Source organism: Coregonus clupeaformis, chromosome 9 (genome assembly GCF_020615455.1).
Source record: "Coregonus clupeaformis isolate EN_2021a chromosome 9, ASM2061545v1, whole genome shotgun sequence".
Classification (NCBI taxonomy): Eukaryota; Metazoa; Chordata; class Actinopteri; order Salmoniformes; family Salmonidae; genus Coregonus; species Coregonus clupeaformis.
In genome coordinates this window covers 1371344-1432038 of record NC_059200.1, presented here as the reverse complement: position 1 = coordinate 1432038, position 60695 = coordinate 1371344, and the positions used below count along the sequence as shown (strand labels likewise).

Here is a 60695-nt window from a genome sequence, read left to right as displayed (position 1 = left end):
CAATAATAATAATAATAATAATAATAATAATAACTACCATAATCCACTATTTAAATCTATTTACTCCTACTTCAGGTCAACAGCCTGAAACGATGGGACACCACCACTTAACACACCCTGAAAATCTTCTGATGTCAAGTCTTTCACACCCAAATACCTCTCTGCAGCTGCCACCACAACCTCTATTTTCTGCAACTTACATTGCATCCCTGCAGTACAGTTGATAACCACTGCTATAAATGCCAAAAATCCAATCTTACTGAAACATACACTACTGTTCAAAAGTTTGGGGTCACTTAGAAATGTCCTTGTTTTCGAAAGAAAAGCAATTGTTTTGTCCATTAAAATAACATCAAATTGAGCAGAAATACAGTGTAGACATTGTTAATGTTGTAAATGCCTATTGTAGATGGAAACGGCTGATTTTTAATGGCATATCTACATAGGCGTACATTATCAGCAACCATCAGTCCTGTGTTCCAATGGCACGTTGTGTTTGCTAATCCAAGTTCATCATTTTAAAAGGCATTAAAAACCCTTTGAAATTATGTTAGCACAGCTGAAAACTGTTGTGCTGATTAAAGAAGCAATAAAACTGGCCTTCTTAAGACTAGTTGATTATCAGGAGCAGCAGCAATTGTGGGTTCGATTACATTCTCAAAATGGCCAGAAACAAAGGACTTTCTTCTGAAACTCGTCAGTCTATTGTTGTTCTGAGAAATGAATGCTATTCCATGTGAGAAATTGCCAAGAAACTGAAGATCTCGTACAACACTGTGTACTACTCCCTTCACAGAACAACACAAACTTGCTCTAACCAGAATAGAAAGAAGAGTGGGAGGCCGCGGTGCACAACTGAGCAAGAGGATAAATACATTAGAGTGTCTAGTTTGAGAAACAGACGCCTCACAAGTACTCAACTGGCAGCTACATTAAATAGTACCCGCAAAACACCAGTCTCAACGTCAACAGTGAAGACGCGACTCTGGGGTGCTGACCTTCTAGGCAGAGTTGCAAAGAAAAAGCCATATCTCAGATTGGCCAATAAAAAGAAAAGATTAAGATGGGCAAAAGAACACAGACACTGGACAGAGGAAGATTGGAAAAAAAGTGTTATGGACAGACAAATCCAAGTTTGAGGTGTTCGGATCACAAAGTAGAACATTTGTGAGACGCAGACCAAATGAAAAGATGCTGAAGGAGTGCTTGATGCCATCTGTCAAGCATGTTGGAGGCAATGTGATGCTTTGGTGGTGGTAAAGTGGGATATTTGTACAGGTTAAAAGGGATCTTGAAGAAGGAAGGCTATCATTCCATTTTGCAATGCCATGCCATACCCTGTGGACGGCGCTTGATTGGCGCCAATTTCCTCCTACAACAGGACAATGATCCAAAGCACAGCTCCAATCTATGCAAGAACTATTTTGGGAAGAAGCAGTCAGCTGGTATTCTGTCTATAATGGAGTTGCCAGCACAGTCACCGGATCTCAACCCTATTGAGCTGTTGTGGGAGCAGCTTGACCGTATGATACGTAAGAAGTGCCCATCAAGCCAATCCAACTTGTGGGAGGTCCTTCAGGAAGCATGGGGTGAAATCTCTTCAGATTACCTCGACAAATTGACAACTAGAATGCCAAAGGTCTGCAAGGCTGTAATTGCTGCAAAAGGAGGATTCTTTGATGAAAGCAAAGTTTGAAGGACACAAATATCATAAATGATCATAAAATCATTATTTCTAACCTTATCAATGACTACTTTTCCTATTCATTTTGCTATATTTCATATTCAAACTCATTTCATGTATGTTTTAATGGAAAACAAGGACATTTCTAAGTGACCCCAAACTTTTGAATGGTAGTGTATATCACTTGATGGTTTATCCCTCTGTACTGGTACAGATCTTCTACTCACACCATTCCTCTCAGGATCCCTCCCCCTTCACCCATCTTCCTCTACTTTCTTCACTGCCTCAGCATATGACAACTTCTGCACTACTCTAACCCTGGAAACCCCAACCTGCCTCTCTCGCACCGGACATTTCGGATCCCCAGCCCCATGGGCACCCCTACAATTAATACATACCACTACTTTCCCCAATACTACACATTCCTTTGTCTCATGCCCTTCTGCACACTTCTCACACCTAGGAACCTCCCTCCTACACACTGCTGCCACATGCCCATAAGCTTGACACCTGTAACAATGTAATGTATTCGGCACAAAAGCTCGTACCGGATAACTTATATATCCTAACATCACTTTGTCGGGCAAAGACTCAACATCAAAACTCAAAAGAACAGACAATGACTCTTCTGTTTCCCCACTCACGCCACCCTGTCTGCGTCGCACCAAACGACGAGCATCACAAACACCAGGAATCTTCCCCTTCAGATGGTCAGCGTTCACATTTACCGCTACCCCAGTAATCACTCCTTTCAATGGTGCCCTTTTATTGAGAGCAAAACAATTCACATCTCTTGCCCCCATTCGTTTAACATGGAGCGCCTGCTCCCTCTGACCAGCAGAAACACAAATAATTATCACAAGACCACTTCTGGTTACCCTCACCGATTCCACAGCACCCAACTCTGTTTTCACCCACCCTGAAACCACAAATGGATCAGCCAAAAGGCAAGGGTCCACTTTTTCCAAAAACGTCACTCCTACTGTCACAGACTCATCTTTATCCTAACCCTCGGTGCAAACCTTGGGCTCTGAAAACTTCACCACACCTACCACCTCTGATACTTCGCCTCCATTCACTTCCATTTCTCCTCCTGTCTTCAACTCACTCTGCTTACACTTTCTACCATTTTTCTTTAACAAACCATCTCCCTTTTTCCCGCCATTTTTAACTGACTCAAGCTCACCCTCTTCCTCCCTCTCTCTCTTAGACCTCTTCTGCCTCTCTTTTCCCCTCCATTCCTCCTCCGTATTCCAAGTATAACTCTCCTTATGATAATACTGGACTTCTCCTGACATACATCTAGTTCTTGCCTTGTCTAGGGACGCCATTTAACCGGCTGTCATGATCTCTGTACAATCAACATGAACCCCTCGGCCACACGTAATCCATGTTTGAATCTGGTGATGCACTGCGCCTGTAAGATTGTGGCTGATATTGGTCTAGACATAACATGTGCACACTGATTGCTTCAATTCTTAATAACTGCTCCCCTTCCTTGTGTGTTTTTGTCAGATAACACAAAACACATTTAAATCGTCCATGGTTCCTTCTTACTCCTAGTAATAGACCAACGACAAGTTTGTAATGTAGTAGGCTATGTAATGTATTTAATAAATATACTGTATATATACTGCCTTTGGAAAGTATTCAGACCCATTGACTTTTCCACATTTTGTTACATTACAGCCTTATTCTAAAATGGATTAAATAAATAAAAATCCTGAGCAATCTACACACAATACCCCATAATGACAAAGCGAAAACATGTTTTTAGAAACGTTAGCAAATTTATTAAAAATAAAAAACAGAAATACCTTATTTACATAAGCATTCAGACCCTTTGCTATGAGACTCGAAATTTCCTGTTTCCATTGATTATCCTTGAGATGTTTCTACAACTTGGTTGGAGTCCACCTGTGGTAAATTCAATTGATTGGACATGATTTGGAAAGGCACACACCTGTCTATATAAGGTCCCACAGTTGACAGAGCATGTCAGAGCAAAAACCAAGCCATGAGGTCGAAGGAATTGTCCGTAGAGCTCCGAGACAGGATTGTGTCGAGGCACAGATCTGGGGAAGGGTACAAAAAAATGTCTGCAGCATTGAAGATCCCCAAGAACACAGTGGCCTCCATCATTCTTAAATGGAAGAAGTTTGGAACCACCAAGAGCTGGCCACCCAGCCAAACTGAGCAATCGGGGGAGAAGGGCCTTGGTCATGGAGGTGACCAAGAACCCGATGGTCACTCTGACAGAGCTCTAGAGTTCCTCTGTGGAGATGGGAGAACCTTCCAGAAAGACAACCATCTCTGGAATACTCCACCAATCAGGCTTTTATGGTAGAGTGGCCAGACGGAAGCGACTCCTCAGTAAAAGGCACATGACAGCCCGCTTGGAGTTTGCCAACAGGCACCTAAAGACTCTCAGACCATGAGAAACAATATTCTCTGGTCTGATGAAACCAAGATTGAACTCTTTGGTCTGAATGCCAAGCGTCACGTCTGGAGGAAACCTGGCACCATCCCTATGGTGAAGCAGAGTGGTGGCAGCATCATGCTGTGGGGATGTTTTTCAGTGGCAGGAGACTAGTCAGGATCGAGGCAAAGATGAATGGAGCAAAGTACAGAGAGATCCTTGATGAAAACCTGCTCCAGAGCGCTCAGGACCTCAGACTGGGGGCGAAGGTTCACCTTCCAACAGGACAACGACCCTAAGCACAACGACCAGCCAAGACAACACAGGAGTGGCTTTGGGACAAGTCTCTGAATGTCCTTGAGTGGCCCAGCTAGAGCTCGGACTTGAACCCGATTGAACATCTCTGGAGAGACCTGAAAATAGCTGTGCAGCAACACACCCCATCCAACCTGACAGAGCTTGAGAGGATCTGCAGAGAAGAATGGGAGAAACTCCCCAAATACAGGTGTGCCAAGCTTGTCGAGTCATACCCAAGAAGACTCGATGCTGTAATCGCTGCCAAAGGTGCTTCAACAAAGTACTGAGTAAAGGGTCTGAATACTTATGTAATTTTTTATTTTTAAAATAAATTATCAAACATTTCTAAACCTGTTTTTGCTTTGTCATTATGGGGTATTGTGTGTAGATTGATGAGGAAAAAAACAATTTAATCAATTTTAGAATAAGGCTGTAACGTAATAAAATGTGAAAAAAGTAAAGAGGTCTGAATACTTTCCGAAGGCCTATGCAAATGAATGCAACTTCATGTATCCCAGTATCTGTCTCAAACAAAATGAATGAAGATAAACAGACGTTATTGGTTGATTTTGGATAAAAGAAATCCATGCAAATGTAACAGTCAAGGGTAGGGGTTCATATGGTTGATTTAAAAACACAATAATCAGAGCAGCAGGGACTAGCTAGAATGAGGAGGCCTGTGTAGCCAATACTACCCCCACGTTAAACATGGTTTTATTGGCAAGGCTCTTCTGATGATACAGTTCCATTAAGCAAAGCTTCCCATCAGATCATCCCTACAAATATGTGCCTTCCAGATACTGATGTGACACCTTGTTGTCCTCCCTCTATGTGCACATCACAGCAGCCGACCCACAATCCAGAAATGCCTTGTCTAGATATTTGTACGATTTGGAAGACTGGTTTCAAAATACAATCATCCGAACAACCCTATAGTTCAGTTGACCCCCTCATAAATATCTTACTGTCAAGTCATATACTTGCTATCATTTTAAGTGAGCGTAAAAACAGCCATCCCGTCTCAATCACCTCACGACTAACTCAATCCACTGTAACTCAATCCACATCTGCATTACTTGCTGTTTGGGGTTTTAGGCTGGGTTTCTGTATAGCACTTTGTGACATCTGCTGATATAAAAAGGGCTTTATAAATACATTTGATTGATTGATTGATAATATAGACTGAGTGTAATGGTTACGTTTAATGAGGCGCCACAATGTTATATTTAAATTAATTACATTACATTATTTCCTACCTTACATAACAGTATTGAAATTGGTTTCTAGGGTGTGGGCTATGGAGCCAATCATTTTCCTTCCCCATCTATCTCCCCTCATCTCCCTTCCCTAAAGTCCTCTCTGTTCGGCAGACCAGAGCCAGAGGAATCTCAATTCAAGTAGGGACAGGCCTACTGCTCAAGAAGGAGAGAAGGAATGTAATGGGTGGGTTGTTTACAATGTTTCGTAGGTGTTAACTCCTTTCATCCACCACACACTTGAAGCTGGTTCTCTCGCAGACATGGTCATATAGACTTGAAACTACACCTGTCCTTCAAATATGGTGTAAACATTCTGAGTGAACCTGGCCTGCAGTGTGGTTTTCCTTGAAGGGTTTAGAAAACCCATACAGTCTTTTCTGAACATTTCTCAGAACTCTTTTGGACTCTCTATCTACAGCAGAGACTACCAACCCCCACCTCAGCTGACCCTATTGTGCCACTACAGCGGGCCATTCACACCTCTGTTGCTAGGCCAGGTCGCTAGGATGGCACTATCACTTACACGAGTTAGCTGGGCTTTGGAGCACACTGGCAGCAGATGGAGTAGGGTGATCAAAAATGATGGTTTTATTCACAGTGTTGTAGGCCCATGTCATGGATCACATACAGTCAGAGAGAACATGCAGTTTTCCTGGATCTATCAACCAGTTCCCTTGATTCTCCTGGATCTATCTACCAGTTCCCTTGATTCTCCTGGATCTATCTACCAGTTCCCTTGATTCTCCTGGATCTATCTACCAGTTAATTTGATTCTCCTGGATCTATCTACCAGTTCCCTTGATTCTCCTGGATCTATCTACCAGTTCCCTTGATTCTCCTGGATAGGGATTAGATCATATATACATAGTCCTTAGATTAGGGCCTATGTGTTTTAGCATGGCATGGGGGAAGAGACCCATTACCCCATATGGAACCATTACCCTGTATGGACCCATTACCCTGTATGAACTCATTACCCTGTATAGACTCATTACCCTGTATGGACTCATTACCCTGTATGGACTCATTACCCTGTATAGACCAATTAACCTGTATGGACACATTACCCTATACAGACCCATTACCCTGTATGGACCCATTACCCTGTAAAGACTTATTACCCTGTATGGTCCCATTTCCCCATATGGACCCATTACCCTGTATGGACTTTTGCATGAGAGTATCCAAGTCAGAGACTGTGGAGAATTCCTCTCAGGCAGTAGCTGTCTGTCAGACACAAATATTTGAACTGTAATTTATGTTTGTGAACAGCCTCTTCTTTGGGATAGCCACCTATCAAACAGGTCAGTTCGTTTTTAATCACAAAACTATTTTTTACTGCTATATTGTCCTTTGATAATGTATTCCCTTGATCCACTGAGACAGACATGCAGACGGACAGAGACAGGGCATTAGTTTATTGATTGATGTGATGTCATTGAAACAACAGGTGTTTTATTATTGCTTATTGGTGGTTTACTCGTCTGTGGTCCCACGAAATGACATGCTAAGCCTTTGATTATGAGGCCAATTGAGCAATCGGCCCTAGACTCAATAGTACAGAGTTCAGTTCTTCTCTTACTTTCGACATTGACATGTCACAAGACTTGGACATGTTTTCTCTCTCTCTCTCACACATGTACACTCTCTTCCTCACGCAAACACGCCAGATATGTAGGCTACACATTCTGTAGTTAGCAAATGTTCCTCAAATCAAACAACACAGGAGCATGCTTTTGTTGACGATTTCATTGGATAAGAATCATTACATAATTCCATAAAAAGTTGATGAGTAGACTACAGAAGCACACTACAGACTACTACTAGTAGACTACAGACGCACACTACAGACTACTACTAGTAGACTACAGACGCACACTACAGACTACTACTAGTAGACTACAGAAGCACACTACAGACTACTACTAGTAGACTACAGAAGCACACTACAGACTACTACTAGTAGACTACAGACGCACACTACAGACTACTACTAGTAGACTACAGACACACACTACAGACTACTACTAGTAGACTACAGACACACACTACAGACTACTACTAGTAGACTACAGAAGCACACTACAGACTACTACTAGTAGACTACAGAAGCACACTACAGACTACTACTAGTAGACTACAGAAGCACACTACAGACTACTACTAGTAGACTACAGAAGCACACTACAGACTACTACTAGTAGACTACAGAAGCACACTACAGACTACTACTAGTAGACTACAGAAGCACACTACAGACTACTACTAGTAGACTACAGACGCACACTACAGACTACTACTAGTATACAGAAGCACACTACAGACTACTACTAGTAGACTACAGAAGCACACTACAGACTACTACTAGTAGACTACAGAAGCACACTACAGACTACTACTAGTACATTTACATTTACATTTACGTCATTTAGCAGACGCTCTTATCCAGAGCGACTTACAAATTGGTGCATTCACCCTATAGCCAGTGGGATAACCACTTTACAATTTTTTTGGGGGGTAGAAGGATTACTTTATCCTATCCCAGGTATTCCTTAAAGAGGTGGGGTTTCAAATGTCTCCGGAAGGTGGTGAGTGACTCCGCTGTCCTGGCGTCGTGAGGGAGCTTGTTCCACCATTGGGGTGCCAGAGCAGCGAACAGTTTTGACTGGGCTGAGCGGGAACTATGCTTCCGCAGAGGAAGGGAGCCAGCAGGCCAGAGGTGGATGAACGCAATGCCCTCGTTTGGGTGTAGGGACTGATCAGAGCCTGAAGGTACGGAGGTGCCGTTCCCCTCACAGCTCCATAGGCAAGCACCATGGTCTTGTAACAGATGCAAGCTTCAACTGGAAGCCAGTGGAGTGTGCGGAGGAGCGGGGTGACGTGAGAGAACTTGGGAAGGTTGAACACCAGACGGGCTGCGGCATTCTGGATGAGTTGTAGGGGTTTAATGGCACAGGCAGGGAGCCCAGCCAACAGCGAGTTGCAGTAATCCAGGCGGGAGATGACAAGTGCCTGGATTAGGACCTGTGCCGCTTCCTGTGTAAGGCAGGGTTGTACTCTCCGAATGTTGTAGAGCATGAACCTGCAGGATCGGGTCACCGCCTTGATGTTAGCGGAGAACGACAGGGTGTTGTCCAGGGTCACGCCAAGGCTCTTCGCACTCTGGGAGGAGGACACAACGGAGTTGTCAACCGTGATGGCGAGATCATGGAACGGGCAGTCCTTCCCCGGGAGGAAGAGCAGCTCCGTCTTGCCAAGGTTCAGCTTGAGGTGGTGATCCGTCATCCATACTGATATGTCTGCCAGACATGCAGAGATACGATTCGCCACCTGGTTATCAGAAGGGGGAAAGGAGAAGATGAGTTGTGTATCGTCAGTGTAGCAATGATAGGAGAGGCCATGTGAGGATATGACAGAGCCAAGTGACTTGGTGTATAGCGAGAATAGGAGAGGGCCTAGAACTGAGCCCTGGGGGACACCAGTGGTGAGAAAACGTGGTGCGGAGACAGCTTCTCGCCACGCCACTTGGTAGGAGCGACCGGTCAGGTAGGACGCAATCCAAGAGTGAGCCGCGCCGGAGATGCCCAGCTCGGAGAGGGTGGAGAGGAGGATCTGATGGTTCACAGTATCAAAGGCAGCAGACAGGTCTAGAAGGACAAGAGCAGAGGGGAGAGAGTTAGCTTTAGCAGTGCGGAGAGCCTCCGTGACACAGAGAAGAGCAGTCTCAGTTGAATGACCAGTCCTGAAACCTGACTGGTTTGGATCAAGAAGGTCATTCTGAGAGAGATAGCAAGAGAGTTGGCTAAAGACGGCACGCTCAATAGTTTTGGAAAGAAAAGAAAGAAGGGATACTGGTCTGTAGTTGTTGACATCAGAGGGATCGAGTGTTGGTTTTTTGAGAAGGGGTGCAACTCTCGCTCTCTTGAAGACGGAAGGGACATAGCCAGCGGTCAAGGATGAGTTGATCAGCGAGGTGAGGTAGGGGAGAAGGTCACCGGAGATGGTCTGGAGAAGAGAGGAGGGGATGGGGTCAAGCGGGCAGGTTGTTGGGCGGCCTGCAGTCACAAGTCGCGAGATTTTATCTGGAGAGAGAGGGGAGAAAGAAGTCAAAGCATAGGGTAGGGCAGTGTGAGCAGGACCAGCAGTGTCATTAGACTTAACAAACGAGGATCGGATGTCGTCAACCTTCTTTTCAAAGTGGTTGACGAAGTCATCCACAGAGAGGGAGGAGGGGGGGGGGGAGGAGGATTCAGCAGGGAGGAGAATGTGGCAAAGAGCTTCCTAGTGTTAGAGGCAGATGCTTGGAATTTAGAGTGGTAGAAAGTGGCCTTAGCAGCAGAAACAGATGAAGAAAATGTAGAGAGGAGGGAGTGAAAAGATGCCAGGTCCGCAGGGAGTCTAGTTTTCTTCCATTTCCGCTCAGCTGCCCGGAGCTCTGTTCTGTGAGCTCGCAATGAGTCATCAAGCCACGGAGCTGGAGGGGAGGACCGAGCCGGCCCGGAGGATAGGGGACACAGAGAGTCAAAGGATGCAGAAAGGGAGGAGAGGAGGGTTGAGGAGGCAGAATCAGGAGATTGGAGGGAGAAGGATTGAGCAGAGGGAAGAGATGATAGGATGGAAGAGGAGAGAGTAGTGGGAGAGAGAGAGCGAAGGTTGCGGCGGCGCATTACCATCTGTGTAGGGGCAGAGTGAGTAGTGTTGGAGGAGAGCGAGAGAGAAAAGGATACAAAGTAGTGGTCGGAGACATGGAGGGGAGTTGCAGTGAGATTAGTAGAAGAGCAGCATCTAGTAAAGATGAGGTCAAGCGTATTGCCTGCCTTGTGAGTAGGGGGGACGGTGAGAGGGTGAGGTCAAAAGAGGAGAGGAGTGGAAAGAAGGAGGCAGAGAGAAATGAGTCAAATGTAGACGTAGGGAGGTTGAAATCCCCCAAAACTGTGAGGGGTGAGCCATCCTCAGGAAAGGAACTTATCAAGGCGTCAAGCTCATTGATGAACTCTCCAAGGGAACCTGGAGGGCGATAGATGACAAGGATATTAAGCTTAAATGGGCTAGTGACTGTGACAGCATGGAATTCAAATGAGGAGATAGACAGATGGGTTAGGGGGAAAATTGAGAATGTCCACTTGGGAGAGATGAGGATTCCTGTGCCACCACCCCTCTGACCAGATGCTCTCGGGGTATGCGAGAACACATGGTCAGACGAGGAGAGAGCAGTAGGAGTAGCAGTGTTTTCAGTGGTAATCCATGTTTCCGTCAGCGCCATGAAGTCGAGGGACTGGAGGGTAGCATAGGCTGGGATGAAGTCAGCCTTGTTGGCAGCAGAACGGCAGTTCCAGAGGCTGCCTGAGACCTGGAACTCCAGGTGTGTGGTGCGTGCAGGGACCACCAGGTTAGAGAGGCAGCAGCCACGCGGTGTGAGGCGTTTGTGTAGCCTGTGCGGAGAGGAGAGAACAGGGATAGGCAGAGGCATAGTTGACAGGCTGTAGCAAATGGCTACAATAATGCAGAGGAGATCGGAATGAAATGAACTAAACATCTGGGAAAGGAGAGAGCGGGGCCTCCCTCACCACAACTCCCAAATATAACTCTCCCAACTTCCACCTCAGAAACTATAATTGTTTCACTGAAACACCTGAATAAAACTCTCCCAACTTCCACTTTAGAAATTAGAATTGTTGTAAACTACAGCGGTTCAATGTTTCAAGGAATAGACTCAACTTACTTTATTCAGCTAGCTAACTATGACGCCATAGGTAACTAGCATGCTAGCATCCAATAACACACGGTTTAGCACCAATACTTGGTTACAACAAACTACCAATAGTGTGTTAACACACTAAACAGATAATTCGTGTCCGTGTCTAGTTCCTTTCATAACGCAGCAATAATTAAACGTTGGCTAGCTAGCACAAAGATATTGTATTTAGCTGCTACAGTGCTGGTAGTGTTGGCTAGCTAGCAATGGCTGCTGTGTTGACTTTGTTTGAAAAACGGCGTCGCTGCGAACGAATGTAGCTGGCTAAAATTATATTGTATTTAGTTGCTATAGTACTGCTAGCTGGTAGCGTTGGCTAGCTAGCAATGGCTGCGGTGATGACTTTGTTTGAAAAACGGCGTCGCTGCGAACGAATGTAGCTGGCTAAAAGGATATTGTATTTAGTTGCTACAGTACTGCTAGCTGGTAGCTGGTAGTGTTGGCTAGCTAGCAATGGCTGCGGTGTTGACTTTGTTTGAAAAACGGCGTCGCTGCGAACGAATGTAGCTGGCTAGCCAACCTCGATAGTTACTCTATACTACACCTTTCTCTTTCATACAAATACAACTATGTAGCTAGCCAACATTACACTAATCAAATCGTTCCATTGTAATGTAATGTGTCATATTACCTGCGGAGCGAAGTACAGCATGACTACTCACCTCGCAGTGGTCTACTACTACAGAAGCACACTACAGACTACTACTAGTAGACTACAGAAGCACACTACAGACTACTACTAGTAGACTACAGAAGCACACTACAGACTACTACTAGTAGACTAAAGAAGCCCACTACAGACTACTAGGGTGATATCAGGTAAAATGGGCCATCAGGTAAAATGGGCCATTTAAGGTTTGGGGGTCCCAGCCCCTCTGGAATTTAGAGCCAATGACTGCAAAGGATTTCAAACTGTTGTCATAACTGTACTTGACAAGTAACAGGTGATTTGATTGGTTCATGGTTGCTATGGTGGGCAGTGCAATAATTCAAATCAAGACTGCACCAGAAAGCTGCATGGTGAGTAGCCTGGCATACCAAATCTAACTAAACTATTATAAGGATGATAAATCTGTAAAAAACAACAACATGCCCATAAAAAACTATGCATAATATCTGTCTTGATGGCATCAATCAGAAATAATGTTGTTAGTTTGGTATATGAACATATTTTTGAAAAAGTGATGCTTTTTTGGGGGGCCCAATTTACCTTAACCCCTTGAGGTAAAATGGGCCACATGGTTTCAGCTAAAATGGGCCATCATTTGTGTCACTCACAAACACACATACACATGTGTTTGAGTGTGTGTGAGTGAGTTTGTGTGTAAGGGTGTGTGTTTGTGTTTGTATGTGTATGTACGTGCATACACACACACACACACACACACACACACACACACACACACACCATGACCCCCCCCAACAGTAATAATGGTAGTATTTTATTTACAGTGAGTATGGCAAACGAGAAGGAAGCGAGAGGAGAGGAGAGAGAGGGAGAAGGAAAGAGAGAGGAAGTGAGAGGAGAAGGAAGGATGAGAGAGGAGACAAGCAGAGGAGACAGGAAGTGAGAGAACAGGTGAGGAGAAAGGAATGCAGAGGAAATGAGAGGAGACAGAACGAGAGAAAAGAGAGGAGGAGCAAGGACCAGAGAGGAAAGGATACAAAGATAAAACAGGGAGGGAAAGGAAGGCCAAACAACTACAATCTGTGGAAAGAGGAGAGGATGAAGGGTGCCTTAGATGAATACAGGGAGGGAGTGAAGAAAGGAATTACAGTGAGTGTGCACTTCTTATCACGAGCATGGGGTGTGCCGCGATCCACACTGCAAAAGACGCATCAGCGGAAAGGTGACTGGCAGTGAACATGTGTCAGGGCGGAAGCCCTACCTTCCAGAGGAGGCGGAAAGGGAGCTTGCTGCCACCCTCAAGACATTGGCGCAGAGGGGGTTTCCCTTCACAAAGCGTGATGTCCAGCAAGTGGCCTTTGATTTTGCAGCCAACAACGACATATCTGGTTTCTCCTGACAGCAGGAAGGGCCGGATATTACTGGTTTCAGAACTTTCTAAAGCGAAACCCAGAGCTTGGGATGCGCAAGCCAGAGGTCCTGTCTGCAGCACGGGCTGCTGGACTTAACAAAGAGGTGGTTAGCCAGTGGTTTAACCAGTATGAGAACCTTTTGGTCGAGCTGGGTATTGAGGGCACACCGTCACATATATGGAACTGTGACGAGTCTGGGCTTCAGGACCAGTTCAGTTCGACAAAGGTTGTTGGACAGGTTGGCCAGCCATGTGTGGAGGTGTGTGCCGGAGAGAAGGGGGAGACAACAACTTGTCTGGCAGCGTTCAATGCAGAAGGTACATACAGTCGAACAATAATTATTTTTAAGGGGAAGCGTGTTCGTTCTGAGTGGCTACAGGGATGCCCGGAGAACACCAGCGTAAGGTGTTCAGACAATGGCTGGATTACCTCTGACCTCTTTCTGGAATGGGGTCAAATGTTCATTCAGTCCCTCCCCAGGGATGACCCCAGGCCCCATCTTCTCCTCCTTGACGGCCACAGTAGCCACGTCTATAATCTGGAATTTATTAAGCTACTGAAAAGCAAGAATGTGCACATCATGTGCTACCCTTCATTTGCAAAGACTGTGTTTGAAAAGTTTTCACACAAACATATCAGTTAATAATTTGGAATGTGAATTTTTGTATTTTGTGAATGCACATTTTGTTCTAAATGTGTTGTTCACACACACACACACACACACACACACACACACACACACACACACACACACACACACACACCCACTGACAGTTCACTGATCTATGCTGTTCCAAAATGGATTTTTTTAATTGCACATTTGAATATGTGGGTTTGCACCCAAAATGTTTTTTGAATGGCACATATGAATTTTTGTTTAATGCAGTTTAAATGTTATGTGGCTGTATAAGCAACTGTGTTTTAAAATTAAAATTGATGATAAATGACTATTTCCCTTTGGAGTTTGACTGGCCCATTTTACCTGAAGCTGTGGCCCATTTTACCTGAAACTGCTCATGCAACAAATGTTGGCAGAGCTGATGTTTCAAGAACTGTAGGGCCTAAATAATTATATTTTATTAAATAATTTCAACACAAAATTATCAAAAACAGTCATTATTAATCATAAAAACACATGGAAAAGGCATATATGGTATTGTATTATTGTCCCAAACGATTTACCAAAAAGTGGCCCAATTTAGCTGATGTCACCCTACTAGTAGACTACATTTCAAGATGCTGTCTTGTAGCATCCTATAAAAATGACAGGCTGAGAGACAAAAATGTTGGAGATCTGTATCTTATTATTCACAATGGTGTATCTTATTGTTCACAAAGGTGTAATATTAATTGTTCACAAAGGTGGACATGGTACTTTGGTCAACGTTTTGGGCTAGTGGCCTTTCTCAAGATAAGTTGTATACATAATGAATGATTCCTTTAGGACCTTGGGGGAGCACCTCATTGACTGTGAGAATGGTGTGTGTGTGTGTGTGTGTGTGTGTGTGTGTGTGTGTGTGTGTGTGTGTGTATGTGGGTGTTTGACAAATAGGAAGATGATAGGGTGACAACTTGGGCTGGTCAAAAACATACAACACAATGTACTCAGGGCAGTGCCCTCTCAGATAGTGAAATTCATAGAATGCTTTGTAGAGTAAAGGGGAAAAGAGGCAGTGCAGAACTCTCTAGGCAAAGTTCTCTTGGTAACTGACTATGTTTCTCAACAACTAGGGAGTTGTACATTAAACAAGATACACAGTATCACCAGGATCATGGCATGCATTTTATCAATAAATTGAAGATATATTGTTGTCGCAAATGTGTTTGTAAACCATTGATATCTGAAATATTATTGTCTTATTTTTTGTGTGCGTTTTTTGGATTGGGTGGTACAGATACCCAGGGCCGGCTGTAGCCTTTTAGGGGCCCTAAGCAAGATTTTAGTGGCCCCCCTCTTGACAGTATTAAGAAAATGTTGCAGTTTCAAAGCATTTTTTCTGCAGTTGAACACATTTTGCCATGAGGCGGAGAGAACATTTTTCACTTTTCTAACACATTTCCTACAATTCTACTAATTTTGCCATGGGGCAGATATATTTTTTTGCAGTTCTACAGCTAATTTCCTGCAATTCTATCCATTTTGGCATGGGGTGGACAGAAATTTGTGCCGTTTTAAAGCTTATTTCCTGAAATTCTACACATTTTACCATGACTTATGCCATGTTAATGATATCTGAAAAATCGATGGGGGCCCCCTGGAAGTCAGGGCCCATGGGCACGATTACTACAAGTTTAGGTAGCTGGCTAGACTAATTTACCAATCTAAAAATTGTTAGCTGACATGGCGAATTTAGTGACTGTAACACAACAAAAATTGCTGATGCACAACCACATTTCACACACCTTGTGTATTCTACTATTCTAACTCTCAACAGTAAGTTGAGACTGATTGAGTTCCCCAAAAAATTACAACAAGTTTTTTAGTGGCCTGGGACCGTAACCGACCACATGTCGCTTATGCCTTACATAAACAAATAGCAATTGTACTATCTTGGTGGACATCAAATACTATTTTGCTCTGTGAGGAGCATAGTTCATCTGCAAATTTCCTCCTGCTAGTTTGTTGTTGTTCAATTTTGATTTAGGTCACACCCCGACACCTGTTTCATGAAGCTGGAAGAAATGTGTGATTTCCACCAAAATAGTTAATTTGTTGCAGATTGTTTAATTGCTATCTGTTTATATAGATTAGAGCAGTGGTTCCCAACCAGTATTACTAGGGCCCCTGGGGTTCTTGGCCTATCCACAGGGGGTACTTGAAAAGACTAATGACACCATAGGCCTATTGGTAAAATACACATGAGGGGGTACTTCAGGGGTACTCCGGGCAGAGTAAAATTCAATTGGTGGTACAGTAACCGAAAAAGGTTGAGAACCACTGGATTAAAGGGTATCTGTACCACCTACTCCAATGAACACACATAAAAAAGCAGAGAATAATATGAGTGATATATTTAAGCTTTACACTTGATATGCCTGACGAGCATTGTGTTGTAATGTACTCTACCATCTTACCTCACTTCCTTCCATGTACAAAGAGTTTGCAAGACCCTGGTGTCTTCTGCAATATGACAATGATTGACATGCATGAACTTTGAGCATATCACGTAAGCGACACTTAGTGGACAAGACCTAAACATGGTGTACTGTATGTGACAGACAGGGATGTTAGTGACAGACATGTAGACCCTCTCATCCCAGGCAGCTCTACCCAAATTTACCATTGTTCTCTGCCATCTTAAGAATAGATATTGCTTACTGACAAACTCAATGTTTTGTTTATTTGTGATCGTCTGTGTGTTTGTGCGTGTGTGTGTGTGAATGCAGACATTTTTTGCTACTTTGCGGCTGGGGGGAGTTTTCTCTGTACAGGTGGTAGTTCGCAGGAAGTTTAGGAAGTAGTTGAAATGTTCTCTGGTGAAATATTTTGTTTAGTTAGGCCAAGCCGACTAGCTATGCTCATCTTAAAGTGGTACTCCAGTCTCCTTTTCACCTCATTTAACACCTGATTCACTTAACAAAAAGCATATTTCAATAAGTGGCCTAGGTATCCTCATGACATGTCACAAGCAGGCGGGGGGGATTTCCTCTTTTGTTCTCTATTGCTCCTCTATTGTTCCTCAAGCAAGGCGGGAGGCAGATGGCATCACATATTCCCAACACACCAACTCCTTTAATGCCCTACTCCTTGATGTTTGCAGTTGTGCCTATAAATCACTATTTTGCTCAAAACATATTTTTGTACCCTTTAGTGTGTGTATTTTACTGTATTTATACTTGGGATATCGCTTTAAAAATAATAAAAGTAGAAAAATCACTGGAGGACGTCTTTAAGTGAAGATGTCTCAACAAAGACAACAGCATCAGAAGTTAAAGTCTATCTTTGTCTGTCTCTATCTTACCGTAATTCGTTTAGTAATGTGCTCTCAGATCCACCAACAGCTGACAGAAAAAGAAACTGGCAAAAAAGTTCCAAACTGCTGTCAAACTTCTCTTTTTGAAAATTCAATGAAAAAGTAGAGTGTATGACTTTCATTTTTTAAACTATTTTTTATTGATAGATTTTATTTTTTTATCTGTAAAGGTAAAGTTTCTAAATGCAGAACATATCTTCCAGTGAAAGTAGTATGATCTATCTATTTCCATTTCTGTTCACACTCTTTTGTATGAATTCATCCTCTCATGGGGTGACTTCTGCTAAAAACCCAGCAGTGCAATTTTCATTAGGACATCATCATTGGCTCCGGGGTGAGGTTTCCCCTAGGTGCAGATCTAGGATCAGCTTCATAGAGCTGGATGCAAAGATGACAGGTGAGAACCTATATAGTTTGTTGAATACTCATGACATTCGGATAGATGGGGTTGGGTGGGTGAATGGATGGGTTTGGGTGGATGGATGGATGGATGGGTTTGGGTGGATGGATGGATGGATGGATGGATGGATGGATGGATGGATGGATGGATGGATGGATGGATGGGTGGATGGTTTGGGTGGATGGATGGATGAGTTTGGGTGGGTGGGTGGATGGGTTTGGGTGGATGGATGGATGGATGGATGAGTTTGGGTGGATGGATGGGTGAATGGTTTGGATGGATGGATGGATTTGGGTGGTTGGGTGGATGGATGGATTGATGGGTGGATGGGTTTGGTAGATGGATGGATGGGTTTGAATGGGTGGATGGATGGGTTTAAGTGGATGGATGGATGGGTTTGGGTGGATGAATGGATTTGGGTGGTTGGATGGATGGGTTTGGGTGGGTGGGTGGATGAATGAATGGATGAAGGGATGAGTTTGGGTGGATGGATGGATGAGTTTGGGTGGATGGATGTATGGGTTTGGATGGACTGGTTTGGGTGAATGGATGGATGGATGGGTTTGGGTGGATGGATGGATGGGTTTGGGTGGGTGGATGGATGGATGGGTTTGGGTGGATGGATGAGTTTGGGTGGATGGATGGATGGGTTTCGGTGTATGGATGGGTTTAGGTGGGTGGATGAATGGATGGATGAAGGGATGAGTTTGGGTGGATGGATGGATGGATGGGTTTGGGTGGATGGATGGATGGATGGATGGATGGATGGATGGATGGATGTGTTTGGGTGGATGGATAGGTTTGGATGGATTAGTTTGGGTGGATGGATGGATGGAGGGATGCGTTTGGGTGTATGGATGGGTTTGGATGGATGAATGGATGGTTTGGGTGGTTGGATGGATAGATGGATGGATGGGTTTGGGTGTATGGATAGATAGATGAGTTTGGGTGGGTGGATGGATGGGTTTGGGTGGGTGGATAGGTGGATGGGTTTAGGTGGGTGGATGGATGGAGTATGGGTTGGATGGATGGGTTGAAAGAAATGTACAGAATATCTGTTGACTGTATAAGAAGTTTTAGATAGAATAACAGTATAAGGCTAAGTGATCATATCATAAAAAGATCCCCACTGAACACTGTTTCCCCCATCTTCAATAGAGCTAAAAGAATCATACGTCCTGTCTATTTCCATTTCTGTTCACACTCTTTTGTATGAATTCATCCTCTCATGGGGTGACTTCTGCTAAAAACCCAGCAGTGCAATTTTCATTAGGACATCATCATTGGGTGAGGCTTCCCCTAGGTGCAGATCTAGGAACAGCTTCCCTTCCCCTAATTCTAACCGTAACCATGAGTGGAGAAAATGCAAAACTGACCAAAGATCAGTGTCTAGGGTAAACTTCACCCTACAACTCATCATTGAGGAGCCAGAATTTGAGGCTGACACGTGCAGTGACACAATATTGGTGACGAAACAGGATTCTCGACACTTCCATCCCAGCTGTGACGTCTTTAAAACAAGACTATTCTGAGTGACAATTCCCTCTTCATTATCATAGAGCTGGATGCAAAGATGACAGGTAAGAAGCTATATAGTTTGTTGAATACTCATGAAATTCGGATGGATGGGTTTGGGTGGGTAGATGGATGGATGGATGAGTGGATGGGTTTGGGTGGATGGATGGATGGATGGATGGATGGATGGGTGGATGGATGGGTTTGGGTGAGTGGATGGATGGATTGGTTTGGATGGATTGGTTTGGTTGAATGGATGGATGGGTTTGAGTGGATGGATGGGTTTGGAACGATGGATGGGTTTAGGTGGGTGAATGGATGGATGGATGGATGGGTTTGGATGCGTTTGGGTGGATGGGTGGGTGGATGGATGGGTTTGGGTGGGTGGATGGATGGATGGATGGGTTTGGGTGGGTTTGGGTGGGTGGATGGGTGTGGATGGGTTTGGGTGGGTGGATGGATGGTTGGATGATTTTGGGTGGGTGGATGGATGGATAGAAAGAAATGTACAGAATATCTGTTGACTGTATAAGAAGCTTTAGATAGAATAACATTATGAGGCTAAGTGATCAAATCATAAAAGATCCCCACTGACCACTGTTTGTCCCATCAACAGAGCTAAAAGATTCATACGTCCAGGACTATTATTACGATTCACCCAACGACTCCTATTACATCAACATCACCTCCTTTGTCCTGAACTCTAACACCTTGTCCTGTGCAGCTCAGCCCCTGTATACCAGTGCCGTCATATCCCTGTGTGTCCTTCACATCGCCATCTTCCTATTGGCTGTTCCTGGTAACCTACTTGTGGGGCTAGTGATTGGCTCCAGTCAACAGTCCCTGACCCCATCCGACGTCTACCTGTTTCACCTGACGGTAGCCGACGGGCTGCTGGCTCTGACTCTGCCCTTCTGGGCTGCTGCCATGCTCCACGGCTGGATCTTTGGTGACTTCCTGTGTAAGTTCCTCAGCCTCGTTACGGAGGCTAGCTTCTACACCAGCATCCTGTTCCTGGTGTGTATCAGTGTCGACCGCTACCTGGTGATCGTTCGCTCTGCCAAGTCCCGTAAGGACCGCCGCAGGGCCTGCAGCTGGGTCGCCTGCACCTTCATCTGGGCTCTGGGGGGCGTCCTCTCTCTCCCCGCCCTCTTCAACGACGCCTTCACGCCCCCCGGTGGTGGTCCGACGAAGTGCGCTGAGCGCTTCGACCTTGGCAGCGCCACCCACTGGCGGCTCGCTACGCGCGGCTTACGCCACATCATAGGGTTCCTGCTCCCACTAGTCATCATGGTGGCGTGCTACAGTGTTACCGTGGCCCGGTTGCTGCGGACGCGCGGCTTCCAGAAGCACAGGGCCATGCGGGTCATCGTTGCCGTGGTGATCGCCTTCCTCCTGTGCTGGACGCCGTTCCACTTGACGGTAATGGCCGACACCCTGATGAGGGCCAAGCTGGTGCCCTTCGACTGTGCTGACAGGAACAGGGTGGACCTAGCCCTCCAGGTCACCCACAGCCTGGCCCTGCTCCACAGCTGTGTTAACCCAGTGCTGTATGCCTTCGTGGGGGAGAAGTTCAGGAGAAACCTGGGTGCCCTGGTCAGGAAGTCACGGGGACCAGAGAGGGGGTCGGTGTCTCGATACAGCAGGTCCACATCCCAGACCTCAGAAGGGAATGGACTGTTATGATTGATCTGGCAGGTTGTCCCCACATTACTTTGAATCAGGGTTGGGTTAAATTCCATTTCAATTCCAGTCAATTCAGGAAGTACTCTAAAATTCCAATTCCAATTATCTTCAATGCTTTTCAATGAGGACATTTTTAAAATCTTAATTCGAGTTTGGTTCACTTTCTGAACTGACTGGAATTGAAATGGAACGAACCCCTGCTTTGAATAACTTATAAGATTGTCCCTGTGTAACATATTGTAACCTAACATTCCTAGCCTGACACTGAATATGTGCTGGCACTATCAGCCTGCAGACTCAGGCCCTATATCTATGTGTTTTTTTAATGTCCCTCCATATACTTTTGCCCTGTTGTCTGTACATGTATATAATGCCCTCTGTTGTCTGTTGTGTTAGCTAATAAATACCCTGTGCTGTTGTTGTTTGTCCAAAGCTGCTTGATTAGATCGACGCAAGACACATTTCCTCAAAGGGAATAATGACTCAATAAACTAAACTGTGATGTGACCAACTCTGTAGCTCAGCTGGTAGAGCACGGCGTTTGAAACGCCAAGGTAGTGGGTTCGATCCCCGGGACCACCCATACACAAAAAAAATTATGCACGCATGACTGTAAGTCGCTTTGCATTAAAGCGTCTGCTAAATGTCATATTATTATTATAACTAGTTCCAAATATTTCAACACTCCAGAGTCAACTGTAGGGTGGCAGGTAGCTTAGTGGGTAAGAGCGTTGTGCCAGTAACCGAAAGGTCGCTGGTTCTAATCCCCGGGCCGACTAGGTGAAAAATCTGTCGATGTGCCCTTAAGCAAGGCACTTAACCCTAAATGCTCCTGTAAGTCGCTCTGGATAAGAGCGTCTGCTAAATGACGTAAATGTAAACTGTACCAAGAACAGAAGGTACCTTCCAGTCAGGGGCTGGCAGATGTATTTTAGGTCTCAGGCAAGCTATCTCACCAAACATGGTTCAAAAGGCTACACTTGGCTCCCCTCTAGTGGTTGGTATTATAAAGAGCCTACAGCCGGATTATTACCCATAGATACTGTACTTTCGATCTGTTATTACCAAACGACTATTACGCCCATTCACCAGCAGAGGGCCGTCATTACATGGGTCTGAATGGGGAGACCAGCTCTTTTTACTGCTATATTGTCCTTTGATAATGGATTCCCTTGAGCCACTGAGACAGACATGCAGACGGACAGAGACAGGGCATTAGTTTAATGATTGAGGGGATGTCATTGAAACAACAGGTGTTTTATTATTGCTTATTGGTGGTTTACTCGTCTGTGGTCCCACAGAATGACATGCTAAGCCTTTGATTATGAGGCCAATTGAGCAATCAGCCCTAGACTCAATAGTACAGAGTTCAGTTCTTCTCTTACTTTCGACATTGACATGTCACAAGACTTGGACATGTTTTCTCTCTCTCTCTCACACATGTACACTCTCTTCCTCACGCAAACACGGCAGATATGTAGGCTACACATTCTGTAGTTAGCAAATGTTCTTCAAATCAAACAACACAGGAGCATGCTTTTGTTGACGATTTCATTGGATAAGAATCATTACATAATTCCATAAAAAGTTGATGAGTAGACTACAGAAGCCCACTACATACTACTACTAGTAGACTACAGACGCACACTACAGACTACTACTAGTAGACTACAGAAGCACACTACAGACTACTACTAGTAGACTACAGAAGCACACTACAGACTACTACTAGTAGACTACAGAAGCACACTACAGACTACAACTAGTAGACTACAGAAGCACACTACAGACTACTACTTGTAGACTACAGAAGCACACTACAGACTACAACTAGTAGACTACAGAAGCACACTACAGACTACTACTAGTAGACTACAGAAGCACACTACAGACTACAACTAGTAGAATACAGAAGCACACTACAGACTACAACTAGTAGACTACAGAAGCACACTACAGACTACTACTAGTAGCCTAAAGAAGCACACTACAGACTACTACTAGTAGACTACAGAAGCACACTATAGACTACTACTAGAAGACTACATTTCAAGATGCTGTCTTGTAGCATCCTATAAAAATGACAGGCTGAGAGACAAAAATGCTGGAGATCTGTATCTTATTATTCACAATGGTGTATCTTATTGTTCACAATGGTGTATCTTATTATTCACAATGGTGTATCTTATTGTTTACAATGGTGTATCTTATTATTCACAATGGTGTATCTTATTGTTCACAATGGTGTATCTTATTGTTCACAAAGGTGTAATATTCATTGTTCACAAAGGTGGACATGGTACTTTGGTCAACGTTTTGGGCTAGTGGCCTTTCTCAAGATAAGTTGTATACATAATGAATGATTCCTTTAGGAACTCTTGGGAGAGCACCTCATTGACTGTGAGAATGGTGTGTGTGTGTGTGATGGGGGGTGTTTGACAAATAGGAAGATGATAGTGTGACAACTTGGGCTGGTCAAAAACATACAACACAATGTACTCAGGGCAGTGCCCTCTCAGATAGTGAAATTCATAGAATGCTTTGTAGAGTAAAGGGGAAAAGAGGCAGTGCAGAACTCTCTAGGCAAAGTTCTCTTGGTAACTGACTATGTTTCTCAACAACTAGGGAGTTGTACATTAAACAAGATACACAGTATCACCAGGATCATGGCATGCATTTTATCAATGCATTGAAGATATATTGTTGTCGCAAATGTGTTTGTAGACCATTGATATCTGAAATATTATTGTCTTATTTTTTGTGTGCGTTTTTTGGGATTGGGTGGTACAGATACCCAGGTCCGGCTGTAGCCTTTTGGGGGTACTAAGCGAGATTTTAGTGGCCCCCCTCTTGACAGTATTGAGAAAATGTAGCAGTTTCAAAGCATTTTTTCTGCAGTTCAACACATTTTGCCATGAGGCGGAGAGAACATTTTTCACTTTTTTAACACATTTCCTGCAATTCTACTAATTTTGCCATGAGGTGGGCATAAATTTGTGCAGTTTTAAAGCTAATTTCCTGAAATTCTACACATTTTACCATGACTTATGCCATGTTAATGATATCTGAAAAAAATCGATGGGGGCCCCCTGGAAGTCAGGGCCCATGGCCACTGGAGGTCAGGGCACCCGGCCATGATTACTACAAATTTAGTTAGCTGGCTAGACTAATTTACCAATCTAAAAATTGTTAGCTGACATGGCGAATTTAGTGACTGTAACACAAGAAAAATTGCTGATGCACAACCAACTTTCAAACACCTTGTGTATTCTACTATTCTAACTCTCAACAGTAAGTTGAGACTGACTGAGTTCCCCCAAAAATTAAAACAAGTTTTTTACTGGCCTGGGACCGTAACCGACCACATGTCGCTTATGTCTTACATAAACAAATAGTAATTAAACAATATGCAACAAATGTACTATCTTGGTGGACATCAAATACTATTTTGCTCTGTGAGGAGCATAGTTCATCCGCAAATTTCCTCCTGCTAGTTTGTTGTTGTTCAATATTGATTTAGGTCACACCCCGACACCTGTTTCATGAAGCTGGAAGAAATGTGTGATTTCCACCAAAATAGTTAATTTGTTGCAGATTGTTTAATTGCTATCTGTTTATATAGATTAGAGCAGTGGTTCCCAACCAGTGTTACTAGGGCCCCTGGGGTTCTTGGCCTATCCACAGGGGGTACTTGAAAAGACTAATGACACCATAGGCCTACTGGTAAAATACACATGAGGGGGTACTTCAGGGGTACTCCGGGCAGAGTAAAATTCAATTGGTGGTACAGTAACTGAAAAAGGTTGAGAACCACTGGATTAAAGGGTATCTGTACCACCCACTCCAATGAACACACATAAAAAAGCAGAGAATAATATGAGTGATATATTTATGTGAATGGAACAAATGTGATGCAGTAGTCCGTAAACAAAACAAGGAACCTGTTATCAGTTTTCAAACAGAAAATACATTCCATTCCATCTATCATGGTTGGCTGGGAGTCTGAAGAAACAATGGACATTCTGAGAAAATGACAACTATAATTGGCTGTCTATACATGGTGTGCAAATCTGACAGAGTAGTCTTCAAAGTGGAATGTAATTTCTATCTAGGCTTTGAAGTCTTCTGAGCCACTATCAATGAATTAATTCTCACAAAATGAATGATTGTTTACCACAGGGGGGGTGTGGCATTGCCAGGAGTGAAACCACCAGTCTCTCAGAAGTGACACTTACCAATAACTAGTTCTGGTCATGTGATTGTTACAGAATGGGAGGTGGGCTAGTGTAATAAATCACCCCACAGTGCTTATTTGAGCCTACTGTAGTCCATACTTCAACCTATACTTCTAACCTATACTAATTTTCTTTATTTTATCACAAAATATTTTTTGGGAAAAATGATATACTAAGAAAATGTATGCGTGCATCATAAGAAAAAAGTGAAATTTGTTGGTAAATTGAATACCTGAATTCCCACCATGGGTGGGTGGATGGATGGATGGATGGGTTTGGGTGGGTGTGTGGATGGATGGATGGGTTTGGGTGGGTGTGTGGGTGGGTGGATGGATGGGTGGATGGGTTTGGGTGGGTGGATAGATGGGTTTGGGTGGATGGATGGATGGATGGGTGGATGGTTTGGGTGGATGGATGGATGGGTGGATGGGTTTGGTAGATGGATGGATGGATGGGTTTGAATGGGTGGATGGATGGGTTTGAGTGGATGGATGGATGGGTTTGGGTGGATGGATGGATGGATAGATAGGTTTGGATGGATTAGTTTGGGTGGATGGATGGATGGATGAGTTTGGGTGGGTGGATGGATGGATGGATGGGTTTGGGTGGGTGGATGGATGGGTTTGGGTGGGTGGATGGGTGGATGGGTGGATGGGTTTGGGTGGGTGGATGGGTGGATGGGTTTGGGTGGGTGGATGAATGAATGGATGAAGGGATGGGTTTGGGTGGATGGATGAGTTTGGGTGGATGGATGGGTTTGGGTGGATGGATGGGTTTAGGTGGGTGGATGGATGGATTAAGGGATGAGTTTGGGTGGATGGATGAGTTTGGGTGGATAGATGGATGGATGGGTTTGGGAGGATGTTTTGGTGGATAGATGGATAGGTTTGGATGGATGAGTTTGGGTGGATGGATGGATGAGTTTGGGTGGATGGATGGGTTTGGGTGGATGAATGGATGGATGGATGGATGGGTGGGTTTGGGTGGGTGGATGGATGGGTTAGTTTGGGTGGATGAATGGATGGATGGGTTTGGGTGGATGAATGGATGGATGGTTGGATGGGTTTGGGTGAGTGGATGGGTGGGTTTGGGTGGGTGGATGGATAGATGCGTTTGGGTGGGTGGATGGATGGGTTTGGGTGAATAGGTGGATGGGTTTTGGTGGGTGGATGGATGGAGGATGGGTTGGATGGATGGATAGAAAGAAATGTACAGAATATCTGTTGACTGTATAAGAAGCTTTAGATAGAATAACAGTATAAGGCTAAGTGATCATTTCATAAAAAGATCCCCACTGAACACTGTTTCCCCCATCTTCAATAGAGCTAAAAGAATCACATGTCCTGTCTATTTCCATTTCTGTTCACACTCTTTTGAATGAATTCATCCTCTCATGGGGTGACTTCTGCTAAAAACCCAGCAGTGCAATTTTCATTAGGACATCATCATTGGGTGAGGCTTCCCCTAGGTGCAGATCTAGGAACAGCTTCTCTTCCCCTAATTCTAACCGTAAACATGAGTGGAGAAAATGCAAAACTGACCAATGATTAGTGTCTAAGGTAAACTTCACCCTACAACTCATCATTGAGGAGCCAGAATTTGAGGCTGACACATACAGTCACACAATATTGGTGACGAAACAGGATTCTCGACACTTCCATCCCAGCTGTGACGTCTTTAAAACAAGACTATTCTGAGTGACAATTCCCTCTTCATTATCATAGAGCTGAATGCAAAGATGACAGGTAAGAAGCTATATAGTTTGTTGAATACTCATGAAATTCGGATGGATGGGTTTGGGTGGGTAGATGGATGGATGGATGAGTGGATGGGTTTGGGTGGGTGGATGGATGGATGGATGGGTTTGGGTGGATGGATGGGTGGATGGGTTTGGGTGGGTGGATGGATGGATGGATGGATGGGTTTGGGTGGATGGATGGGTTTGGGTAGATGGATGGATGGGTATGGGTGGATGGATGGGCTTGGGTAGATGGATGGGTTTGGGTGGATGGATGGGTTTGGGTAGATGGATAGATGGATGGGTTTGGGTGGATGGATGGATGGATGGGTGGATAGGTTTGAATGGATGGATGGGTTTGTATGGATGGATGGATGGATGGTTTTGGGTGATGGATGGGTTTGGGTAGATGGATGGATGGATGGATGGTTTGGGTGGATGGATGGGTGGGTTTGGGTAGATGGTTGGATGGATGGGTTTGGGTGGATGGATGGGTGGATGGATGGGTTTGGGTGGATGGATGGGTTTGGGTAGATGGATGGATGGATGGATGGGTTTGTATGGGTTTGGGTGGATGGATGGGTGGATGGGTTTGGATGGGTTTGGGTGGATGGATGGATGGGTTTGAGTAGATGGATGGGTTTGGATGGATGGATGGATGGATGTATGGGTTTGGGTAGATGGATGGGTTTGGGTGGGTGGATGGGTTTGGGTGGATGAATGGTTTTGGGTGGATGGATGGATGGATGGGTTTGGGTGAATGGATGGGTGGAGGGGTTTGGGTGGGTGGATGGATGGGTTTGAGTGGATGGATGGGTTTGGATGGATGGATGGATGGGTTTGGGTAGGTGGATGGGTTTGGGTGGGTGGATGGATGGGTTTGGGTAGATGGATGGATGGATGGGTATGGGTGGATGGATGGGCTTGGGTAGATGGATGGATGGATGGGTTTGGGTGGATGGATGGATGGGTTTGGGTAGATGGATGGATGGATGGGTTTGGGTGGATGTATGGGTTTGGGTGGATGGATGGGTGGATGGGTTTGGGTGGATGGATGGGTGGGTGGGTTTGGGTAGATGGTTGGATAGATGGGTGGATGGGTTTGGGTGGATGGATGGGTGGGTTTGGGTAGATGGTTGGATGGATGGGTTTGGTTGGATGGATGGGTGGATGGGTTTGAGTGGATGGATGGGTTTGGATGGATGGATGGATGGATGGTTTTGGGTGATGGGTGGGTTTGGGTAGATGGATGGATGGGTTTGGGTGGATGGATGGGTGGATGGGTGGATGGGTTTGGGTGGATGGATGGGTTTGGATAGATGGATGGATGGATGGATGGGTTTGGGTGGGTGGATGGATGGGTTTGGATGGGTTTGGGTGGATGGATGGGTGGATGGGTTTGGGTGGGTTTGGGTGGATGGATGGGTGGATGGGTTTGAGTGGATGGATGGGTTTGGATGGATGGATGGATGTATGGGTTTGGGTAGATGGATGGATGGGTTTGGGTGGGTGGATGGGTTTGGTTGGATGGATGGGTGGAGGGGTTTGGGTGGATAGGTGGGTGGATGGGTTTGGGTGGGTGGGTGGATGGGTTTGGGTAGATGGATGGTTGGATGGGTTTGGGCAGATGGATGGGTTTGGGTGGATGGATGGGTTTGGGTGGATGGATGGGTTTGGGTGGATGGATGGATGGATGGATGGGTGGGTAGATGGATGGATGGATGGGTTTGAGTGGATGGATGGGTTTTGATGGCTGGATGGATGGATGGATGGGTTTGGGTGGATGGATGGGTTTGGGTGGATGGATGGGTTTGGGTGGGTGGATGGATAGGTTTGAGTGGATGATGGGTTTGGATGGATGGATGGATGTGTTTGGGTGGATAGGTGGGTGGATGGGTTTGGGTGGATGGATGGGTTTGGGTGGATGGATCGATGGATGGGTTTGGGTGGGTGGATGGATGGGTTTGGGTGGGTGGGTGGATGGATGGATGGATGAATGAGGTTGGGTGGATGGATAGAAAGAAATGTACAGAATATCTGTTGACTGTATGAGAAGCTTTAGATCATAAAAGATCCCCACTGACCTCTGTTTTCCCCATCTCCAATAGAGCTAAAAGAATCATACATCCTGGACTATTAGTACGATTCACCCAACGACTCCTATTACATCAACATCACCTCCTTTGTCCTGAACTCTAACACCTTCTCCTGTGCAGCTCAGCCCCTGTATACCAGTGCCGTCATATCCCTGTGTGTCCTTCACATCGCCATCTTCCTATTGGCTGTTCCTGGTAACCTACTTGTGGGGCTAGTGATTGGCTCCAGTCACCAGTCCCTGACCCCATCCGACATCTACCTGTTTCACCTGGACGGTAGCCGACGGGCTGCTGGCTCTGATCCTGCCCTTCTGGGCTGCTGCCATGCTCCACGGCTGGATCTTTGGTGACTTCCTATGTAAGTTCCTCAGCCTGGTTATGGAGACTAGCTTCTAAACCAGCATCCTGTTCCTGGTGTGTATCAGTGTCGACCGCTACCTGGTGATCGTTCGCTCTGCCAAGTCCCGTAAGGACCGCCGCAGGGCCTGCAGCTGGGTCGCCTGCACCTTCATCTGGGCTCTGGGGGGCGCCCTCTCTCTCCCCGCCCTCTTCAACGACGCCTTCACGCCCTCCGGTGGTGGTCCGACGAAGTGCGCTGAGCGCTTCGACCTTGGCAGCGCCACCCACTGGCGGCTCGCTACGCGCGGCTTACGCCACATCATAGGGTTCCTGCTCCCACTAGTCATCATGGTGGCGTGCTACAGTGTTACCGTGGCCCGGTTGCTGCGGACGCGCGGCTTCCAGAAGCACAGGGCCATGCGGGACATCGTTGCCGTGGTGATCGCCTTCCTCCTGTGCTGGACGCCGTTCCACTTGACGGTAATGGCCGACACCCTGATGAGGGCCAAGCTGGTGCCCTTCGACTGTGCTGACAGGAACAGGGTGGACCTGGCCCTCCAGGTCACCCACAGCCTGGCCCTGCTCCACAGCTGTGTTAACCCAGTGCTGTATGCCTTTGTGGGGGAGAAGTTCAGGAGAAACCTGGGTGCCCTGGTCAGGAAGTCACGGGGACCAGAGAGGGGGTCGGTGTCTCGAAACAGCAGGTCCACATCCCAGACCTCAGAAGGGAATGGACTGTTATGATTGATCTGGCAGGTTGTCCCACATTACTTTGAATCAGGGTTGGGTTAAATTCCATTTCAATTCCAGTCAATTCAGGAAGTACTCTAAAATTCCAATTCCAATTATCTTCAATGCTTTTCAATGAGGACATTTTTAAAATCTTAATTGGAGTTTGGTTCACTTTCTGAACTGACTGGAATTTAAATGGAACGAAGCCCTGCTTTGAATAACTTATAAGATTGTCCCTGTGTAACATATTGTAACCTAACATTCCTAGCCTGACATTGAATATGTGCTGGCACTATCAGACTGCAGACTCAGACCCTATATTTATGTGTTTTTTAATGTCCCTCCATATACCATTGCCCCTGTTGTCTGTACATGTATATAATGCCCTCTGTTGTCTGTTGTGTTAGCTAATAAATACCCTGTGCTGTTGTTGTTTGTCCAAAGCTGCTTGATTAGATCGACGCAAGACACATTTCCTCAAAGGGAATAATGACTCAATAAACTAAACTGTGATGTGACCAACTCTGTAGCTCAGCTGGTAGAGCACGGCGTTTGTAACGCCAAGGTAGTGGGTACGATCCCCGGGACCACCCATACACAAAAAAAAATATGCACGCATGACTGTAAGTCGCTTTGCATTAAAGTGTCTGCTAAATGTCATATTATTATAACTAGTTCCAATTCTTTCAACACTCCAGAGTCAACTGTAGGGTGGCAGGTAGCTTAGTGGGTAAGAGCGTTGTGCCAGTAACCGAAAGGTCGCTGGTTCTAATCCCCGGGCCGACTAGGTGAAACATCTGTCGATGTGCCCTTAAGCAAGGCACTTAACCCTAAATGCTCCTGTAAGTCGCTCTGGATAAGAGCGTCTGCTAAATGACGTAAATGTAAACTGTACCAAGAACAGAAGGTACCTTCCAGTCAGGGGCTGGCAGATGTATTTTAGGTCTCAGGCAAGCTATCTCACCAAACATGGTTCAAAAGGCTACACTTGGCTCCCCTCTAGTGATTGGTATTATGAAGAGCCTACAGTCGGTTTATTACCCATAGATACTGTACTTTCGATCTGTTATTACCAAACGACTAATACGCCCATTCACCAGCAGAGGGCCGTCATTACATGGGTCTGAATGGGGAGACCAGCTCTTTTTACTGCTATATTGTCCTTTGATAATGGATTCCCTTGAGCCACTGAGACAGACATGCAGACGGACAGAGACAGGGCATTCGTTTAATGATTGAGGTGATGTCATTGAAACAACAGGTGTTTTATTATTGCTTATTGGTGGTTTACTCGTCTGTGGTCCCACGGAATGACATGCTAAGCCTTTGATTATGAGGCCAATTGAGCAATCGGCCCTAGACTCAATAGTACAGAGTTCAGTTCTTCTCTTACTTTCGACATTGACATGTCACAAGACTTGGACATGTTTTCTCTCTCTCTCTCACACATGTACACTCTCTTCCTCACGCAAACACGCCAAATATGTAGGCTACACATTCTGTAGTTAGCAAATGTTCCTCAAATCAAACAACACAGGAGCATGCTTTTGTTGACGATTTCATTGGATAAGAATCATTCCATAATTCCATAAAAAGTTGATGAGTAGACTACAGAAGCACACTACAGACTACTACAGAAGCACACTACAGACTACTATTAGTAGACTACAGAAGCACACTACAGACTACTACTAGTAGACTACAGAAGCACACTACAGACTACTACTAGTAGACTACAGACGCACACTACAGACTACTACTAGTAGACTACAGACGCACACTACAGACTACTACTAGTAGACTACAGAAGCACACTACAGACTACTACTAGTAGACTACAGAAGCACACTACAGACTACTACTAGTAGACTACAGAAGCACACTACAGACCACTACTAGTAGACTACAGAAGCACACTACAGACTACTACTAGTAGACTACAGAAGCACACTACATACTACTACTAGTAGACTACAGAAGCACACTACAGACTACTACTAGTAGACTACAGAAGCACACTACAGACTAATATTAGTAGACTACAGAAGCACACTACAGACTACTATTAGTAGACTACAGAAGCACACTAAAGACTACTACTAGTAGACTACAGACGCACACTACAGACTACTACTAGTAGACTACAGACGCACACTACAGACTACTACTAGTAGACTACAGAAGCCCACTACAGACTACTACTAGTAGACTACAGAAGCACACTACAGACTACTACTAGTAGACTACAGAAGCACACTACAGACTACTACTAGTAGACTACAGAAGCACACTACAGACTACTATTAGTAGACTACAGAAGCACACTACAGACTACTATTAGTAGACTACAGAAGCACACTACAGACTACTACTAGTAGACTACAGACGCACACTACAGACTACTACTAGTAGACTACAGAATCACACTACAGACTACTACTAGTAGACTACAGAAGCACACTACAGACTACTACTAGTAGACTACAGAAGCACACTACAGACTACTACTAGTAGACTAAAGAAGCACACTACAGACTACTACTAGTAGACTACAGAAGCACACTACAGACTACTACAGAAACACACTACAGACTACTACTAGTAGACTACAGAAGCACACTACAGACTACTACTAGTAGACTACAGAAGCACACTACAGACTACTACTAGTAGACTACAGACGCACACTACAGACTACTACTAGTAGACTACAGAAGCACACTACAGACTACTACAGAAGCACACTACAGACTACTACTAGTAGACTACAGAAGCACACTACAGACTACTACTAGTAGACTGCAGAAGCACACTACAGACTACTACTAGTAGACTACAGAAGCACACTACAGACTACTACTAGTAGACTACAGAAGCACACTACAGACTACTACTAGTAGACTACAGAAGCACACTACAGACTACTACTAGTAGACTACAGAAGCACACTACAGACTACTACTAGTAGACTACAGAAGCCCACTACAGACTACTACTAGTAGACTACAGAAGCCCACTACAGACTACTACTAGTAGACTACAGAAGCACACTACAGACTACTACTAGTAGACTACAGAAGCACACTACAGACTACTACTAGTAGACTACAGAAGCAAACTACAGACTACTACTAGTAGACTACAGAAGCCCACTACAGACTACTACTAGTAGACTACAGAAGCACACTACAGACTACTACTAGTAGACTACAGAAGCACACTACAGACTACTACTAGTAGACTAAAGAAGCACACTACAGACTACTACTAGTAGACTACAGAAGCACACTACAGACTACTACAGAAACACACTACAGACTACTACTAGTAGACTACAGAAGCACACTACAGACTACTACTAGTAGACTACAGAAGCACACTACAGACTACTACTAGTAGACTACAGACGCACACTACAGACTACTACTAGTAGACTACAGAAGCACACTACAGACTACTACAGAAGCACACTACAGACTACTACTAGTAGACTACAGAAGCACACTACAGACTACTACTAGTAGACTGCAGAAGCACACTACAGACTACTACTAGTAGACTACAGAAGCACACTACAGACTACTACTAGTAGACTACAGAAGCACACTACAGACTACTACTAGTAGACTACAGAAGCACACTACAGACTACTACTAGTAGACTACAGAAGCACACTACAGACTACTACTAGTAGACTACAGAAGCCCACTACAGACTACTACTAGTAGACTACAGAAGCCCACTACAGACTACTACTAGTAGACTACAGAAGCACACTACAGACTACTACTAGTAGACTACAGAAGCACACTACAGACTACTACTAGTAGACTACAGAAGCAAACTACAGACTACTACTAGTAGACTACATTTCAAGATGCTGTCTTGTAGCATCCTATAAAAATGACAGGCTGAGAGACAAAAATGCTGGAGATCTGTATCTTATTATTCACAATGGTGTATCTTATTATTCACAATGGTGTATCTTATTATTCACAATGGTGTATCTTATTATTCACAATGGTGTATCTTATTGTTCACAATGGTGTATCTTATTGTTCACAAAGGTGTAATATGCATTGTTCACAAAGGTGGACATGGTACTTTGGTCAACGTTTTGGGCTAGTGGCCTTTCTCAAGATAAGTTGTATACATAATGAATGATTCCTTTAGGAACTCTTGGGAGAGCACCTCATTGACTGTGAGAATGGTGTGTGTGTGTGTGATGGGGGTGTTTGACAAATAGGAAGATGATAGTGTGACAACTTGGGCTGGTCAAAACCTACAACACAATGTACTCAGGGCAGTGCCCTCTCAGATAGTGAAATTCATAGAATGCTTTGTAGAGTAAAGGGAAAAAGAGGCAGTGCAGAACTCTCTAGGCAAAGTTATCTTGGTAACTGACTATGTTTCTCAACAACTAGGGAGTTGTACATTAAACAAGATACACAGTATCACCAGGATCATGGCATGCATTTTATCAATAAATTGAAGATATATTGTTGTCGCAAATGTGTTTGTAAACCATTGATATCTGAAATATTATTGTCTTATTTTTTGTGTAAGTTTTTTGGGATTGGGTGGTACAGATACCCAGGGCCGGCTGTAGCCTTTTGGGGGTACTAAGCGAGATTTTAGTGGCCCCCCTCTTGACAGTATTGAGAAAATGTAGCAGTTTCAAAGCATTTTTTCTGCAGTTCAACACATTTTGCCATGAGGCGGAGAGGACATTTTTCACTTTTTTAACACATTTTCTGCAATTCTACTAATTTTGCCATGAGGTGGGCAGAAATTTGTGCAGTTTTAAAGCTAATTTCCTGAAATTCTACACATTTTACCATGACTTATGCCATGTTAATGATATCTGAAAAAAATCGATGGGGGCCCCCTGGAAGTCAGGGCCCATGGCCACTGGAGGTCAGGGCACCCGGCCATGATTACTACAAATTTAGTTAGCTGGCTAGACTAATTTACCAATCTAAAAATTGTTAGCTGGCGAATTTAGTGACTGTAACACAAGAAAAATTACTGATGCACAACCAACTTTCAAACACCTTGTGTATTCTACTATTCTAACTCTCAACAGTAAGTTGAGACTGACTGAGTTCCCCCAAAAATTAAAACAAGTTTTTTACTGGCCTGGGACCGTAACCAACCACATGTCGCTTATGTCTTACATAAACAAATAGTAATTAAACAATATGCAACAAATGTACTATCTTGGTGGACATCAAATACTATTTTGCTCTGTGAGGAGCATAGTTCATCCGCAAATTTCCTCCTGCTAGTTTGTTGTTGTTCAATTTTGATTTAGGTCACACCCCGACACCTGTTTCATGAAGCTGGAAGAAATGTGTGATTTCCACCAAAATAGTTAATTTGTTGCAGATTGTTTAATTGCTATCTGTTTATATAGATTAGAGCAGTGGTTCCCAACCAGTGTTACTAGGGCCCCTGGGGTTATTGGCCTATCCACAGGGGGTACTTGAAAAGACTAATGACACCATAGGCCTACTGGTAAAATACACATGAGGGGGTACTTCAGGGGTACTCCGGGCAGAGTAAAATTCAATTGGTGGTACAGTAACCGAAAAAGGTTGAGAACCACTGGATTAAAGGGTATCTGTACCACCTACTCCAATGAACACACATAAAAAAGCAGAGAATAATATGAGTGATATATTTATGTGAAAGGAACAAATGTCATGCAGTAGTCCCTAAACAAAACAAGGAACCTGTTATCAGTTTTCAAACAGAAAATACATTCCATTCCATCTATCATGGTTGGCTGGGAGTCTGAAGAAACAATGGACATTCTGAGAAAATGACAACTATAATTGGCTGTCTATACATGGTGTGCAAATCTGACAGAGTAGTCTTCAAAGTGGAATGTAATTTCTATCTAGGCTTTGAAGTCTTCTGAGCCACTATCAATGAATTAATTCTCACAAAATGAATGATTGTTTACCACAGGGGGGTGTGGCATTGCCAGGAGTGAAACCACCAGTCTCTCAGAAGTGACACTTACCAATAACTAGTTCTGGTCATGCGATTGTTACAGAATGGGAGGTGGGCTAGTGTAATAAATCACCCCACAGTGCTTATTTGAGCCTACTGTAGTCCATACTTCAACCTATACTTCTAACCTATACTAATTTTCTTTATTTTATCACAAAATATTTTGGGGGAAAAATGATATACTAAGAAAATGTATGCGTGCATCATAAGAAAAAAGTGAAATTTGTTGGTAAATTGAATACCTGAATTCCCACCATGGGTGGGTGGATGGATGGATGGATGGGTTTGGGTGGGTGTGTGGATGGATGGATGGATGGGTGGATGGGTTTGGGTGGGTGGATAGATGGGTTTGGGTGGATGGATGGATGGATGGATGGGTGGATGGTTTGGGTGGATGGATGGATGGGTGGATGGGTTTGGTAGATGGATGGATGGATGGGTTTGAATGGGTGTGTGGATGGATGGATGGATGGATGGGTGGATGGGTTTGGGTGGGTGGATAGATGGGTTTGGGTGGATGGATCATTGGATGGATGGGTGGATGGTTTGGGTGGATGGATGGATGGGTGGATGGGTTTGGTAGATGGATGGATGGATGGGTTTGAATGGGTGGATGGATGGGTTTGAGTGGATGGATGGATGGGTTTGGGTGGATGGATGGATGGATGAGTTTGGGTGGGTGGATGGATGGATGGATGGGTTTGGGTGGGTGGATGGATGGGTTTGGGTGGGTGGATGGGTGGATGGGTTTGGGTGGGTGGATGGGTGGATGGGTTTGGGTGGGTGGATGAATGAATGGATTAAGGGATGAGTTTGGGTGGATGGATGAGTTTGGGTGGATAGATGGATGGATGGGTTTGGGAGGATGTTTGGGTGGATAGATGGATAGGTTTGGATGGATTAGTTTGGGTGGATGGATGGATGAGTTTGGGTGGATGGATGGGTTTGGGTGGATGAATGGATGGATGGGTGGGTTTGGGTGGGTGGATGGATGGGTTAGTTTGGGTGGATGAATGGATGGATGGGTTTGGGTGGATGAATGGATGGATGGTTGGATGGGTTTGGGTGAGTGGATGGGTGGGTTTGGGTGGGTGGATGGATAGATGCGTTTGGGTGGGTGGATGGATGGGTTTGGGTGGGTGGATAGGTGGATGGGTTTTGGTGGGTGGATGGATGGATGGAGGATGGGTTGGATGGATGGATAGAAAGAAATGTACAGACTATCTGTTGACTGTATAGAAGCTTTAGATAGAATAACAGTATAAGGCTAAGTGATCATTTCATAAAAAGATCCCCACTGAACACTGTTTCCCCCATCTTCAATAGAGCTAAAAGAATCACATGTCCTGTCTATTTCCATTTCTGTTCACACTCTTTTGTATGAATTCATCCTCTCATGGGGTGACTTCTGCTAAAAACCCAGCAGTGCAATTTTCATTAGGACATCATCATTGGGTGAGGCTTCCCCTAGGTGCAGATCTAGGAACAGCTTCCCTTCCCCTAATTCTAACCGTAACCATGAGTGGAGAAAATGCAAAACTGACCAATGATTAGTGTCTAAGGTAAACTTCACCCTACAACTCATCATTGAGGAGCCAGAATTTTAGGCTGACACATGCAGTCACACAATATTGGTGACGAAACAGGATATCTCGACACTTCCATCCCAGCTGTGACGTCTTTAAAACAAGACTATTCTGAGTGACAATTCCCTCTTCATTATCATAGAGCTGGATGCAAAGATGACAAGTAAGAAGCTATATAGTTTGTTGAATACTCATGAAATTCGGATGGATGGGTTTGGGTGGGTAGATGGATGGATGGATGAGTGGATGGGTTTGGGTGGGTGGATGGATGGATGGATGGGTTTGGGTTGATGGATGGGTGGATGGGTTTGGGTGGGTGGATGGATGGATGGGTTTGGGTGGATGGATGGGTTTGGGTAGGTGGATGGATGGGTTTGGGTAGATGGATGGATGGATGGGTATGGGTGGATGGATGGGCTTGGGTAGATGGATGGGTTTGGGTGGATGGGTGGGTTTGGGTAGATGGATAGATGGATGGGTTTGGGTGGATGGATGGATGGATGGGTGGATAGGTTTGAATGGATGGATGGGTTTGGATGGATGGATGGATGGATGGTTTTGGGTGATGGATGGGTTTGGGTAGATGGTTGGATGGATGGGTTTGGGTGGATGGATGGGTGGATGGGTGGATGGATGGGTTTGGGTGGATGGATGGTTTTGGGTAGATGGATGGATGGATAGATGGGTTTGGATGGGTTTGGGTGGATGGATGGGTGGATGGGGTTGGATGGGCTTGGGTGGATGGATGGATGGGTTTGAGTGGATGGATGGGTTTGGATGGATGGATGGATGGATGTATGGGTTTGGGTAGATGGATGGGTTTGGGTGGGTGGATGGGTTTGGGTGGATGAATGGTTTTGGGTGGATGGATGGATGGATGGGTTTGGGTGAATGGATGGGTGGAGGGGTTTGGGTGGGTGGATGGATGGGTTTGAGTGAATGGATGGGTTTGGATGGATGGATGGATGGGTTTGGGTAGGTGGATGGGTGTGGGTGGGTGGATGGATGGGTTTGGGTAGATGGATGGATGGATGGGTATGGGTGGATGGATGGGCTTGGGTAGATGGATGGATGGATGGGTTTGGGTGGATGGATGGATGGGTTTGGGTAGATGGATGGATGGATGGGTTTTGGTGGATGTATGGGTTTGGGTGGATGGATGGGTGGATGGGTTTGGGTGGATGGATGGGTGGGTTTGGGTAGATAGTTGGATAGATGGGTGGATGGGTTTGGGTGGATGGATGGGTGGGTTTGGGTAGATGGTTGGATGGATGGGTTTGGGTGGATGGATGGGTGGATGGGTTTGAGTGGATGGATTGGTTTGGATGGATGGATGGATGGATGGTTTTGGGTGACGGATGGGTTTGGGTAGATGGATGGATGGGTTTGGGTGGATGGGTGGATGGGTTTGGGTGGATGGATGGGTTTGGATAGATGGATGGATGGATGGATGGATGGATGGGTTTGGGTGGGTGGATGGATGGGTTTGGATGGGTTTGGGTGGATGGATGGGTGGATGGGTTTGGGTGGGTGGATGGGTTTGGTTGGATGGATGGGTGGAGGGGTTTGGGTGGATGGATGGGTTTGAGTGGATGGATGGGTTTGGACTGATGGATGGATGGGATTGGGTGGGTTTGGGTGGATAGGTGGGTGGATGGGTTTGGGTGGGTTTGGGTGGGTTTGGGTGGATGGATGGGTTTGGGTGGGTGGATGGGTGGATGGGTTTGGGTAGATGGATGGTTGGATGGGTTTGGGCAGATGGATGGGTTTGGGTGGATGGGTTTGGGTGGATGGATGGATGGATGGATGGGTTTGAGTGGATGGATGGGTTTTGATGGCTGGATGGATGGATGGATGGGTTTGGGTGGATGGATGGGTTTGGGTGGATGGGTTTGGGTGGGTGGATGGATAGGTTTGAGTGGGTGATGGGTTTGGATGGATGGATGGATGGGTTTGGGTGGATAGGTGGGTGGATGGGTTTGGGTAGATGGATGGGTTTGGGTGGATGGATGGGTTTGGGTGGATGGATCGATGGATGGGTTTGGGTGGGTGGATGGATGGGTTTGGGTGGGTGGGTGGATGGATGGATGGATGAATGAGGTTGGGTGGGTGGATGGGTTTGGGTGGATGGATGGATGGGTTTGGGTGGGTGGGTGGGTGGGTGGATGGATGGATGAGGTTGGGTGGGTGGATGGCTGATGGGTTGATGGATGGGTAGAAAGAAATGTACAGAATATCTGTTGACTGTATGAGAAGCTTTAGATAGAATAACATTATAAGGCGAAGTGATCAAATCATAAAAGATCCCCACTGACCTCTGTTTTCCCCATCTCCAATAGAGCTAAAAGAATCATACATCCTGGACTATTAGTACGATTCACCCAACGACTCCTATTACATCAACATCACCTCCTTTGTCCTGAACTCTAACACCTTATCCTGTGCAGCTCAGCCCCTGTATACCAGTGCCGTCATATCCCTGTGTGTCCTTCACATCGCCATCTTCCTATTGGCTGTTCCTGGTAACCTACTTGTGGGGCTAGTGATTGGCTCCAGTCACCAGTCCCTGACCCCATCCGACATCTACCTGTTTCACCTGACGGTAGCCGACGGGCTGCTGGCTCTGATCCTGCCCTTCTGGGCTGCTGCCATGCTCCACGGCTGGATCTTTGGTGACTTCCTATGTAAGTTCCTCAGCCTGGTTATGGAGACTAGCTTCTACACCAGCATCCTGTTCCTGGTGTGTATCAGTGTCGACCGCTACCTGGTGATCGTTCGCTCTGCCAAGTCCCGTAAGGACCGCCGCAGGGCCTGCAGCTGGGTCGCCTGCACCTTCATCTGGGCTCTGGGGGGCATCCTCTCTCTCCCCGCCCTCTTCAACGACGCCTTTACGCCCTCCGGTGGTGGTCCGACGAAGTGCGCTGAGCGCTTCGACCTTGGCAGCGCCACCCACTGGCGGCTCGCTACTCGCAGCTTACGCCACATCATAGGGTTCCTGCTCCCACTAGTCATCATGGTGGCGTGCTACAGTGTTACCGTGGCCGGTTGCTGCGGACGCGCGGCTTCCAGAAGCACAGGGCCATGCGGGTCATCGTTGCCGTGGTGATCGCCTTCCTCCTGTGCTGGACGCCGTTCCACTTGACGGTAATGACCGACACCCTGATGAGGGCCAAGCTGGTGCCCTTCGACTGTGCTGACAGGAACAGGGTGGACCTGGCCCTCCAGGTCACCCACAGCCTGGCCCTGCTCCACAGCTGTGTTAACCCAGTGCTGTATGCCTTTGTGGGGGAGAAGTTCAAGAGAAACCTGGGTGCCCTGGTCAGGAAGTCACAGGGACCAGAGAGGGGGTCGGTGTCTCGATACAGCAGGTCCACATCCCAGACCTCAGAAGGGAATGGACTGTTATGATTGATCTGGCAGGTTGTCCCCACATTACTTGTGGTCCTCTGTAGCTCAGCTGGTAGAGCACGGCGCTTGTAACGCCAAGGTAGTGGGTTCGATCCCCGGGACCACCCATACACAAAAATGTATGCACGCACGACTGTAAGTCGCTTTGGATAAAAGCGTCTGCTAAACGGCATATTATATTATTATTTACTTTGAATCAGGGTTGATTTCAATTCCATTTTAATTCCAGTCATTTCAGGAAGTACTCTAAAATTCAAATTCAAATTATCTTCAATGCTTTTCAATGAGGACATTTTTAAAATCTTAATTGGAGTTTGGTTCACTTTCTGAACTGATTGGAATTGAAATGGAACGAACCCCTGCTTTGAATAACTTATAAGATTGTCCCTGTTTAACATAGTGTAACCTAACATTCCTAGCCTGACACTGAATATGTGCTGGCACTATCAGACTGCAGACTCAGACCCTATATTTATGTGTTTTTTAATGTCCCTCCATATACTTTTGCCCTGTTGTCTGTACATGTATATAATGCCCTCTGTTGTCTGTTGTGTTAGCTAATAAATACCCTGTGCTGTTGTTGTTTGTCCAAAGCTGCTTGATTAGATTGACGCAAGACACATTTCCTCAAAGGGAATAATGACTCAATAAACGAAACTGTGATGTGACCAACTCTGTAGCTCAGCTGGTAGAGCACAGCGTTTGTAACGCCAAGGTAGTGGGTACGATCCCCGGGACCAACCATACACAAAAAAAATTATGCACGCATGACTGTAAGTCGCTTTGCATTAAAGCGTCTGCTAAATGTCATATTATTATTATTATAACTAGTTCCAAATCTTTCAACACTCCAGAGTCAACTGTAGGGTGGCAGGTAGCTTAGTGGGTAAGAGCGTTGTGCCAGTAACCGAAAGGTCGCTGGTTCTAATCCCCGGGCCGACTATTTGAAAAATCTGTCGATGTGCCCTTAAGCAAGGCACTTAACCCTAAATGCTCCTGTAAGTCGCTCTGGATAAGAGCGTCTGCTAAATGACGTAAATGTAAACTGTACCAAGAACAGAAGGTACCTTCCAGTCAGGGGCTGGCAGATGTATTTTAGGTCTCAGGCAAGCTATCTCACCAAACATGGTTCAAAAGGCTACACTTGGCTCCCCTCTAGTGGTTGGTATTATGAAGAGCCTACAGTCGGTTTATTACCCATAGATACTGTACTTTCGATCTGTTATTACCAAACGACTATTACGCCCATTCACCAGCAGAGGGCCGTCATTACATGGGTCTGAATGGGGAGACCAGCTCTTTTTACTGCTATATTGTCCTTTGATAATGGATTCCCTTGATCCACTGAGACAGACATGCAGACGGACAGAGACAGGGCATTAGTTTAATGATTGAGGGGATGTCATTGAAACAACAGGTGTTTTATTATTGCTTATTGGTGGTTTACTCGTCTGTGGTCCCACAGAATGACATGCTAAGCCTTTGATTATGAGGCCAATTGAGCAATCAGCCCTAGACTCAATAGTACAGAGTTCAGTTCTTCTCTTACTTTCGACATTGACATGTCACAAGACTTGGACATGTTTTCTCTCTCTCTCTCACACATGTACACTCTCTTCCTCACGCAAACACGGCAGATATGTAGGCTACACATTCTGTAGTTAGCAAATGTTCCTCAAATCAAACAACACAGGAGCATGCTTTTGTTGACGATTTAATTGGATAAGAATCATTACATAATTCCATAAAAAGTTGATGAGTAGACTACAGAAGCACACTACAGACTACTACTAGTAGACTACAGAAGCACACTACAGACTACAACTAGTAGACTACAGAAGCACACTACAGACTACTACTAGTAGACTACAGAAGCAAACTACAGACTACTACTAGTAGACTACAGAAGCACACTACAGACTACTACTAGTAGACTACAGAAGCACACTGCAGACTACTACTAGTAGACTACAGACGCACACTACAGACTACTACTAGTAGACTACAGAAGCACACTACAGACTACTACTAGTAGACTACAGAAGGAAACTACAGACTACTACTAGTAGACTACAGAAGCACACTACAGACTACTACTAGTAGACTACAGAAGCACACTACAGACTACTACTAGTAGACTACAGAAGCACACTACAGACTACTACTAGTAGACTACAGAAGCACACTGCAGACTACTACTAGTAGACTACAGACGCACACTACAGACTACTACTAGTAGACTACAGAAGCACACTACAGACTACTACTAGTAGACTACAGAAGCAAACTACAGACTACTACTAGTAGACTACAGAAGCACACTACAGACTACTACTAGTAGACTACAGAAGCACACTGCAGACTACTACTAGTAGACTACAGACGCACACTACAGACTACTACTAGTAGACTACAGAAGCACACTACAGACTACTACTAGTAGACTACAGAAGCACACTGCAGACTACTACTAGTAGACTACAGAAGCACACTACAGACTACTACTAGTAGACTATAGACGCACACTACAGACTACTACTAGTAGCCTACAGAAGCACACTACAGACTACTACTAGTAGCCTACAGAAGCACACTACAGACTACTACTAGTAGCCTACAGAAGCACACTACAGACTACTACTAGTAGCCTACAGACGCACACTACAGACTAATACTAGTAGACTACAGAAGCACACTACAGACTACTACTAGTAGACTACAGAAGCACACTACAGACTACTACTAGTAGACTACAGAAGCACACTACAGACTACTACTAGTAGACTACAGAAGCACACTACAGACTACTACTAGTAGACTACAGAAGCACACTACAGACTACTACTAGTAGACTACAGAAGCACACTACAGACTACTACTAGTAGACTACAGAAGCACACTACAGACTACTACTAGTAGACTACAGAAGCACACTACAGACTACTACTAGTAGACTACAGAAGCACACTACAGACTACTACTAGTAGACTACAGAAGCACACTACAGACTACTACTAGTAGACTACAGAAGCACACTACAGACTACTACTAGTAGACTACAGAAGCACACTACAGACTACTACTAGTAGACTACAGAAGCACACTACAGACTACTACTAGTAGACTACAGAAGCACACTACAGACTACTACTAGTAGACTACAGAAGCACACTACAGACTACTACTAGTAGACTACAGAAGCACACTACAGACTACTACTAGTAGACTACAGAAGCACACTACAGACTACTACTAGTAGACTACAGAAGCACACTACAGACTACTACTAGTAGACTACAGACGCACACTACAGACTACTACTAGTAGACTACAGAAGCACACTACAGACTACTACTAGTAGACTACAGAAGCACACTACAGACTACTACTAGTAGACTACAGAAGCACACTACAGACTACTACTAGTAGACTACAGAAGCACACTACAGACTACTACTAGTAGACTACAGAAGCACACTACAGACTACTACTAGTAGACTACAGAAGCACACTACAGACTACTACTAGTAGACTACAGACGCACACTACAGACTACTACTAGTAGACTACAGAAGCACACTACAGACTACTACTAGTAGACTACAGAAGCACACTACAGACTACTACTAGTAGACTACAGAAGCACACTACAGACTACTACTAGTAGACTACAGAAGCACACTACAGACTACTACTAGTAGACTACATTTCAAGATGCTGTCTTGTAGCATCCTATAAAAATGACAGGCTGAGAGACAAAAATGCTGGAGATCTGTATCTTATTATTCACAATGGTGTATCTTATTATTCACAATGGTGTATCTTATTATTCACAATGGTGTATCTTATTATTCACAATGGTGTATCTTATTATTCACAATGGTGTATCTTATTGTTCACATTGGTGTATCTTATTGTTCACAAAGGTGTAATATTCATTGTTCACAAAGGTGGACATGGTACTTTGGTCAACGTTTTGGGCTAGTGGCCTTTCTCAAGATAAGTTGTATACATAATGAATGATTCCTTTAGGAACTCTTGGGAGAGCACCTCATTGACTGTGAGAATGGTGTGTGTGTGTGTGATGGGGGGTGTTTGACAAATAGGAAGATGATAGTGTGACAACTTGGGCTGGTCAAAAACATACAACACAATGTACTCAGGGCAGTGCCCTCTCAGATAGTGAAATTCATAGAATGCTTTGTAGAGTAAAGGGGAAAAGAGGCAGTGCAGAACTCTCTAGGCAAAGTTCTCTTGGTAACTGACTATGTTTCTCAACAACTAGGGAGTTGTACATTAAACAAGATACACAGTATCACCAGGATCACGGGATGCATTTTATCAATAAATTGAAGATATATTGTTGTCGCAAATGTGTTTGTAAACCATTGATATCTGAAATATTATTGTCTTATTTTTGTTTTTGTTTTTTGGGATTGGGTGGTACAGATACCCAGGGCCGGCTGTAGCCTTTTGGGGGTACTAAGCGAGATTTTAGTGGCCCCCCTCTTGACAGTATTGAGAAAATGTAGCAGTTTCAAATCATTTTTTCTGCAGTTCAACACATTTTGCCATGAGGCGGAGAGAACATTTTTCACTTTTTTAACACATTTCCTGCAATTCTACTAATTTTGCCATGAGGTGGGCAGAAATTTGTGCAGTTTTAAAGCTAATTTCCTGAAATTCTACACATTTTACCATGACTTATGCCATGTTAATGATATCTGAAAAAAATCGATGGGGGCCCCCTGGAAGTCAGGGCCCATGGCCACTGGAGGTCAGGGCACCCGGCCATGATTACTACAAATTTAGTTAGCTGGCTAGACTAATTTACCAATCTAAAAATTGTTAGCTGACATGGCGAATTTAGTGACTGTAACACAATAAAAATTGCTGATGCACAACCAACTTTCAAACACCTTGTGTATTCTACTATTCTAACTCTCAACAGTAAGTTGAGACTGACTGAGTTCCCCCCAAAATTAAAACAAGTTTTTTACTGGCCTGGGACCGTAACCGACCACATGTCGCTTATGTCTTACATAAACAAATAGTAATTAAACAATATGCAACAAATGTACTATCTTGGTGGACATCAAATACTATTTTGCTCTGTGAGGAGCATAGTTCATCCGCAAATTTCCTCCTGCTAGTTTGTTGTTGTTCAATTTTGATTTAGGTCACACCCCGACACCTGTTTCATGAAGCTGGAAGAAATGTGTGATTTCCACCAAAATAGTTAATTTGTTGCAGATTGTTTAATTGCTATCTGTTTATATAGATTAGAGCAGTGGTTCCCAACCAGTGTTACTAGGGCCCCTGGGGTTATTGGCCTATCCACAGGGGGTACTTGAAAAGACTAATGACACCATAGGCCTATTGGTAAAATACACATGAGGGGGTACTTCAGGGGTACTCCGGGCAGAGTAAAATTCAATTGGTGGTACAGTAACCGAAAAAGGTTGAGAACCACTGGATTAAAGGGTATCTGTACCACCTACTCCAATGAACACACATAAAAAAGCAGAGAATAATATGAGTGATATATTTATGTGAATGGAACAAATGTCATGCAGTAGTCCGTAAACAAAACAAGGAACCTGTTATCAGTTTTCAAACAGAAAATACATTCCATTCCATCTATCATGGTTGGCTGGGAGTCTGAAGAAACAATGGACATTCTGAGAAAATGACAACTATAATTGGCTGTCTATACATGGTGTGCAAATCTGACAGAGTAGTCTTCAAAGTGGAATGTAATTTCTATCTAGGCTTTGAAGTCTTCTGAGCCACTATCAATGAATTAATTCTCACAAAATGAATGATTGTTTACCACAGGGGGGTGTGGCATTGCCAGGAGTGAAACCACCAGTCTCTCAGAAGTGACACTTACCAATAACTAGTTCTGGTCATGTGATTGTTACAGAATGGGAGGTGGGCTAGTGTAATAAATCACCCCACAGTGCTTATTTGAGCCTACTGTAGTCCATACTTCAACCTATACTTCTAACCTATACTAATTTTCTTTATTTTATCACAAAATATTTTTTGGGAAAAATGATATACTAAGAAAATGTATGCGTGCATAATAAGAAAAAAGTGAAATTTGTTGGTAAATTGAATACCTGAATTCCCACCATGGGTGGGTGGATGGATGGATGGATGGGTTTGGGTGGGTGTGTGGATGGATGGATGGATGGGTGGATGGGTTTGGGTGGGTGGATAGATGGGTTTGGGTGGATGGATGGATGGATGGATGGGTGGATGGTTTGGGTGGATGGATGGATGGATGGGTGGATGGGTTTGGTAGATGGATGGATGGATGGGTTTGAATGGGTGGATGGATGGGTTTGAGTGGATGGATGGATGGGTTTGGGTGGATGGATGGATGGATAGATAGGTTTGGATGGATTATTTTGGGTGGATGGATGGATGGATGAGTTTGGGTGGGTGGATGGATGGATGGATGGGTTTGGGTGGGTGGATGGATGGGTTTGGGTGGGTGGATGGGTGGATGGGTTTGGGTGGGTGGATGAATGAATGGATGAAGGGATGGGTTTGGGTGGATGGATGAGTTTGGGTGGATGGATGGGTTTGGGTGGATGGATGGGTTTAGGTGGGTGGATGAATGGATTAAGGGATGAGTTTGGGTGGATGGATGAGTTTGGGTGGATAGATGGATGGATGGGTTTGGGAGGATGTTTGGGTGGATAGATGGATAGATTTGGATGGATTAGTTTGGGTGGATGGATGGATGAGTTTGGGTGGATGGATGGGTTTGGGTGGATGAATGGATGGATGGATGGGTGGGTTTGGGTGGGTGGATGGATGGGTTAGTTTGGGTGGATGAATGGATGGATGGGTTTGGGTGGATGAATGGATGGATGGTTGGATGGGTTTGGGTGAGTGGATGGGTGGGTTTGAGTGGGTGGATGGATAGATGCGTTTGGGTGGGTGGATGGATGGGTTTGGGTGGATAGGTGGATAGGTGGATGGGTTTTGGTGGGTGGATGGATGGAGGATGGGTTGGATGGATGGATAGAAAGAAATGTACAGACTATCTGTTGATTGTATAAGAAGCTTTAGATAGAATAACAGTATAAGGCTAAGTGATCATTTCATAAAAAGATCCCCACTGAACACTGTTTCCCCCATCTTCAATAGAGCTAAAAGAATCACATGTCCTGTCTATTTCCATTTCTGTTCACACTCTTTGTATGAATTCATCCTCTCATGGGGTGACTTCTGCTAAAAACCCAGCAGTGCAATTTTCATTAGGACATCATCATTGGGTGAGGCTTCCCCTAGGTGCAGATCTAGGAACAGCTTCCCTTCCCCTAATTCTAACCGTAACCATGAGTGGAGAAAATGCAAAACTGACCAATGATTAGTGTCTAAGGTAAACTTCACCCTACAACTCATCATTGAGGAGCCAGAATTTGAGGCTGACACATGCAGTCACACAATATTGGTGACGAAACAGGATATCTGGACACTTCCATCCCAGCTGTGACGTCTTTAAAACAAGACTATTCTGAGTGACAATTCCCTCTTCATTATCATAGAGCTGAATGCAAAGATGACAGGTAAGAAGCTATATAGTTTGTTGAATACTCATGAAATTCGGATGGATGGGTTTGGGTGGGTAGATGGATGGATGGATGAGTGGATGGGTTTGGGTGGGTGGATGGATGGATGGATGGGTTTGGGTGGATGGATGGGTGGATGGGTTTGGGTGGGTGGATGGATGGATGGATGGGTTTGGGTGGATGGATGGGTTTGGGTAGATGGATGGATGGGTATGGGTGGATGGATGGGCTTGGGTAGATGGATGGGTTTGGGTGGATGGATGGGTTTGGGTAAATTGATAGATGGATGGGTTTGGGTGGATTGATGGATGGATGGGTGGATAGGTTTGAATGGATGGATGGGTTTGGATGGATGGATGGATGGATGGTTTTGGGTGATGGATGGGTTTGGGTAGATGGATGGATGGATGGATGGTTTGGGTGGATGGATGGGTGGGTTTGGGTAGATGGTTGGATGGATGGGTTTGGGTGGATGGATGGGTGGATGGATGGGTTTGGGTGGATGGATGGGTTTGGGTAGATGGATGGATGGATGGATGGGTTTGGATGGGTTTGGGTGGATGGATGGGTGGATGGGTTTGGATGGGTTTGGGTGGATGGATGGATGGGTTTGGGTGGATGGATGGGTGGATGGGTTTGGGTGGATGGATGGGTGGGTTTGGGTAGATGGTTGGATAGATGGGTGGATGGGTTTGGGTGGATGGATGGGTGGGTTTGGGTAGGTGGATGGGTTTGGGTGGGTGGATGGATGGGTTTGGGTAGATGGATGGGTTTGGGTGGGTGGATGGATGGGTTTGGGTAGATGGATGGATGGATGGGTATGGGTGGATGGATGGGCTTGGGTATATGGATGGATGGATGGGTTTGGGTGGATGGATGGATGGGTTTGGGTAGATGGATGGATGGATGGGTTTGGGTGGATGGATGGGTTTGGGTGGATGGATGGGTGGTTGGGTTTGGGTGGATGGATGGGTGGGTTTGGGTAGATGGTTGGATAGATGGGTTGATGGGTTTGGGTGGATGGATGGGTGGGTTTGGGTAGATGGTTGGATGGATGGGTTTGGGTGGATGGATGGGTGGATGGGTTTAAAACAAGACTATTCTGAGTGACAATTCCCTCTTCATTATCATAGAGCTGAATGCAAAGATGACAGGTAAGAAGCTATATAGTTTGTTGAATACTCATGAAATTCGGATGGATGGGTTTGGGTGGGTAGATGGATGGATGGATGAGTGGATGGGTTTGGGTGGGTGGATGGATGGATGGATGGGTTTGGGTGGATGGATGGGTGGATGGGTTTGGGTGGGTGGATGGATGGATGGATGGGTTTGGGTGGATGGATGGGTTTGGGTAGATGGATGGATGGGTATGGGTGGATGGATGGGCTTGGGTAGATGGATGGGTTTGGGTGGATGGATGGGTTTGGGTAAATGGATAGATGGATGGGTTTGGGTGGATGGATGGATGGATGGGTGGATAGGTTTGAATGGATGGATGGGTTTGGATGGATGGATGGATGGATGGATGGTTTTGGGTGATGGATGGGTTTTGGTAGATGGATGGATGGATGGGTTTGGGTGGATGGATGGGTGGATGGATGGGTTTGGGTGGATGGATGGGTTTGGGTAGATGGATGGATGGATGGATGGGTTTGGATGGGTTTGGGTGGATGGATGGGTGGATGGGTTTGGATGGGTTTGGGTGGATGGATGGATGGGTTTGAGTGGATGGATGGGTTTGGATGGATGGATGGATGGATGTATGGGTTTGGGTAGATGGATGGGTTTGGGTGGGTGGATGGGTTTGGGGGAATGAATGGTTTTGGGTGAATGGATGGATGGATGGGTTTGGGTGAATGGATGGATGGGTTTGGGTAGGTGGATGGGTTTGGGTGGGTGGATGGATGGGTTTGGGTAGATGGATGGATGGATGGGTATGGGTGGATGGATGGGCTTGGGTATATGGATGGATGGATGGGTTTGGGTGGATGGATGGATGGGTTTGGGTAGATGGATGGATGGATGGATGGGTTTGGGTGGATGGATGGGTTTGGGTGGATGGATGGGTGGATGGGTTTGGGTGGATGGATGGGTGGGTTTGGGTAGATGGTTGGAGAGATGGGTGGATGGGTTTGGGTGGATGGATGGGTGGGTTTGGGTAGGTGGATGGGTTTGGGTGGGTGGATGGATGGGTTTGGGTAGATGGATGGGTTTGGGTGGGTGGATGGATGGGTTTGGGTAGATGGATGGATGGATGGATGGGTATGGGTGGATGGATGGGCTTGGGTATATGGATGGATGGATGGGTTTGGGTGGATGGATGGATGGGTTTGGGTAGATGGATGGGTTTGGGTGGATGGATGGGTGGATGGGTTTGGGTGGATGGATGGGTGGGTTTGGGTAGATGGTTGGATAGATGGGTGGATGGGTTTGGGTGGATGGATGGGTGGGTTTGGGTAGATGGTTGGATGGATGGGTTTGGGTGGATGGATGGGTGGATGGGTTTGAGTGGATGGATGGGTTTGGATGGATGGATAGATGGATGGTTTTGGGTGATGGGTGGGTTTGGGTAGATGGATGGATGGGTTTGGGTGGATGGATGGGTGGATGGGTGGATTGGTTTGGGTGGATGGATGGGTTTGGATAGATGGATGGATGGATGGATGGGTTTGGGTGGGTGGATGGATGGATGGGTGGATGGGTTTGGTAGATGGATGGATGGATGGATGGGTTTGAGTGGATGGATGGATGGGTTTGGGTGGATGGATGGATGGATAGATAGGTTTGGATGGATTAGTTTGGGTGGATGGATGGATGGATGAGTTTGGGTGGGTGGATGGATGGATGGATGGGTTTGGGTGGGTGGATGGATGGGTTTGGGTGGGTGGATGGGTGGATGGGTTTGGGTGGGTGGATGGGTGGATGGGTTTGGGTGGGTGGATGAATGAATGGATGAAGGGATGGGTTTGGGTGGATGGATGAGTTTGGGTGGATGGATGGGTTTGGGTGGATGGATGGGTTTAGGTGGGTGGATGAATGGATTAAGGGATGAGTTTGGGTGGATGGATGAGTTTGGGTGGATAGATGGATGGATGGGTTTGGGAGGATGTTTGGGTGGATAGATGGATAGGTTTGGATGGATTAGTTTGGGTGGATGGATGTATGAGTTTGGGTGGATGGATGGGTTTGGGTGGATGAATGGATGGATGGATGGGTGGGTTTGGGTGGGTGGATGGATGGGTTAGTTTGGGTGGATGAATGGATGGATGGGTTTGGGTGGATGAATGGATGGATGGTTGGATGGGTTTGGGTGAGTGGATGGGTGGGTTTGGGTGGGTGGATGGATAGATGCGTTTGGGTGGGTGGATGGATGGGTTTGGGTGGATAGGTGGATAGGTGGATGGGTTTTGGTGGGTGGATGGATGGAGGATGGGTTGGATGGATGGATAGAAAGAAATTTACAGACTATCTGTTGACTGTATAAGAAGCTTTAGATAGAATAACAGTATAAGGCTAAGTGATCATTTCATAAAAAGATCCCCACTGAACACTGTTTCCCCCATCTTCAATAGAGCTAAAAGAATCACATGTCCTGTCTATTTCCATTTCTGTTCACACTCTTTTGTATGAATTCATCCTCTCATGGGGTGACTTCTGCTAAAAACCCAGCAGTGCAATTTTCATTAGGACATCATCATTGGGTGAGGCTTCCCCTAGGTGCAGATCTAGGAACAGCTTCCCTTCCCCTAATTCTAACCGTAACCATGAGTGGAGAAAATGCAAAACTGACCAATGATTAGTGTCTAAGGTAAACTTCACCCTACAACTCATCATTGAGGAGCCAGAATTTGAGGCTGACACATGCAGTCACACAATATTGGTGACGAAACAGGATATCTCGACACTTCCATCCCAGCTGTGACGTCTTTAAAATAAGACTATTCTGAGTGACAATTCCCTCTTCATTATCATAGAGCTGGATGCAAAGATGACAGGTAAGAAGCTACATAGTTTGTTGAATACTCATGAAATTCGGATGGATGGGTTTGGGTGGGTAGATGGATGGATGGATGAGTGGATGGGTTTGGGCTGGTGGATGGATGGATGGATGGGTTTGGGTGGATGGATGGATGGGTTTGGGTGGGTGGATGGATGGATGGATGGGTTTGGGTGGATGGATGGGTTTGGGTAGGTGGATGGATGGGTTTGGGTAGATGGATGGATGGATGGGTATGGGTGGATGGATGGGCTTGGGTAGATGGATGGGTTTGGGTGGATGGATGGGTTTGGGTAGATGGATAGATGGATGGGTTTGGGTGGATGGATGGATGGATGGATGGGTGGATAGGTTTGAATGGATGGATGGGTTTGGATGGATGGATGGATGGATGGTTTTGGGTGATGGATGGGTTTGGGTAGATGGATGGATGGATGGATGGTTTGGGTGGATGGATGGGTGGGTTTGGGTAGATGGTTGGATGGATGGGTTTGGGTGGATGGATGGGTGGATGGGTGGATGGATGGGTTTGGGTGGATGGATGGGTTTGGGTAGATGGATGGATGGATGGGTTTGGATGGGTTTGGGTGGATGGATGGGTGGATGGGTTTGGATGGGTTTGGGTGGATGGATGGATGGATGGATGGATGGGTTTGAGTGGATGGATGGGTTTGGATGGATGGATGGATGGATGTATGGGTTTGGGTAGATGGATTTGTTTGGGTGGGTGGATGGGTTTGGGTGGATGAATGGTTTTGGGTGGATGGATGGATGGGTTTGGGTGAATGGATGGGTGGAGGGGTTTGGGTGGGTGGATGGATGGGTTTGAGTGGATGGATGAATGGATGAATGGATGGATGGTTTTGGGTGGATGAATGGATGGATGGTTGGATGGGTTTGGGTGAGTGGATGGGTGGGTTTGGGTGGGTGGATGGATAGATGCGTTTGGGTGGGTGGATGGATGGGTTTGGGTGGATAGGTGGATAGGTGGATTGGTTTTGGTGGGTGGATGGATGGAGGATGGGTTGGATGGATGGATAGAAAGAAATTTACAGACTATCTGTTGACTGTATAAGAAGCTTTAGATAGAATAACAGTATAAGGCTAAGTGATCATTTCATAAAAAGATCCCCACTGAACACTGTTTCCCCCATCTTCAATAGAGCTAAAAGAATCACATGACCTGTCTATTTCCATTTCTGTTCACACTCTTTTGTATGAATTCATCCTCTCATGGGGTGACTTCTGCTAAAAACCCAGCAGTGCAATTTTCATTAGGACATCATCATTGGGTGAGGCTTCCCCTAGGTGCAGATCTAGGAACAGCTTCTCTTCCCCTAATTCTAACCGTAACCATGAGTGGAGAAAATGCAAAACTGACCAATGATTAGTGTCTAAGGTAAACTTCACCCTACAACTCATTACATTTACATTTACATTTTAGTCATTTAGCAGACGCTCTTATCCAGAGCGACTTACAGGAGCAATTAGGGTTAAGTGCCTTGCTCAAGGGCACATCGACAGATTTTTCACCTAGTCAGCTTGGGGATTAGAACCAGCGACCTTTCGGTTACTGGCACAACGCTCTTACCCACTAAGCCACTCATCATTGAGGAGCCAGAATTTGAGGCTGACACATGCAGTCACACAATATTGGTGACGAAACAGGATATCTGGACACTTCCATCCCAGCTGTGACGTCTTTAAAACAAGACTATTCTGAGTGACAATTCCCTCTTCATTATCATAGAGCTGAATGCAAAGATGACAGGTAAGAAGCTATATAGTTTGTTGAATACTCATGAAATTCGGATGGATGGGTTTGGGTGGGTAGATGGATGGATGGATGAGTGGATGGGTTTGGGTGGGTGGATGGATGGATGGATGGGTTTGGGTGGATGGATGGGTGGATGGGTTTGGGTGGGTGGATGGATGGATGGATGGATGGGTTTGGGTGGATGGATGGGTTTGGGTAGATGGATGGATGGGTATGGGTGGATGGATGGGCTTGGGTAGATGGATGGGTTTGGGTGGATGGATGGGTTTGGGTTAATGGATAGATGGATGGGTTTGGGTGGATGGATGGATGGATGGGTGGATAGGTTTGAATGGATGGATGGGTTTGGATGGATGGATGGATGGATGGTTTTGGGTGATGGATGGGTTTGGGTAGATGGATGGATGGATAGATGGTTTGGGTGGATGGATGGGTGGGTTTGGGTAGATGGTTGGATGGATGGGTTTGGGTGGATGGATGGGTGGACGGATGGGTTTGGGTGGATGGATGGGTTTGGGTAGATGGATGATGGATGGATGGGTTTGGATGGGTTTGGGTGGATGGATGGGTGGATGGGTTTGGATGGGTTTGGGTGGATGGATGGATGGGTTTGAGTGGATGGATGGGTTTGGATGGATGGATGGATGGATGTATGGGTTTGGGTAGATGGATGGGTTTGGGTGGGTGGATGGGTTTGGGTGGATGCATGGTTTTGGGTGAATGGATGGATGGATGGGTTTGGGTGAATGGATGGATGGGTTTGGGTAGGTGGATGGGTTTGGGTGGGTGGATGGATGGGTTTGGGTAGATGGATGGATGGATGGGTATGGGTGGATGGATGGGCTTGGGTATATGGATGGATGGATGGGTTTGGGTGGATGGATGGATGGGTTTGGGTAGATTGGTGGATGGATGGATGGGTTTGGGTGGATGGATGGGTTTGGGTGGATGGATGGGTGGATGGGTTTGGGTGGATGGATGGGTGGGTTTGGGTAGATGGTTGGATAGATGGGTGGATGGGTTTGGGTGGATGGATGGGTGGGTTTGGGTAGGTGGATGGGTTTGGGTGGGTGGATGGATGGGTTTGGGTAGATGGATGGGTTTGGGTGGGTGGATGGATGGGTTTGGGTAGATGGATGGATGGGTATGGGTGGATGGATGGGCTTGGGTATATGGATGGATGGATGGGTTTGGGTGGATGGATGGATGGGTTTGGGTAGATGGATGGATGGATGGGTTTGGGTGGATGGATGGGTTTGGGTGGATGGATGGGTGGTTGGGTTTGGGTGGATGGATGGGTGGGTTTGGGTAGATGGTTGGATAGATGGGTTGATGGGTTTGGGTGGATGGATGGGTGGGTTTGGGTAGATGGTTGGATGGATGGGTTTGGGTGGATGGATGGGTGGATGGGTTTGAGTGGATGGATGGGTTTGGATTGATGGATGGATGGATGGTTTTGGGTGATGGGTGGGTTTGGGTAGATGGATGGATGGGTTTGGGTGGATGGATGGGTGGATGGGTGGATGGGTTTGGGTGGATGGATGGGTTTGGATAGATGGATGGATGGATGGATGGATGGGTTTGGGTGGGTGGATGGATGGATGGGTGGATGGGTTTGGTAGATGGATGGATGGATGGATGGGTTTGAATGGGTGGATGGATGGGTTTGAGTGGATGGATGGATGGGTTTGGGTGGATGGATGGATGGATAGATAGGTTTGGATGGATTAGTTTGGGTGGATGGATGGATGAGTTTGGGTGGGTGGATGGATGGATGGATGGGTTTGGGTGGGTGGATGGATGGGTTTGGGTGGGTGGATGGGTGGATGGTTTGGGTGGGTGGATGGGTGGATGGGTTTGGGTGGGTGGATGAATGAATGGATGAAGGGATGGGTTTGGGTGGATGGATGAGTTTGGGTGGATGGATGGGTTTGGGTGGATGGATGGGTTTAGGTGGGTGGATGAATGGATTAAGGGATGAGTTTGGGTGGATGGATGAGTTTGGGTGGATAGATGGATGGATGGGTTTGGGAGGATGTTTGGGTGGATAGATGGATAGGTTTGGATGGATTAGTTTGGGTGGATGGATGGATGAGTTTGGGTGGATGGATGGGTTTGGGTGGATGAATGGATGGATGGATGGGTGGGTTTGGGTGGGTGGATGGATGGGTTAGTTTGGGTGGATGAATGGATGGATGGGTTTGGGTGGATGAATGGATGGATGGTTGGATGGGTTTGGGTGAGTGGATGGGTGGGTTTGGGTGGGTGGATGGATAGATGCGTTTGGGTGGGTGGATGGATGGGTTTGGGTGGATAGGTGGATAGGTGGATGGGTTTTGGTGGGTGGATGGATGGAGGATGGGTTGGATGGATGGATAGAAAGAAATGTACAGACTATCTGTTGACTGTATAAGAAGCTTTAGATAGAATAACAGTATAAGGCTAAGTGATCATTTCATAAAAAGATCCCCACTGAACACTGTTTCCCCCATCTTCAATAGAGCTAAAAGAATCACATGTCCTGTCTATTTCCATTTCTGTTCACACTCTTTTGTATGAATTCATCCTCTCATGGGGTGACTTCTGCTAAAAACCCAGCAGTGCAATTTTCATTAGGACATCATCATTGGGTGAGGCTTCCCCTAGGTGCAGATCTAGGAACAGCTTCCCTTCCCCTAATTCTAACCGTAACCATGAGTGGAGAAAATGCAAAACTGACCAATGATTAGTGTCTAAGGTAAACTTCACCCTACAACTCATCATTGAGGAGCCAGAATTTGAGGCTGACACATGCAGTCACACAATATTGGTGACGAAACAGGATATCTCGACACTTCCATCCCAGCTGTGACGTCTTTAAAATAAGACTATTCTGAGTGACAATTCCCTCTTCATTATCATAGAGCTGGATGCAAAGATGACAGGTAAGAAGCTACATAGTTTGTTGAATACTCATGAAATTCGGATGGATGGGTTTGGGTGGGTAGATGGATGGATGGATGAGTGGATGGGTTTGGGCTGGTGGATGGATGGATGGATGGGTTTGGGTGGATGGATGGATGGGTTTGGGTGGGTGGATGGATGGATGGATGGGTTTGGGTGGATGGATGGGTTTGGGTAGGTGGATGGATGGGTTTGGGTAGATGGATGGATGGATGGGTATGGGTGGATGGATGGGCTTGGGTAGATGGATGGGTTTGGGTGGATGGATGGGTTTGGGTAGATGGATAGATGGATGGGTTTGGGTGGATGGATGGATGGATGGATGGGTGGATAGGTTTGAATGGATGGATGGGTTTGGATGGATGGATGGATGGATGGTTTTGGGTGATGGATGGGTTTGGGTAGATGGATGGATGGATGGATGGATGGTTTGGGTGGATGGATGGGTGGGTTTGGGTAGATGGTTGGATGGATGGGTTTGGGTGGATGGATGGGTGGATGGGTGGATGGATGGGTTTGGGTGGATGGATGGGTTTGGGTAGATGGATGGATGGATGGGTTTGGATGGGTTTGGGTGGATGGATGGGTGGATGGGTTTGGATGGGTTTGGGTGGATGGATGGATGGATGGGTGGGAGTGGATGGATGGGTTTGGATGGATGGATGGATGGATGTATGGGTTTGGGTAGATGGATGGGTTTGGGTGGGTGGATGGGTTTGGGTGGATGAATGGTTTTGGGTGGATGGATGTATGGGTTTGGGTGAATGAATGAGTGGAGGGGTTTGGGTGGGTGGATGGATGGGTTTGAGTGGATGGATGAATGGATGGATGGGTTTGGGTGGATGAATGGATGGATGGTTGGATGGGTTTGGGTGAGTGGATGGGTGGGTTTGGGTGGGTGGATGGATAGATGCGTTTGGGTGGGTGGATGGATGGGTTTGGGTGGATAGGTGGATAGGTGGATGGGTTTTGGTGGGTGGATGGATGGAGGATGGGTTGGATGGATGGATAGAAAGAAATTTACAGACTATCTGTTGACTGTATAAGAAGCTTTAGATAGAATAACAGTATAAGGCTAAGTGATCATTTCATAAAAAGATCCCCACTGAACACTGTTTCCCCCATCTTCAATAGAGCTAAAAGAATCACATGTCCTGTCTATTTCCATTTCTGTTCACACTCCTTTGTATGAATTCATCCTCTCATGGGGTGACCTCTGCTAAAAACCCAGCAGTGCAATTTTCATTAGGACATCATCATTGGGTGAGGCTTCCCCTAGGTGCAGATCTAGGAACAGCTTCCCTTCCCCTAATTCTAACCGTAACCATGAGTGGAGAAAATGCAAAACTGACCAATGATTAGTGTCTAAGGTAAACTTCACCCTACAACTCATCATTGAGGAGCCAGAATTTGAGGCTGACACATGCAGTCACACAATATTGGTGACGAAACAGGATATCTCGACACTTCCATCCCAGCTGTGACGTCTTTAAAATAAGACTATTCTGAGTGACAATTCCCTCTTCATTATCATAGAGCTGGATGCAAAGATGACAGGTAAGAAGCTACATAGTTTGTTGAATACTCATGAAATTCGGATGGATGGGTTTGGGTGGGTAGATGGATGGATGGATGGGTGGATGGGTTTGGGCTGGTGGATGGATGGATGGATGGGTTTGGGTGGATGGATGGATGGGTTTGGGTGGGTGGATGGATGGATGGATGGGTTTGGGTGGATGGATGGGTTTGGGTAGGTGGATGGATGGGTTTGGGTAGATGGATGGATGGATGGGTATGGGTGGATGGATGGGCTTGGGTAGATGGATGGGTTTGGGTGGATGGATGGGTGGGTTTGGGTAGATGGATAGATGGATGGGTTTGGGTGGATGGATGGATGGATGGGTGGATAGGTTTGAATGGATGGATGGGTTTGGATGGATGGATGGATGGATGGTTTTGGGTGATGGATGGGTTTGGGTAGATGGATGGGTGGGTTTGGGTAGATGGTTGGATGGATGGGTTTGGGTGGATGGATGGGTGGATGGGTGGATGGATGGGTTTGGGTGGATGGATGGGTTTGGGTAGATGGATGGATGGATGGATGGGTTTGGATGGGTTTGGGTGGATGGATGGGTGGATGGGTTTGGATGGGTTTGGGTGGATGGATGGATGGATGGGTTTGAGTGGATGGATGAGTTTGGATGGATGGATGGATGGATGTATGGGTTTGGGTAGATGGATGGGTTTGGGTGGGTGGATGGGTTTGGGTTTGGGTGGATGAATGGTTTTGGGTGGATGGATGGATGGGTTTGGGTGAATGGATGGGTGGAGGGGTTTGGGTGGGTGGATGGATGGGTTTGAGTGGATGGATGGGTTTGGATGGATGGATGGATGGGTTTGGGTAGGTGGATGGGTTTCGGTGGGTGGATGGATGGGTTTGGGTAGATGGATGGATGGATGGGTATGGGTGGATGGATGGGCTTGGGTAGATGGATGGATGGATGGGTTTGGGTGGATGGATGGATGGGTTTGGGTAGATGGATGGATGGGTTTGGGTGGATGTATGGGTTTGGGTGGATGGATGGGTGGATGGGTTTGGGTGGATGGATGGGTGGGTTTGGGTAGATGGTTGGATAGATGGGTGGATGGGTTTGGGTGGATGGATGGGTGGGTTTGGGTAGATGGTTGGATGGATGTGTTTGGGTGGATGGATGGGTGGATGGGTTTGAGTGGATGGATGGGTTTGGATGGATGGATGGATGGATGGTTTTGGGTGATGGGTGGGTTTGGGTAGATGGATGGATGGGTTTGGGTGGATGGATGGATGGGTGGATGGGTTTGGGTGGATGGATGGGTTTGGATAGATGGATGGATGGATGGATGGGTTTGGGTGGGTGGGTGGATGGATGGGTTTGGATGGGTTTGTGTGGATGGATGGGTGGATGGGTTTTGTTGGGTTTGGGTGGATGGATGGGTGGATGGGTTTGAGTGGATGGATGGGTTTGGATGGATGGATGGATGGATGGATGGGTTTGGGTAGATGGATGGATGGATGGATGGGTTTGGGTGGGTGGATGGGTTTGGACTGATGGATGGATGGGATTGGGTGGGTTTGGGTGGATAGGTGGGTGGATGGGTTTGGGTGGGTTTGGGTGGGTGGGTGGATGGGTTTGGGTAGATGGATGGTTGGATGGGTTTGGGCAGATGG

The 60695-nt window shown here is 45.8% G+C and overlaps 1 protein-coding gene and 2 pseudogenes across 1 annotated transcript; all 3 read left to right on the top strand.

Moving 5' to 3' along the window:
* Nucleotides 1–19316: 19316 nt before the first annotated feature.
* LOC121565900 (C-X-C chemokine receptor type 2-like) lies at nucleotides 19317–21447 on the top strand. Its single transcript, XM_045222703.1, has 2 exons — nucleotides 19317–19408; nucleotides 19960–21447. Exons 1-2 carry the CDS (start codon nucleotides 19402–19404, stop codon nucleotides 21027–21029), a joined length of 1077 nt encoding a protein of 358 aa, XP_045078638.1. The 5' UTR covers nucleotides 19317–19401; the 3' UTR covers nucleotides 21030–21447.
* Nucleotides 21448–27002: 5555 nt separating this feature from the next.
* LOC121565899 lies at nucleotides 27003–30181 on the top strand (annotated as a pseudogene).
* A 7748-nt stretch (nucleotides 30182–37929) lies between these two features.
* LOC121565898 lies at nucleotides 37930–41199 on the top strand (annotated as a pseudogene).
* Nucleotides 41200–60695: the final 19496 nt, after the last annotated feature.